At 36.9% G+C, this 72,089-nt stretch overlaps 3 protein-coding genes and 1 long non-coding RNA gene across 4 annotated transcripts; 2 read left to right on the plus strand and 2 right to left on the minus strand.

The window, feature by feature from the left end:
- Positions 1-15,671: 15,671 nt before the first annotated feature.
- LOC130457391 (olfactory receptor 2H2-like) lies at positions 15,672-16,613 on the plus strand. The gene has a single exon (XM_056818378.1). It carries the CDS (start codon positions 15,678-15,680, stop codon positions 16,611-16,613), a length of 936 nt encoding a protein of 311 aa, XP_056674356.1. The 5' UTR covers positions 15,672-15,677.
- Positions 16,614-27,860: 11,247 nt separating this feature from the next.
- LOC103095199 (olfactory receptor 2F1-like) lies at positions 27,861-28,796 on the plus strand. Its single transcript, XM_007477419.3, has one exon. It carries the CDS (start codon positions 27,861-27,863, stop codon positions 28,794-28,796), a length of 936 nt encoding a protein of 311 aa, XP_007477481.3.
- An 8,691-nt stretch (positions 28,797-37,487) lies between these two features.
- Positions 37,488-47,221, minus strand: LOC103095544 (uncharacterized). Its single transcript, XR_008912002.1, has 3 exons — positions 47,123-47,221; positions 46,574-46,684; positions 37,488-38,001 (listed from the first exon to the last, which is right to left on the minus strand). It is a non-coding gene; the product is annotated as an uncharacterized LOC103095544 (long non-coding RNA).
- Positions 47,222-56,076: 8,855 nt separating this feature from the next.
- On the minus strand, positions 56,077-56,889 carry LOC130453577 (olfactory receptor 1N2-like). The gene has a single exon (XM_056818388.1). The coding sequence runs from the start codon at positions 56,887-56,889 to the stop codon at positions 56,077-56,079; it is 813 nt and encodes a 270-aa protein (XP_056674366.1).
- Positions 56,890-72,089: the final 15,200 nt, after the last annotated feature.

The raw sequence follows: 72,089 nt of genomic DNA on the forward strand, positions 1-72,089 counted from the left end.
AGAATGTGGAAAACAATTACATTTAGGAGACAGGATTTGAGGAGAGAGGCAAAAGGTCTGCCACTTGTTTGCTCTGTTGCTATCAGTAAATCACAAACTTTCTGAGCCAGTTTCTTCCTATATAATATTAAGATAATAATATTTTCCTATCTACTTCATATGTGGTTAAATTGAGGATCATATTATATGATGAATGTAAAGTTCTTTGTATTTGCGATGTTCTACACAAAAGTGATCTCATCCTTCCACATTTTCTTTGTAGACCCATATCTAAGATGGAAAGCAGTAACCTCACTTCAGTAACTGAGTTCATCCTCCTTGGCCTTTCCAGCAGGCCTGAGCTCCAGGTGTACCTCTTCTTCTTCTTCCTCATGGTCCACCTGATGATCTTGCTAGCAAACCTGCTCATTGTCTTGTTGATATTAGTGAATTTATGCCTTCACAACCCCATGTATTTCTTCCTCACCAATCTGTCCATTCTAGAAGTCTCTTACACATCCTGTGTGATTCCACAGATGCTGGGAAACTTCTTGGCAGAAAGGTCTATCACTTTTTCCCATTGTTCCATACATTTCTATACATTCCTCTTTTGTGGCATTGCAGAGGGCTGGCCAGTGGCTGCTGGGTGGGTGACTTTATAGCGTCCACAGTAGACACAGCTGCCACATTCCAGCTTTTATTCTGCCAGGAAAATGTTATCAATCATTTCATGTGTGAAATGCCTGCTTTGCTACACCTCTCTTGTACAGATACTTCCCATGTAGAGATGGTTATGAATATCCTCTGTATCTTTACCCGTTTATGTCCTGTTATATTCATCACTTTCTCATATATCCACATTATTCATGTTGTCCTACACATTCGATTTGCCCAGGGACACAGAAAAGCCTTTTCCACTTGTTCTTCCCACTTTCTGGTTGTCATGGTATTTTATGGTACTGTACTATCACTATATTAGACCCTGATCACTCACTTCTCCAAAGTATGGTAAAATAATTGCTATATTTTATGTGGTCTTCACACCTATATTTAATTTTCTCATCTATAACCTGAGGAATAACAAGGCAAATATGGCCCAAAAAATCTTGGGGAAAAGTAGAAATACATAAAAACTGTATGATACTTCTACTATATCCCTACACACAATCAGCTCTTGGTAACCCATGAGCCATTCAGAATGGTCAGGAGCACCTTTATTGCCAGGACCCCATCATATTCTACATTCTCCTTATCTACTTCTGGAACATCAAGAACCCTCTTAAGAAGGATAAGAGGAAAGAAATGGGTCACCAATGGGATGTTCTTCTCTTTTCTTCTCCCTCACTTGTTCCCTCTGTCCATGGCTACTTAGAACTAATCTGGGATGGCTAGATGTGGGAAGACCTGCCATCTCTTGGGGCTTTCTTGCCCTGAAATTTCTCCTAACCCCATTTCCTAAGTTGAGCCACCTAGAATTCATCTAGTCTATGTAACTGTTCAAAAGGTTGGATGGCAGATTGGAATAACCAACACAGGTTGTGTTTTCCTGACATCACATAATCTGTGCATTGCTTGAGGTGCTGGGATAGGTTGGTGTACAGTTTCAACTCTGTGACTTGTCTGTGTGCTATTTGAGAGGACAGGCTAGGCATGGCACTCATTGTAATGGGATTGTCATGGGGAAATTTGGATTGACTGCTGTCTATAAGAACAAACCTGGGCTCCTGCTGATGGGAAAATGAGAGCTGGTAAGGATGATCGAGCTTTGCACACCTCCTGTGTATGGGAATTGTATGCTTTATCTCCACTGCATCTTATTTATGCAAATTTCAAAAGAACTAGGTTCAATGAATGTACAATGGAGGTGAATTAAAGGTAGGAAATGCACTCAGATGCCTTTTTCAGAGCAGGCCAAAAGCTGGTGGTAAGTGGAACATTGCTCCCTTGCCTGGTGGTCAGCAAATTCAAAACGGACCCCAGTTGAGAGTCACTGCCATAGACTATTGGTTCAGGAAATATCAATTTCTTTAGTGTTAGCTACTTTTGGTATAGGGGTAGATTTGTTTTGGGTACTTCATTTTTTTTTAATTTTGTGTTTTTATAGACTCCAATTCTTGAACAACCAAAAATGAGTGCAGCAAAAACAGTTAGTGCAAGATCATACCTAGAGTTTGGGGCAGAGTCATTTGGAATGACTGAACATGATGGGAAAGTGTTATTCATTCTGTGTAATGAAAGGGTTGTGTGATGCACATCAAATGTCAGATGGAACTTTGACACCAACCACAAAAGTATTGCCAAACTAGGTAAACCTGAAAAAAATGATTTCTTAAATGGAAATTGAGGAAATATCATTCCTAGAATCTAGTTTTTGTAACTATTTTTCTAGAACAAATCATCTGACATCTGCCATTTTTCAAATTTCACTGTGCATATAAAAACATGGTAAGCCCCTCTCTGCTGGGGATATTATCAAAACAGTCATGCAGTCTAGAAGTAATTCCCTGTCTCATGATTTCCATATCAAGAGTTGCAATATTCCAGATGTGCTTATTCTGGTCAGGACACATTGGAAGTATTGTGTTTAGTTCAAAGTACCATATCTTAGGAAGCATATTTGCAAACCACAGTCTATCCAGAATTTGGTAATGACAATGTCAAGGAGAACAGAAACCATGCTATATTGGTATCATTTTCAAGAACTGAGAATTTTTAACTACGAGGATAGAAGACTTAGTTCAGTATGAACAAGTCTTCATGAATCTGAATAGTTATGTAAGGTGTTAGAATTGCTATGTGATGTTCAGAAGACCACATCTAAGAGCAAGACTTAGATGTTACTGAGAGAATGATGGCAGTGTGCTGTGATGTGAAGCTTTCTAGAAAATGGAGATTTTCTTAAGTAGAATGAGCTGTCTCAAGAGAATTGAGTCACTGATTCCAAGGAGCCTTCAAGAAGAGGCCATTTGAATCAAACTATCAGCATTTATTGAGCACTACTAAGAAACCAGACACTTTGTCAAATAATAGTGCTACAAAGATGCAAATCAAAGTCTCTTCCCTGAAAGAGCTTACTTATATCAGGGAGACAATATATGCAACATATACATATTGAAGTAGATAAAAAATATGCATAATAAAAAATGTAATTTTTAGGAGAGGGCACTAGAAGCTAGATGGGTTAGAAAACATCTTCAAGGAAATTAGGGATTCTAATAAATAGAAGTGAGACTGGACCATATTCCAGACTTGAAGAAGAGTCTATACAAAGAGATGGAGATGGGAGATGGAGTATCTTTCACAAAGTGAGCAGATCTAGATTGAGGTAAGGTATAATGAAGCTGGAAAGGATAGGGTGGAGCTGAATTGTGAAGATCTTTAAATGATAGTATACCTATTCTAAAGGTAATAGGAAGTGATAACAGTTTATAAGTTAGGGACCTGACATGGTCAGAACTGTGTTTCAAGAATAGTATTTTGGCAACTGTGTATATAGGATAGGAGAGTCTTGAGGCAGGAAAACTATTCAGAAGTTCATTGAAACAGTCCAAGCAAGAGGTAATGAGGTCCTGAAATTGGGTAGTTGTTATGATAGTTGAGATAAGGGGTTGTCAGAGAAATTGTATAGGAGATTGAACTTCAGACACAAATCAGATTCAGGACTTGGATTCTCTGACCTTTAAAAAAAAGTTAATAACAGTATTTCAACATAGTTGGTTTTAATCTTATGTATTTTATATTGTACATTTAAAGACATTGTCCAGAGATTGGGTCCATAAGCTTCAGTAGAACCATGACATAAGGAGGTTAAGATTCCCTATCTAGGTGATCTGTGAGGTTCGTTCAAATTCTGAGATTCTAAGTATCTTCTGGAACTATTGTGGAAGTGAGAAATTGTGAATGATTTTGTAGCAGGAGTTTGGAGCAGTTCAGTGATGACCTGTCAGTCAAATAAGAGTGTTCTATTTGGAATGTGACTGAGTGAGGCAGTTGGAGGGGACCAATGGTTGTCTGGGACCCTTTTGGCTTGAAAGAGGGAAGAAAACTGTTTTCTCTCTTGGTTTTGGAGACTGAAGAAAGGAAGTTGGTCTTTGACTTTGAAGACAGAAGAAAGAAGGACAAAAGTCCAGATCTATAAGGGGAGGGAATAAGGGGGAAGGAGGAAGAGGGACGAGAGAAAGAAGAAGAAAGAAGATAACAGTCTGATCTTTAGTTATCAATTACCATTCAAATAGTCCCTTATTACACAATGTAAGTATTTTTTGTGACTATATTAATTAGAAAAAAAAAAAATATATATATATATATATATAAATTCTTAGGTGAATAGACAAACTGGAAATAAAAATAAGTTGTTTTATATGTATATATTCATTTCATATAGTTTATTTTAACGTATCAGTAGTTATAACAGATCATGTTGTACAACATTTGCTTTTATTCCTTAGAAGTACATTAGTGTAGAAGCACTGCTAAGCTAAGTTCCTAGGTACAATCACTTAGAAAAACCAGGCATTCTTCCTTTGAGTTCATTTAATTGGATTATATAAAGGTGCCCTGGGTGATTATTTTCTGCTTAAACAGAGGAACCTTTAGTAGAGGGAGTAGAACTTCCACGGGGCCTCATTAATGCTATAGTGGAAGAAATTATACTGTGCTCCCTCTCTCATGATGGCATAGCAGTTACTAAGGCCCATCTTGAGTCTCATAAATCTGCCCATTTCAATTCAGTAATCTTTTTAATTTCCTACTCTGGGAAAGCACTTACTCAAAGCAGGGCACTGTAAAAATGGAGATTTTGAACCCTAGACTTCAATCCCCAAAGGTCCTTGGTATTTCCCAGAATTCCCTATAGAAGATACGAATATAAAGCTATATTATAAATTAGGTCCCCTTAGGTTTCCAAATGTTTCTTGTAACAATATTGTATTTTTCTGATCTTTATTCCATTAGCTATTTTTCAGTATAGAATCTCATGCCATGCCAAATAGACTCTTGCAACAGTTTCTCTGTTGGTTTCTATAACATTTGTCTCTTCTCCCTCTGACCTATCCCTCTGTACCTACATTAGCTTTCCAATGTCCAGATTGAATCCAATTGCACCAATTGGGCTTTAAAAACTCAGATAATCTAGCCCCATCATACTTTTCCAAGTTCTTATTGTTACTAATAGTCTATTTATACTTTTATATGTGGAAGGAAAAACAAAAGAATGGTGGGTGAGTTGGACTTTAATTTTCTCTCTTATCTTGCCCCAAACCAGGCCTCTATGGAGCATTTTCTGGCCATCTCCTCACCAACTTGCTTCCACTCTAGTCATCATACTCATTCCTCAGGCTCAGCTCCCCTTTATCTGTTGTCTTCCCATATTTGATTACAACTCCATGTCAGAGGCTTGCTTATGTTTGCAATATTAGGACTTAGCATGGTGCCTGACACAAAGTAATTCATAAACTTTCTGAGTCTCTATTTTGTATAATTTAATGTGTCTTTTTTCCCCACAGAGATCCTTTTGGTTCCTGATTCTCTCATTCAATATATTAGCTATGTGTCTTCAGTCCTTGCCAAGTGAAAATTTTATAACGATTTTTTCATCCAAATCATTGAAAATTATGTTGAACAAGATTGGACAAGAGTGTGCTTAAATGTTTTCCTCTGGGTTGAAATTGATTCTTTAAAAATAAAATTAAATTGAAGTCTGACGCACCTTTTTGTAAAAATGTGATAGTGATACAGAAATCTACATGGCTTGAGGTCCTTGAGGTCCATTACTTCTTGATTCTGATTGAATGATAATTACATAGGCTTTTCTGAGGACACTAAGATTCATCAAACAAACTATCTTGAAAGTACAGAGTGACTGTGTTCAGTGTCCAAGGCTTCAATCTATAGAATATATAAGGGATCCTTGGATTCCTTATTTTTCTTCAGTGACTGAGGTGCTACTCTCAGAGATGACAAAATCATAAAATCTCAGTGTTGAAAGGCACCTCAGAGGCCAGACTGTATTTGAGCAAGGATCTCCTCTACAGATAATTGAAGCTGCCCTACTGACAACTTCATATTTTGTGTCCTGAAGTAAGAATTCAGAATTCCTTTGATTTCTATAGCCTGAGGATAGACTTCATCCTCTCCTTATCACCTTTTTATTATTGTTGTTGTTGTTGTTGTTATATCTCCAGCTTCTTCTTTTTCTATTTTCTTGGTTCCTGTTTTTACAATCCCTAGCCATATGACCTTCCTTCTGACAAAAAAAGCAAGTCATTGGTTTCCTCATATATTCTTTTAAAAGATAATGACCTTTGTCTTTGTTACAGCTCTTTCTTTTACTTGTTCCTTTAATTCAGATATTTCTTTCCTTAATTTCTCATCTAATTTAGCTTTTTCATTCTTTAATTCCTTCATTAATTCAGCTTCCTCTTTGTCTTCCTTTTCATGACCCTCAAAGGCATATACTGCTATCCTCTAATTTATTGATGTCTGTAGTGGATCAGTCAGGGCAATTTTTCTCAAAGTATTTTTTAATCTCTTGGAAGCAATTATTTACCAAATGCTTCCTTATATGTCTCTCATTTTCACCTTGTCTTGTCTTCAAATTTAGTCCAATTACTTGGCCTGTCAGAGTAAGTTCTCATTTGCTTCAATAACATATTCCTAGCTATATGTATATGTATGTAATCTTCAACTGAATTCAAGTCCCAATTAGAATTTTAAGGGGTCAATTTATTGTACCCTCATTGTAGGTCCCACTAACTATAGAAAGAAATTTATTTCTTTCACCTTCCATAATGGCTGTAACAATTCAGTGATAACAATGCAATCTGGATTATAAATTAGGTAAATGCTTTCAAACTTTTAAATTACCACTATAGGTTCCTCACTAAAGGAAGGAGTCTTTTCCTTGAATGGTTTAATGTCTTGTGGGGGAAAAGGTGTATGAAGTCTAATATTTACTAAGTTCCCTCTTTTATGATAAGTGGGAATGTCCCTTAGAGGTAACAGGCATGTATTTGAGTTGTCTTTGATTACTGGAGTCTGGTTTAATGCTCCTGTTGGGACTGAGTGGATAGGGGAAGGGGGAGGAGATGTAGAGAGAGAGTGGGCAGGGGAGAAATGGGTTGGGCAGGGGAGGGAGGGGCTGGGTCAGGGGAGGAAGAGAGAGATTGAGAGGAAGGGGGAGGAGGGGGGAGGGAAGGCTGGATAGAAGGAGGGAGGTAAAGGTTGGCCATTGGGGAGGGAGAAGTTGGGCAATATAAGAGAGAAGGTGGGCAGTGCAAGGCAGAGACTGGGTGTGGCAAAAACAAGGGTAAGTAGGGCAAGGGTCAGATGGTAAGTTGGGGTAGAGAGGTGTTCTTGGAGGAAAGGAGGCAGGCAGGGTGGGAGTGAGGGGGGTTAGGGTATAGGGAGGGGAGGAAGGAGTCAAATCCTGGCCTGGATCAAGAGAGGGAGGAATCTTCTCACAGGCAGGCTGAGAAGATGACAGGGCATCTTTTTTTTTGTCAGATTTAACTAAGAGTTTAGGAAGAGGAACTGAAGGAGTCAAAGAAGAATGGCCTGGATCTAGAGAATGAGTAGCCTCTTTGTTGGGGGACAGTGAGTCAGCCAAGCTATTTTGGGGGGTAGTGTATTTGGTTGAATTGTCAAGGAGATGTACCCAAAGAAAGCAATAGCAATATTCTTTAGAATTTTTGTCAATGGCCTGTTTTAGTGTCTGGTCTTTTGTCCCCGAATTTAGAAAAATTACTAGCCTTTCTTTTCTAATTCATTTGGGAAAATTCCTGGGAGTTTTACTCTATTTGCATGGGTCCTTCTGCTCTAGCTGCTATTCTTTTTTTTTTAAAACTCTTACCTTCCGTCTTGGAGTCAATACTGTGTATTGGCTCCATGGCAGAAGAGTGGTAAGGGCTAGGCAATGGGGGTCAAGTGACTTGCCCAGGGTCACACAACTGGGAAGTGTCTGAGGTCAGATTTGAACCTAGGACCTCCCGTCTCTAGGCCTAGCTCTCAACACACTGAGCTACCCAGCTGCCCCCTCTAGCTGCTATTCTTGAGTAGGAGCTCAGTAACAGTATTAGCACTAGTACTATAGTCAGTACCCAATAGGGAGGTGTTCTGATTATTTCTGCTGAGTAATTAATATAATTAAAGGATCCCAAAACAGTTCCAATACTATAGTGAAAGAAAAAAAAATTAAGACACAATGTCCTTTAATTTTTTGGTAGAAAGCAACCAAACTATATTAGGGTTAAATAAGAAATCAATGCAAGACAATAGTGCTACTAATATATATATATTTATAATGATAGTGATTATTATTTTAAATTATCATTATTATTGAAATAATGAATCACTGAAGTGATATATCCAATGAATTAATAACTCCTTTCCTCTATATGTTTTGTTTTTAAATTCTCAATGTCTGTCCTAGTAACAACTCTAAGATAGAAGGATAATGTCTAGGCAAACTGGGTTCAATGACTTGCCCAGGGTGACACAGCTAGGAAATGTCTGAGACCAGTTTTGAATCCAGGTCCTCCTAATTCCAGACCTGGCTCTCTATCCATTGAGTCACATACCTGCCCTACATCTTTGAGACTAGTCAGGACAGACTCAGGTTAAAAAACCCTATATCCTCCACTTCAAAAAGACTGAGGAAGCCTTACAGCCTAAGCTTGGAACACTGCAATAAAGGGGAAGGATCCAGAAAGTGAATGGTGGGGCAATGCCAAAAGATGGCTAAAAGATTTAAGATTTATAAAAACCTAGATTATAAGAAGATAAAACAATATAGATTCAACCCCAGAAGGAACGATGACTAAATTCTCTAATAGACTGTAAAATTCTCTTCATAAATATGATTTAAGGAAAAGGAGGCAATGGCTGGTAAAATATATAATTCTTTCATCCCACTTTGAACAATTCCAAATGGTATGAAAGAGTAATGAGTTTAAAAAGATGGAGAAGATTTGGAAGTTCTCTCAAGATAGGAGGAAAAGACCTCTAAGACAATATTTAAAGGTGGGAATGAGTTTGGCATACATGAGGGAGACAATGAGATCAACCTTTCTGGAGCAAAGTTCAGAGTAGTCATGAAATCACAAATCCTGAGATTCCAATGACACAAAATGAAAAGAGAGAAAACAGGCAGGTAAATAATATTTTATTATATTTATATAATTTTGGAGGTTAACCCGAATATATGTTCAAAATTCTTTTGAGCAGAGAAATAGTACTGGGAATATATGAAGGCAATTAGCAATTAGCCTGACTTGATACCTGGAGATAAAGATTCAGGTTAGTCCAAGATTAAAAGGCATTTACATGAGTTGGGTAAGTTTGAATGACCCTAAGGACTGTCTGAAGCAAATGTCAGTGAAAAGATCCCCATACGAAATCCAATGACACCAGGCATGAAATGCCCAGAAGACAGATTCCCTTAGACACTTCTCTTTTCTTAGTTGGGGTATAGGACTCTGGAGGATAAGGGTCAGAGAGAGAGAGAGAGAGAGATGTTCTAGAAAATTACTCCTTTATTGCTAATGAGGAGTTACAGAGATCAAATCCCATAGGCTCCCAAACTGTTGCTCTCTCTCTTGCAATCTCTGGACTCAGTATGTGCACAGTGCCTGGCTAACTATCACAAACTAGGGGGATTTCTACAAAGTCAATTGTATTCTGAATGGTATGGCGGATAAAATACTGGACTTGGAGTCAAAAAGACCTGGGTTAAAATTCCATCTAAAATACTTACTAGCTGTGGTGCCCTGGACAAATCACATAGCTTCTCTGGGACTCAGATTATCATTTGTAAAATGAGGAGTTTGGACTTACTGACATCTAACTTATTATCATATGGTCCCTTATTTGTTCTACAAACTTCTCCCAGGCCAGGTGACAATAGGGTTAATGCTACTGATACTTTGGTACCCAATTCTGTTGTCAGATATTCTATTCTGCATGACCAAAGGCCTATCCTGATTTGTTTCCTATCCCTAGAATCTTAATTTTTACATGGTAAAAGCCCACATGCTAGGAGCCTGGTGATGGAATCAACACAAAGGTATAAGAGTGAACCCCATTCTCCACTTTGCTTCCTCAGCCTTCCAATGAATTAAGTCATTGCTGTCCAAACAAGACCAGAAGGACTAGCAATATTGATGTTACTACTGTTTCAGATCCAGAAATAAGAGGTAAGAATGGGTTACTGTTCTTTAACAATGGAATTGAGGATTTAATGAGGCAGCACATACCCATATGTCTCTTTCACCATTTTTCCTCAGCATGGAGCCTCACACTTCTAAGGTTCAGATCATTGTTGTTGCATGTGTACAAACAAGACTAGCACAATCAGACCTGTTTTGAAATTGTAAATGGCACTTTTCTTTTGAAGGAGAATCATTTTTAAATGCCTGGGGAGTTGATTTGGTTTTGGAAGGAACTCTGTGATAAATCAGTGTATAAAACAAAGAATTCAAATAAACAGGATATAACTTGCATTTTTTTCATTTATTCATTAGATTTAGACAATCTCAGAACTGGAAGAGACAATCTATTCTAGCCACTCATCCCACTCAGAATTCCCTCCACTGTATGTTTTAGAGGTGGTAATAATAACTTTTATTACTACAATTATTTAAAGTTTATGAAGTGATATAGATTCAGTGTTTTATTTAGATTTTATGGCAACCAAGTGAAATAGGAAATAAAATTATTTCTGTTACAGATAGAGAAAATGAAGTTTATAGTTCAAATGACTAGCCCATGGTCATATAGCTAGTAATATTAGGGATGGGTGGATTCAACCCATGTTTCTCTAACTCTAAATCCAGCACCCTCTTTTCTTACTCTTGGTTAGGTGATATAGAACATTGGGCATGTAGTTAAGAAAATTCCTGTATCAATCTAGTCTCAGGCAATAAATAATTAGATTACCCTTGGCCAAATATTTAATACTCCTCAGCTTACTTGGCTCATGGGGTTGGTGTGAGGATCCAATGAAATAATGTAAGAAAAAACCTTGAAGAATTATAAAAATGATATTATTTATTGTGAGTATTATTGTCACACTACCTCTCATCTAGTCATTGTATCTTTCCAGATCTTGGGAACACAGAGTGAGAGAAGAATGATGGGAATTTAGTCTGAAAAGAGGCTGGAACCCGGTTGCAGAGGAATTTAAATGCAAAGTGTTTGTATTTTATCTTGGAGGCAATAGGGAGTTACTGAAGTTTTGTGAGCAGAGTCTAGATGTAGTCAGCCAGCATGCTTTAAGAATATGTATTTGGAGCTATGGATTGGAGCTAGGTAGAGTATGGATTAGACAGGAAAGATACTAGAGGCAGGTAAATTAATTAATTCTGTGCTAAAGTCCATGAAAGATTTGAGAAGGACTTGAGTTAGAGTGGTGGCCAGGTAACTGGAAAGCTACAGAGAAACCACAATGGGGGGGGGGCGGTAATAGTTCTGTTGTATTCTGCTCAGGTCAGATTATGATTAATGTATTGTGTACAAAACAAAATGAAGTATAGTCATGTTATAGAACCTTCAACATGGTAAAGAGGCAGAAAACCAAGCCTTTAAGTGATTGAAGTAATTGAGGAAGAAAAAGTGAAGGAGTCATAATAATTGTTTTCAAGTATTTGTAGAATTTCAATGTAGAGGAAGAATTAGCATTTTTCTGCTTGGACCTAGAAGGTTGAACTGGGAGCAGTGAACAGAGTGTAAGAGAAATGATTTTTGTTTGATATAAGAGAATTTTTTCTTAAAACGTAGAGGTTTCCATGAGTAAAATGAACCGCTACAATAAATTATGGACTCTCTTTGATTGAAAGTCTTTAAATGCAGCCTGAATCTTTTTTTAATTAAAAATTTAAAAAATCTTTACTTCCTATCTTAGAAATGATATTAAGTATTGACTTCAAAGAAGAAGAGCAGTAAAGGTTAAGCAATTGGGGTTAAGTGACTTGTCCAGGGTCACAGAGCTAGTTAGTATCTGAGGCTGGATTTTAACTTGTGTCTTCCTGACTCTAGGCTGAACACTATATACTGTTCCACTTAACTAACAGATGGGACATTGAGAAAACATAAAATTACTAATGTTTTCCTCTCTATAGAAAAAGTAGTTTGAGACCAATGTGTGTTTTACACATTTACACATAATCTAGAAAGATTATTTCTTAAATTTTATTGAGTCACTTCTTTTTATTAACCCTTACTTTTCATCTTAGAATCAATACTGATATTAGTTCCAAGGAAGAAGAGCAATAAGGGCTAGGCAATGGGAATTAAGTGACTTGCCCAGGGTCACACAGCTGGGAAGTGGCTGAAGCCAGATTTGAATCCAGGACCTTCTGTCCCTAGGTCAGGCTGTCGATCAACAGTCACCTAGCTGGCTCCAAGTCTCTTTTCTATGTTATCTTCTTCTTTCTCTTTCAATAATTCTATCTGCCAGAATATCTGCTACTTGTCTATCATGAGCTACCAAGTTCTATTTCATGCTGACATTCCAGAGGACCTCATGTTGTCTTAGAAAATCCAAACCATGCTTTTGGCTTCAAATAAGCAGACTACGAAGATAATCCTTATGTCTTCCGAGTGAATAATAGAAAAAAAAAATATCCCAATGTTCTGTTTCATATACCATTATTGACATGTCTTTACTCTTCATTCCAAAGTCCTCATAACCATCAGTCCATTAAATACATATGGTTTCATTATATATACTCAAATAAGGCCTGTTCTAGTCAAATGCATTGTTATTCCTTTTCTCCCCCATGGCATAATCCATTTAAGCAATGTTGTCTTTCATATCCATAAATAACTTTAGATTTGGGGGAGAGGAGAGTCTATGAACAGTCACTGAGGAAGAAAGGATCAAGTTTAAGTAGAAACTGAACCGATAAGCAACATTTTCCCTTCTCCGTTGATGACTATGGGAAGACAGTCATATAGAGATGCTTCCACTTATTTGCTGTTATATCAGACATTCAGGGATAACATGTCAGACTTATTTGGTGTAAAATATGATGATTCTGTTTCCCAGAGATCCCATTGTATTTCTATCTTGGGGATCCAAAAGGACAGATATCAATTCTGTGCAAAGAGATTTTAACTTTATTCCATAGGTAGTAGGAAGCTTTTTTGGGTTTTGAAAATGTATTTGTATCTTTATATAGGAAAGATAACTTGGGAAGCAGTATGAAAGGTAGATTTATAGAAGAATGACATTATAAGAGGCAGAATGATTAATTGAAACTACTTGAGTTTTTAATATAATTTATAATGTATTGGAATGGTGGCTTTTGGAATTGGGAAGAGGCAAGGAAGTGAGAAAAATTGTGGTGGGAGACCTGATAGTACATGACAGTTGATTTATTATTTGGCAGTTTAAGGTTGACAGAAAATTTTAAGATAAGAAATTTTAAATATAGGATATTAAATTTTGTTATAATTGACAGATATAGTAAAATCAGAAAGGGGAGCAGGTTTTGAGGAAAAGATTTCAAGGTTGGTTTTGGACATATCAAGTATGAGACACTAGTGTAGATACATTAAGAAACTGATGGACTACTGGTAGTATAAGGTTTATAACTGAAGCTCAGGAGGAAGGTCAGGAATAGAATTAGTGAGCAGAGAATCACTTTTGTAGGGATTATACTTGAAGGTTGGCAGACAGACACACAGAGAGACAGGGAGAGACACATGGACACGAGGGAAAGATATAGAGACACAAAGGGACAAAAAGACAAAAAGATAAACAGAGACACAAAGACAGACACAGAGAGAGGCACATAGGTTCAAACTATGATGAATGTAGACATATCATCATTAAGTGTTTTGGATGAGTATGAAGAAACAAAAAAGAGGTAATGAAGAAAGACAGGAGGTAAACAAGGAAGTCAGTGTCTCATAAATCAAGAGAAGAATGTATCTACAGAAACATAAGGGTGTGGTAAAAGGTATCAAAAACTACAAAAAAGTAAAGGCCTTTAGATTGGGTGATAAAGTCATAATTGGTGAATTTTTAGAGAGCAATTTCAGTAGAATGAGTGGAAATTATGTAGCGATAGGTGGAGTAGTGAACATAGAAGCAGAGACATTAACTGTAGACTGCTTTTTCAGGAAATTTGATTGTTAAAAGGAAGAGAAGGGTTTGTAGCATTTGAATAAGCTGGAAAGGTTTGGGGCATTTCATTTTAATTTTTTTATATTTAGTGAAATCTGTGCATGTATAGGCTTGAAATAATATAGAGGGAAATACTGAAGATACATGATGGTTGAGGGGATAGGACAGAGTAACATAGGAGGAGATAATAATTCACATTTATAACTTTAAAGATTATAAAATGCTATCTTCATAATATCCCTCTGAGCTTTATAAGGGAAATTGTCCTTGAAAACCAAGTACCTAATCACTAAAAGGTCAATAATTTTGCTTTAAACTAACCTTACAAATGGGACCATGATAGGTGATTCATTTATAATTTCAAATTAGTTGCTTAGCACACAGTAAGGGCTTAATAAATGTTTATTTATTGACTGAACTAGAAAGAGAGCAATTATAGGACAATCATTCTAGTCAGAAATAGGAGATGGCACCATTTCGTGAAGAAGATGCACATAGCTAGAGAAGGGGAGGTTGGGAGAAGACACACAGCACCAGGAGAATAAAAGCACAGGTAGAAGGAGATTCCACAAGCATAGGGTAAAAACTTTTTTAACGAGGCTATTTAGTGAGGAGTATTAGGTAAAAGCTAATTTTTTTTACTATTTTTTTTTACTATTAAGTAAAAGTTACTGAACCTTCTTCCCTTTCTCCAGCCTCACTATGAACCCAACTCGCAACCATAGATCCTGATTTCATTGAAGTAAGAGTCTAGTCCATCTACTATCAATACTGGGAAAGGTAATATTAGGATTACAGATGATATTTAATGTCATAATGATGAATTAATATACTGAGAATGAAGAAAAGAGAACATAAGAAAAACTCTTAATTGGTAAGCTTTAAGATAGCAATTTGATAGAGCAAACAGAATCCACGTAGCAAAAAGGTTCAGAAGATATGGATCATGAGAAAGTGGAGGCATTAGGAATAGACAATTTTTTCCCCCAGAAATATAGTTGAGAATTGGAGGAGAGAAATGATATGGTAGATAGGTTAAGAAGGCAAAAGAACCATTTTAGAAAGGAATTATGGCTATCTGAGGATGTTTTTAAACATTTGGAAACAGAAGGATTGAAGACTGAAGAAATAAGGCCAAGAAGTTTGCAAAAAGAATTAACAATAATTTACTTTTGGAAAATGGCAGAGATATGGATACTGGAGATAAGACACATGGTGGTTAGAATCAATATCACCCATCAATTCAAGCCTCATAGACGACAGGGTGTAAACTATGTTTAATAAGCTAGACATCTCCATCCTAAGGTATTGAATTTGGGGAGTAGTTAAAGAAACATGAGAAAGAAAGTGAAAAAGTGAGATAATAATATCTCTAAATTCTTCCTGCTTCACATGGTTACAATGAGAAGAATATGAGATAATGGATATAAAGTTATTTGTAACATAAAAAGAATCAAATATCCACTAATACTCTCTGTAGGCTCTTCCAATTCTCATAGCAATGGGAAAATAGGAATATAAAAAGCTTTTTAACCATAATTCTTCATGTCCTTTTAGTAGATCCATAAACAAGATGGAAAGTCTCAACCTCACCTCAGTGACTGAGTTCATCCTCCTTGGCCTCTCCAGCCGGCCTGAGCTCCAGGTGCATCTCTTCCTCCTCTTCTTCATGATCTACCTGATGATCTTGCTGGGGAACCTGCTCATTGTGTTGCTGACATTGAGGGATTCACGCCTCCATACACCTATGTACTTCTTCCTCACTAATTTATCCATTATAGAGGTCTGTTTCACATCTTGTGCATTTCCACAGATGCTGGTACACTTCTTGGCAAAGAAAAAGTCCATCTCTTTCTCCTGCTGTGTCATACAATTCTACACATTCTTATCCTTTGGCATTGCAGAGTGTTATATCCTATCAGTGATGGCCTATGACCGCTATGTTGCCATTCGAGACCCTTTAAGGTACTCAGTCATAATGAACTGGGGGGTATGTGGGAGGCTGGCTGCTGCATCATGGTTGGGTGGCTTTGTGTTTTCTGCAGTGGACACAGTAACCACATTTCAGCTCTCATTCTGTCGGGATAATATTATCAATCATTTTGTGTGTGAAATGCCTGCCCTACTGCACCTCTCATGTAGTGACACAACCCAAGCAGAGCTGGTCATGCATGTCCTCTGTATCTTCACTCTTTTTTGCCCTATCACACTTGTTATCATTTCCTATGCACAGATCATCATTGCTGTTCTGCGTGTTAGCTCTGCTCAGGGACGCAGAAAAGCCTTCTCTACTTGCTCTTCCCATCTTCTGGTTGTCACCCTATTTTATGGCACTATAATTTCTCTTTATACGAAGCCTCGATCTCTATCTTCTCCAGAATACAATAAAATTGTTTCTGTGTTTTATGCGGCTTTTACACCTACCCTCAACCCACTCATTTACAGCCTGAGGAATAAGGAGGTGAAAATGGCCTTCAGAAGGCTTTTGGGGAAACCTGAAAGTGCTTAAATCCATATATCCCATCCACAAGCATAACTAAGGAAAATCTAAGCCTAAATAGTCTCTTTGCTGTTCCACAAGTTTTTTATTTAGTTTCTTTTTCCAATTGCATGTAAAACAGTTTTTAGCATTCATTAAAAATGAGTTTCTAATTTCCTCTGTCTCTTCTTCCCTTCTCCCTCTTTGAAATGGCAAAAAATTTGGCATGGATTATAAATATATGGCCATGCAAAACATATTTTCCTATTAGCAATCTTGTGAAAAGAGAATACAATCCAAAAACCCCCAAGAAAACAAAGTTGAAATGAGTATACTTCAATTGGCATTCAGACTTGGCATATAGATAGCATGTTTTTTCTTAACTGCTTACGAATTGTCTTCCATTATGGTATTTCTGAGAACAGCTAAGTCATTCATAATTGATCATCATACAATATTGATGTTACTGTGTACAATGTTCTCCTGCTTCTGCTCACTTCATTTTACATTAGTTTAGATAAATTTTCAGGTTTTTTCTGAAATCATCCTGTTCATTATTTCTAGTAGTATAACAGTATTACATCACATTTTTGTCCAGTCATTCTCTAATTGAAGGATATCGCCTCAATTTGCTATTCCTTGACTCCACAAAAAAAGAGTTGCCATAAACATTTTTAACATATCCATCTGTTTCCTTTTTTTCTCTTTGAGATACAGAGGATTATTTGGAAAGAGATTATGTTGTTGAACCTCCTTTCTTTTCTCTTTCCTCCCTGCCAAACCCCAACTACACACTGATTTCAGTGAAGTAAGAATATAGGTCATCTACTATGAATGGGGAGAGCAGATATAATTTTACCAGCTAGAACCTAAGAGTGAAGGCAAAGGGTCAAATCTGCATACTAGATCTGTTGCTGTCAGTAAATCACTTAAACTTTCTAAGGCAGTTTCCTCATGTATAAAATTAGAATAATAATATTTTACAATCCAGAGTCATCTGTCCAGCAAAATTGAGTGTATTCTTTCAGGGAGAAAAATGGACATTCAATAATATTTCCAAGCATTCCTTAGGAATAAGCCAGATCTAAAAAAAATTTGAAGTCCAAACACGAGACTCAAGAGAAGCCTAAAAAGTTAAATAAGAAAGAAAAAATTTAAGGGACTCATTGAGGTCAAAATGTTTGTAATTCTATGTGAAAAGAGGCTATCTATAATTTTTAAGCATTATTCTTATCAGTAGAGCAGATAGAAAGAAAATACTTAGAAAGAGGGTGGAAAATTAAGCTTATTATAATAATATGATGTATATGATGATGTAAATTGAAATGATATTTATGTAAATGTGATACTTATGATATGTGTATATATGATAAGTAAAACAAAATCAAAGGGTGAAAAAGAGGATTGCAATAAAAGAAAAGGGAAAGGAGAGAAACAATGGAATAAATTACATAACATAAAGAGGTATGAAAAATCATTATGGGGAGAGAAGATAAGAGTGGTGATGGGCAGTGCATAAATTTAGCTTTCATTGTAACTGGCTCAGAGAGGGAAAAACAAATATGGTCATTGGGGTAGATATTTCTATCTTACCCTGAAGAGAAGTAGAAAGGGAATAAGACAAGGGAATGGGGGACATAATTGGAGGAAGGGAGAAGTGGGGAGGGGTGATAAAAAGCAAAACACTGGTGAGGAGGAATGTAGTGGAAGGAAATAGAGAAGGATTAAAAGAGGAAAATAACATGTAGGGCAATACACAATTTGTAATCATAACTCTGAATGTGAATGGGATAAACTCACCCATAAAAAGGAAACAGATAGCAGAGTGGAATAAAAACCTGAATCCTATTATATGTTGTTTACAAGAAATATATTTGAGGCAGGGTGACCCACAGATTTAAGGTGAAAGGCTGGAGCAGAATTTATTATGCATCATCTAACGTAAAAAAGGCAGGAATAGCAATCATGATATCAGAAAAAGCTAAAGTAAAAATTGATCTGATTAAAAGAGATAAGGAAGGAAATTATATCTTGTTAAAAGGTACTATAAACAAGTAATATCAATACTAAACATTTATGCACCAAATGGTATATAGCATTTATATTTTTAAAGGAGCTTAAGGGGGAAATATAGTAAAACCATACTAGTGGGGGACCTCAACCTTCCCCTATCAGAACTAGATAAATTGAACCAAAAAATAAATAAGAAAGAAGTAAGGGGAGTGAATAAAATGTTAGTAAATTTATAGGTAATAGATATCCAGAGAAAACTGAACATGGATAAAAAGGAATATGCTTTCTTTTCAACAACCAATCATACATATTCAAAGACTGACCATGTACTAAGGCAGAGAAACATCAAAATCTATATGATATAGCCAAAGCAGTAATCAGGAGAATTTATATCTCTGGGTGCCTATTTCAACAAAATAGAGAGAGAAGATCAATGAATGGGGCTTGCTATTTAAAAAATTAGAAGAAATTGAATAAGCCATCAAGGAGCTCCCTAAGAAAAAAATCCCCAAGGCCAGATGGATTCACAAGTGAATTCTATCAAACATTTAATGAACAATTAATCCCAATATTACACAAACTATTTGACAAAACAAGCAAAGAAAGAGTCTTACCAAATTCTTTTTATGACACAAATATGGTACTTATTCTTAAGCCAGGAAAACAAAAAACCAGAGAAAGAAAAGCAAAGAACAATCTCCTTAATGAACATGGATGCAAAAATCTTAAATAAGATACTAGCAAAGAGACTACAGCAAGTCAGCACAAGGATTATTCATTATGACCAGCTGGGATTTATATCAGGAAATTAAGGCTGGTTTAACATTAGGAAAACAATCTACATAATTGATTTTATTAATAGTCAAACCAACAGAAATCGCATGATTATCTCAATAGATGCAGAAAAAGCCTTTGACAAAATACAATACCCATTCCTATTGAAGACACCAGAAAGTATAGAAATAAAAGGACTTTTGTTCAAAGTAATAAAAATTATTCTTAAATGGTTTTAAATAACCATCAGCAAGAATCATCTGCAATGCAGATAGACTAGAAGCCTTCCCCAAAAGATCAAGTGTGAAGTAAGGATGCCCATTATCACCACTAGTTTTTTTTTTAATATTGTATTATAGATACTAGTGGTAGCAATTAGAGAAGAAATGGAAATTGAAGGGATTGAAGTAGGTGATGAGGAAATGAAACTGTCACTCTTTGACTTAGAGAATACTTGAAAATCAACTAAAAAGCTAGTAGAAATAATAATTTTAGCAAAGTTGCAGGATACAAAATGAACCCACACAAATCATTGGCATTTTTACATATTTCCAACACAACTGAATAGCAAGAGTTAAAAAGAGAAACTACATTTAAAATCACTCTGGACAATATAAAATATTTGGGAATTTACCAGCCAAGACAAATTCAAGAATTATGTGAACACAACTACAAAACTCTTTTCACCCAAATAAAAATAGATCTGAACAATTGGAAAAACATTAATTGTTCATGGGTAGGATAAACTAATATAATAAAAATGACAATTCTACCTAAACTTATTTAATTATTCAATGCCAATTTACTTATTCAAACTATGAAAAAAATTTTATAGAATTTTAAAAAATTATTACAAAGTCCATCTAGAAGAAAAAAAATATGAAGAATATCAAGTAATTGAATGAAAAAAAATGTGAAAGATATTAAGAGATAGAAGGGTGGATCAATGGAATAGACCAGGAGTAAATGACCTCAGCAAGATAATGTTTGATAAACCCAAAGATCCCAGCTTTTGGAACAAGAATTTACTATTTGACAAAAACTTCTGGGAAAATTGGAAAACAGTATGAGAAAAATTATATTTAGATCATCATCTCACACCCTATACCAAGATAAATTCAAAATGAGTAAATGACTTAAATAGAAAGAGAGAAATTGTAAATAAGTTAGGTGAACATAGAATAATATTATACCTGTCAGTATGTCAGATGTATGGGAAAGGAAGGAATCTAAGACCAAGCAAGAGCTAGAGAACATTACAAAATGTAAAAAAAAATTGATTATATTAAATTAAAAATCATTGTACAAACAAAACCAATGAAACCAAAATTAGAAGGGAAGGAAGAAACCAGGGGAAATTTTTTATAACAAAATTCTCTGACAAAGGTCTAATTTCCCAAATATGTAAGTAACTAAAAATGTACAAGAAATCAAGTTGTTCCCCAATTTACAAATGGTCAAAGTATACGAATAGGCAGTTTTCAGATGAAGAAATCAAAATTATTAATAATCACATGAAAAAGTGTTCTAAATCACTCCTGATTAGAGAAATGCAAATCAAAACAACTCTGAAGTACCACCTTACACCTAGCAGACTGTCCAATATGACAGTAAAGGAAAATAATAAATGTTGGAGGGGATGTGGCAAAATTGGGACACTAATACACTGCTGGTGGAGTTGTAAATTGATAAAACAATTCTGGAGTGCAATATGGAACAAGGTCCAAAGGACCACAAAACAATGCATACACTTTGACCCAGTAATACCACTACATATCCCAAAAAAGTCAGAACGAGGGGGAAAGGACCTACTTATTCAAAAATATTTTAGTAGCTCTTTTTGGAGTGGCAAAGAATTGGAAACACAGGGGCTATCCATCAATTGGATAATGGCTACGTAAGTTGTGGTATATAGTTGTATGAAATGCTATTTTTCCATTATAAATGATGAACAAGGTGCAGGAAAATCTGAAAAGACATATGAACTTATGTAAAGTAAAGTGAACAAAACCAGGACAACATTTGCCAGTAACAGATATATTGAATGATGATCATCTCTGAAGGGTAAAACGGTATCCAAGAAATTCCAAGAAAAACCCAAGGATCTCATGATGAAAAACGCTTACCCTTAGCCAAAGAAGGAACTATTGGAGTCTGATTGCTAAGCAAAACATGACATTTTACTCTTTATTTCCTTCATTAGTCTTTTATTGAATGTGTGATATGTGCCCTCTTTCATGAAATGAGGAATATGGAAATATGTGTTGAAAGACAGCACTGGTATAACACTTATCAGACAACTGCTGCAAGGAGGGATGAGGAGGAGAAGATGGAGAGAATCTGAATCTCAGAATGTCAGGCAACATTTATCAAGAATTGTTTCTACATTTAATTGAAAAAAAGTTACATGTTGAATTTATTATATATTGAAAAGGAAAGCAAGGTGTATACAATAGACATCTCCAATTTCATATATGATCTTTTTATATGATGTTTTGTATATTGAGATGCCTAATTTATTTGGTGGTTTTTAAATTCAGAGTTTCAAAAAATAATCTTTTTTAAAGGAAATGGAGTTCATTGTTACTCTTTTGAAATTTTAATATTCTTTCATGTTGTGATTTGACAAGCATTGACAAACTTAAAAATTTTGATATACAAAGAACAGAAAAAGAAAATTTTAAATAAAACAGTTCTAGTATGTACCATTTGTTTAAATATGTCTATATTAATTTCAACACTTTAGAAACCAGCAGGGCTGGTTTAAATACTTTAAATACTGATAGAATTCTTTTAAAATGAAGATTTGAAAGGACTCTCCAGAGAGGAAGAACAGAAGTCTAAGAAAAGATAAAAGATGGGAATGAGATTGGTAATGTATGAGAAAGACAATGAGATCAACTTTTAGAATTCAGACTGGGCATGAGAGACAACAAACCCTAGAGGTCCAATAACAGAAAGGGGAAAAAGAAGCAACATACAAGGGAATAATCTGTATGTACACATTCAAATTCCCTGTGGGGAAATAATTAGTAATGGGAAGACTTGAAGGCAGTTAGCCAGGTTTGATATCTGGAGATAAAGATTCAGGTTAGTCCAAAAGGAATAGGTATTACATGACCCTAGTCTGGGAGGGGGAATTGAATGACCCCAAGGATTGTAGGAAGCAGAGGTTTCTGAATACATCCCTAAACCTAGGAAATCCAATGATGTGTTATGAAGTTCCCAGAAGACAGAAGCCCTTACACAGTACTCTTTCTTTACTTGGGACATAGGGCTCGGGAGGATAAGAACAATAGAGAGAGCTGGGAAAATTACTCCCTTCTTGCTCATGAGGAGTTACAGGGTTCAGATCCCATAAGCTCCCAAACTGAGTAAATGTTGTTGCTCTCCCTTCTGTCTCTGTACTCAATATGTGCATAATGCCTGGCTAGCTATCACAAGCTGTGGAGATTCCTACAAACAGTTCATATGAGTTAGAATGGTACAGAGGATAAGATGCTGGACTTGGAGCCAGAAAGAACTGAGTTCAAACCCTACCTCAAATACTTAGTTTTGGTACCCCAGACAAATCATGTTGCCTTGCTGGGATTCAGCTTTTCATCTGTAAGATGAGGAAACTGAATTTATTGACATCTAATGTCCTTTCTATATCTAAACTCATGATCTTATGACCTACTATTTTTTCTACAAACTATTCCCAGGACAGGTGAGGAGAGAGTTAATGTTGCTGATGCTTAAATTGTGTTGTCCAACATTCCACTCTGCTGGATCTGCTTCCTTTCCCTGAAGCCTCAGCTTTTTATATGGAATAAGAGCACATGCTCTGTCTGGTGAAAGAAACAATGTACAGCTAGGCAAAGGAATGAATCCCCTTCCCCTCTTTGATTTCAAAATCTTCTGATTCAGTCATTGCTGTCCAAACAAGGCGAGGACCATCATGTTGACATTACTTCTGTGTCAGATCCAGGAATAAGAGGTATGAAGGAACTATTTTCAGAAATGGAAATAAAGATTTACAGTGGCAGCAGATGGCAATTTCACTCATTCACCATTCTTCCTCAGTGTGTGTCCTCTGATCTGCAAGGTACAGATCATTATTATTATTGTTTTGTGGATACAAGCACAACTAGCACAATTAGAAATGTTCTGAAAGTATAAATTGCAATTTTTAAGAGGAAAATCCTTTTAAAATGCCTGGGGAGAGGATTTGGTTTTGGAAGGAACCCTATGAAGTATCTGTATAAAAAAGTATAATGTAATAAGTGAATATACAAAATTGAGTATGTACATAAAGTAAATGTACGAAGTATATATATAAATGTATAAAGGATCCAAATAATCTAATTTATTCTAATTTGCATGTATTTACTAGATGTGGTAATGTTAAATTTTAATTTAGTAAGTTAAAATATTAGCAAAATAATTTCATGTAATTACTAGATTTAGACAATCTCAGAAGCAGAAATGACTTAATCTATCCTGGTAACTCATCCCACTTAGAATTCCTCCAACTGTATCACTTTCAGGTGGTTATAATTATCATAAAAATTACAACTATTATTTATACAATGTTTTAAATTTCATGAAGTGATTTATATTTGGTTTCTTATTTAGGTCCTGCAACAACCCAGGGAAATAGGAACTAAAATTTTATCTCTATTTTATTGGAGGAGAAGGTTTTAAGGTTTAGAGTTCAAATAAATTGCCTATGGTCACAGAGCTAGTAACTGTCAGGACTAAATTCTAATCCCATGTTTTCCTAATTCTAAGGACAGCACTCTCTTTTGTTCTTCTCAGTCAAGATTACTTGGGTTCAGTCATTCCAGTCATATCCAATTCTTTGTGTCCCTCTTTGGCATTTTCTTGGAAAAGATACTGAGGTGGTTTACCATTTCCTTCTACAATTCATTTTATAGCTGAGGAATTGAGGCAAACAGAATTAAGTGATTTACCCAGGGTCACACAGTATCAGAAACCAGATTTGAACTCATGATGGTAAGTCTTCCCGGTTCTAAGCTCAGTGTTCTATCTACTGTGACAACTAGCTGCCTAAATACTTGGATTACCTTGGGTCAAACATGTAACAGTTCTCTACTTTATTAGCTCATGGGGTTGGTGTGAGACTCAAATGGAATAAATTGTAAAAACTGTACATCTTTAAGTACTCTCAAATGGCAGTTTTTACTATTATTTTATCATTTCTGTCATTATTTTCCTATACTACCTCTCATCTAGTCTCTGTACATTTTCAAATCCAGGAAACATAGAAAGGGAAAGGAGGAAGGATGGGAAATTAGCCTGGATAGGTAGGTTGGAGACACATTGTGAAAGGCTTTCAACACTAAAACTTTCAACACTATCTTGGAGGCAATAGGGAGTCACAAAAAATTAATGATGTAGTTAGGTTTGTTCTTTAAGAATATACGTTTGATAGCTAGGTGGAGAATTGATTAGAGACAGAAGATCCAGGAGGCAGGAAGACCAATAATCTGCTATAGACTTTGAAAGAGTTAATTATGACTTCAGCTAGAGTAGTAGCCACATGTGTGGAAATTTATAGACAAACTAGAATAAAGGAGGTACTGGTTCCATTGTACTCTGCCCCGGTCACAACATAATTAGGGCACTGTGTCCAATTCTGGGAATCATATGTTAAGAATGACATTTGTAAAATGGAGTATATCTAAGAGATAGGGTCATTAACATATTAAGGGGATAGAAGATCAGGTTGTTTATGAATTAATTGAAGACACTAAGGGGGAAAAAAGATGTGGGAGTAATGATAGTTGTTTTTAAGTATTTGTAGAGCTGCCATGTTGAAGAATTCAAATTTTTCTCCTTGGATCTAGAGGGTCAAACTAGGAGAAATCTACAAAGTTGTATACAGGAACATATTTTTGCTTGATATAAGAAAAAATCTTTTTAAAAAGTAGAGCTGTTCATGAGTGAAATGAGCTGCTCCAGCAAATTATGGATTACTCTTAATTGCAGATCTTTAAATGCAGCCTAGATCTCAGACAGGGGATTTCTCTAAAGTTATTTCTGACTGGGATTCTACGGAACTCTCTGAAGCTGTTTGTGGTGCCTAAGACAATCCTAGCACTCCCCACCCCACTCTGAATTTTATACAGTGAATAATACAATAAATGAAGTACTTCATGAAGGACCTTCAGAATCTGAGTTTTATCATCTGTATATAAAAAAGAGGTTGGATTTAAGTGTCTCTAATGTTCTTTCCAATTGTAAATTTTTATGAGTCTCCATCTGAATGAACATGAAAGCACATGAAAATTCATCACTTTTGCCCCTTAGAGGCTCACAGTTCTTAACAGAAAAGCGTTCACAGTAACATAAACTGTGTATGTGAGTGTTAGAACTGACACTTGTGTGTGCTAATGATGTAGGACTCATTTGAGGTATTCAAAGTCTATTGCCATGAAAACCTGATTTTTACTCATAAGAAAAATTCAATTAGTCCTATGGGAGATAGAATTCTCATATTTGATCTATCTATTCCAAGTCCCTGACCTCCATGTTGTTGAAATGCTCTTTCTGCTTTAGTATGTAGGATTGATTCAATCTCCCATTTATATGCCAGCTATTGACCAAGACTCAAACAGCCAAATGTGATCCTGTCTCTTCCATTGTAGAGATAAACAAATGGAATCTTCTGATTAGAAACACTCCGGGTGGGGCTGGGAGTACATCAGAAAGGATATGAAAGATTTCAGAAACAAGACTAGTAACTAGGAGGTGAATTTTCTTGTGATGGGAAAGAGTATGGCAGAGAATAAGTATTTCTTTGGTGCCTACTATATGCCAGGCACTGTGCTAAGTACTTTACAAATCCTCTTATTTCATCTTCACAACAGTCATGGAAACTAAGTGCTATTGTTATCTCCATTTTACAGATGAGGAAACTGGGACAAATAGAGGTTAAGTGGCTTGCCTAGTGCCACTCAGCTAGTTGGCGTCAGAGGCTGGATTTTAATTCGGGTCTTCTTGGCTTTAAGCTAAACACTTTTTACACTGCTCTCACTGGCTCCTTGGAGGGATAATGAGGACATGTAACATAAATAACATTTTCATCTCCATAGAAAATATAGTTTGACACCGATGTATATTTTATATATTATTTTTTTACAATCTGAATAGCTTATTACTAGAATATTATAGTTTTCCTTTTATCCTTTTTCCTTGCTCTGCAATAATTCTATTTGCCAACTTATAGATACCTTTAAACATTGACCTTTGCACATTAAACATTGATTAATGATTAAACATTGTTTCATGCTGATATCCCCAAAGTACCCCATATGCTCTCAGCATGTACTAATCCATCCTTTTGGCTTCAAATCAATAGGCTACAAGGGCAATCCTTATATTTTTCTAGAGAGTAATGGGGAAAAAAATATGGCAGTGTTTGCTCTTAACAGCACTACTGACATGTCTTCACTCCTAACCACAAATCACTTGAAACTACCCATCCATTCAATGCATTTGATTTTAAATAAGTCTTGTCCAGGTCAGTGCAATTCTATTCCCATTTTTCCGTGGCATAATTCATTTAAGCATGGTTGTCTTTTGTAGCCATGAATAGTCTTGGGGAACTGGAAAGTCTATTCACAGAAGGGTTTTCCACAAGCATAGGGTAAAGACTTTTGTATCAAGGCTATTTGGATGTAGAAAGGAGTATTAGGAAAAAGACTAGGTTGTTGAGACTCCTTTCCTTTCTCTTTTTTCCCAATACCCCAACCTTCAACTATTGATCCTGTATTCAGTAAAGTAAGGGTCTAATTCATCTCCTAAGCATGTGGAGAAGAAATACATTTAGGAGACAGGACTTGAGGAGAGAGGCAAAAAGTCTGCCACAAACTTTCTGAGCCAGTTTCTTCCTATATGACGTTAAGATAATAATATTTTCCTATCTACTTCATATGTGGTTAAATTGAGGATTATATTATATGCAATGACTTCGACAGGCCGGCTAAACCTTGTGAGAGTAGCCATCGGGTCGTCAACCTCTGGTGAACCAAGGCTTTGCTCACCCAGCATGTGAAGACTGCTTTGGCTGAACAGATGGAAGAAACCAACAAGAAGGTTCAACGGCTGAGATGGCAACGCAGAAAAGCACTGTGGAGTGCTTAGGGCGTGTTGGAGCACAAAGGACAACACGGCCATCCAATGCAACTGAGGAGTTCTCCAGGTGTAACGATTTTTCGTGACAATGGACCCAGGCTTCCAACACCGAGAGAGTGGGACTGTCTCTGTGCATCGACTTGTCCACTTAAATCTCCTTCACCCATAAGTGTCTTTGTGCACACTCATCTATACACCATAGATGAAAACACACAAAGACAATCGTCATCCTCGGTTACCGAGAGACTACTACTATTATACGATGAATGTAAAGTTATTTATAAGTGTGATGTCCTACACAAAAGTGATCTAACCCTTCCACATTTTCTTTGTAGACCCATATCTAAGATGGAAAGCAGCAACCTCACTTCAGTAACTGAGTTCATCCTCCTTGGTCTTTCTAGCAGACCTGAGCTCCAGGTGTACCTCTTCTTCCTCTTCCTCATGGTCTACCTGATGATCTTGCTAGCAAACCTGCTCATTGTCTTGTTGATATTAGTGGATTCATGCCTTCACACCCCCATGTATTTCTTCCTCATCAATCTGTCCATTCTAGAAGTCTCTTACACATCCTGTGTGATTCCACAGATGCTGGGACACTTCTTGGCAGAAAGAAGGTCTCTCTCTTTCTCCCGTTGTGCCATACAGTTCTATATGTTCCTCTTTTTTGGCATTGCAGAGTGCTATATCCTCTCAGTGATGGCCTATGATCGTTATGTAGCCATCCGGGATCCCTTAAGGTACACAGTCATAATGAGTTGGAAAGTCTGTGGAGGGCTGGCTGCTGGCTGCTGGGTGGGTGGCTTTATAGCATCTACAGTGGACACAGCTGCCACATTCCAGCTTTTGTTCTGCAGGGAAAATGTTATCAATCATTTCATGTGTGAAATGCCTGCTCTGCTACACCTCTCCTGTACAGATACTTCCCATGTAGAGATGGTTATGAATATCCTCTGTATCTTTACCCTTTTATGTCCTGTTACATTCATCACCTTCTCATATATCCACATAATTCATGTTGTCCTACACATTCGATCTGCCCAGGGACGCAGAAAAGCCTTTTCCACTTGTTCTTCCCACCTTCTGGTTGTCATGGTATTATATGGTACTGTACTATCACTCTATATTAGACCCCGATCACTCTCTTCCCCAAAGTATGATAAAATCATTGCTATATTTTATGTGGCCTTCACACCTATATTTAACCCTCTCATCTACAGTCTGAGGAATAACGAGGTAAAAATGGCCCTAAGAAAGCTCTTGGGGAAAATCAGAAATACATAAAAGCATATTATACCTCTACTGTCTCCTTTCTCCCCCTCTCTCTTTCCTGGGCTACCTCTGTGCCATGCAGATGGCCAGGAGCACCTCCATTGCCAGAACTGCATCATATTCTACTTTCTCCTTATCTACTTCTGGTATATCAAGAACCATCTTAGGAAGGATGGGAGGCATGAAATGGCTCACCCATGGGGTGCTCTTCCCTTTCCTTCTCCTTCACCCATTCCCTTAGCCCATGGCTACTTAGAACTAATCTGGGATGGCTAGAGATGGGAAGACTTGCCATCTCTGGGGGCTTTCTTGCCCTGAACTTTTTCCTAACCCCATTTCCTAACTGGGGCTATCTAGAATTCATCTGGTCTACATGACTGTTCAAAAGGTTGGATGAGAGATGGGAGTATATTTCCTAGCTATGTGAACCTAGGCAAGTCACTTAATTCTAATTGCCTAGCCCTCACTACTCTTCTGCCTTGGAATTGATAGTTGTATCAATTCTAAGACAGAAGGTAAGGATTAAAAAAATATAATTCAAGAATATTGATCAGAACTTCTCAACAGTGTAAATGAAATCAAATGTCAATTATAAAAATCCACAGATGTCCTCCAGAATAAAAATGGTAAACTTCAAGACATATATAGTGGTTAAATTTAACAGATTCAATGACCAACAGCAAGTTCTTCAAATGATGAGAAGAAAGGTAATAAGTAGGGAAAAAAAGAAATTCAAACAACCCAAGACTAGTCTATACCCATGAGAAACTTCAAGAGGAATGGGATTGTGAAGATAAAAGAGTTTAAGATACAACCCAAAATGACATACTCTGCAAATCCTGAATCTAACCATGAATGAAAATTACAGATATTAATAAAAATGTAGTTATTAATTTAAAAAAAATCATCCAATGCATTCCTAAAAGGAAATCCAGACATGAACAAATTATTTGATTTTCAAATGTCTCAGACCATAGATTTAAAGAAAAGGAAAAAATACAACAGTCAAGGACATGAACACCCAAATAACAATAGAGACCATTAAGAGATTTCTTTCTAAGAACATTTAGAATCTGAAAGCAGATCAAAAAATCCAATTTTTCACTTGTTTATTTGGGTTTTTGTTCTGAGGCTTTGGTTTTATATGATTATTATCTTACAAAAATGAACAATATGGAAATATATTTCCCTCAATACATGTGTAACCAAAAAATTAATAAAGTTTCTAATGACAAATCTAAAAAAAAAGAGAGAGGGAGATTTCTTTCTAAAAGTATATAAGAAGACCAGGGAGTATACAGAGATCAAATAGAAGTGATGGTAAAGAAATAGCCTTGAAACATGAAATATTACTCATCTCTCCTTGCCTATATCTGAATAAATTGGGCGGGGGAACAAAATTTAAAAATGGGAGTGTACATAAAAGAGAAGAAAAGGTGATGGGGGAAATATGTGGTATGTCCTAATTATGTCAAAGACTCATAATGGAAAGAAAATTGCTCCTGTAATATCTCAGAAAGAAGAGAACCCACAGAAGAATGGGAAAAGAGGCCAAAAAGGGTACTGAAATAAAGCAGGAAAATCTTGTTTCAATGGTGAGAGGGAAGCACCATCAATGAAAGCTCCCATGGGAGTAGAAATGCAAAAGAAGAGCATGTGATATCACTTACCACATGTATATATGGGTATGTGATTTGGTGTTTAGGTTTTAAAAGATTTTTCTATAGCAAAAATAAATAATATGCCTGAATTTACAAGGTAATAACATAGAAACTGTTTAGAATGGGGTACTCTAAAATAACTAAAAAGTTTTAATTCCATGAAGAATACAGAAGCTGAAGAAAAAATAACTATAAGGGCCATAATTCAAAGAATAACCATCTATAATACATGGAAGAGAAGATGATGTAATAAATAAAATTAGAGGGGGAAATCCTTCTTAGATAAAGACACAAGAATGAAATTTTTAAAACTAACAAATTAAGTCAAAGTGGAAGAAAGAGATTTAACTTGATAACTAAGCTGATGAAAAATTAGAGCTAAAAGACATGTGGCATCTTCTAAATAGAAATGCTAAAAATAGATAGATAGATACATACATACATACATGCATACATACATAAATACATACATACATACATACATAGTTAGATAGATAAATAGACAGATCTCAGCACTTCATGGAACTTTTACAAAAATTGATCATACATTGCTTCTGAAGAAAGACCAAATGAGTTGATCCAACTCTAAGTGCCAGAGATTAGTAGAGAGTACACTGTGGACTCTATTCATCAGGCCAATATTTTTTGACCTGGATCTCGAATGATGGCTACTGTTGAATAAACAGACAGAATTGAGAAAGATCCCTACCCCAAACAGGAAGAAGAAGAATAAAGATGACAGTAGGCTTAGTATATTTTCAAAACAATGAGATTAACTTGTCTGGAGCAAAAATAAGTTAGAATAGGTATGGGTGAACAGGTATGGAGATCTCAAGACACAGAGAAGTAAAAGAAGTAATATAACAACTGAATAATTAAGGAGTAAACTAAATACATGTTCAAATTCCTTAGAGGGTTTTGGTTTTTGACCCATTCTGCTATCTGTTTCTATTCAATGGGAGAATTCATTCCATTTACATTAAACATAATTATAGTTGTTTTTTTCCTTCCTTTTTGTTTTATTCTTCCACATGTTTAATTTTCTTCTGACCACTAACTCCCTATTCCCCAACCCTTCTAATTGTCCCTTCCTTATTCCCCACACTACTTAGTTGTAAGTCATCCTATTCTTCTAAGATTCTTTCCCTTTTCTCATTCTCTGCCTTCCTGATGTTCTTAATATATTCAGCCTTCTAAAAGTCCCTCCCTTATTTCTCATTTTACCCTGCTATTTATCAATATAGATGATGTCTATTATACCCTCCCTTATCTTATTCTCTTCCCCTCTTTTTTCTTAATTTATATGCTCTTCAAAAAGTCCCTTTCCTAATGTTTATCCCTCACTCTCCTATCTCCTCAAAAGTTTTAAAAACCCTTCTATGTGTATTATTCCCTCCCAGAATTTGAATCTTAATGTTCTTCATTTGCAAAGTAGCTATCTATGATTGGGTTCTTTCTCTTTTGCTTACTCATTTTTAATTTTTTTTATTTTAGTAGATAGTTTATTAATTAATTTTATGTTAATGTCAGGCTTTTCTCCCTCTGTGCATGGGATAATGTTTCAGGGTTCAGTTTTGTTGTTGTTGCTGCAGTTATTTCTTGGATTGTCTAAAGGTCTTTGACTTCTCTTTCCCTCTAATTTCTATATTACAGGTTCCCTGGTAATGGTATAATTTTCAATGATCTTATTTCCTGTGGTCTCTCAAGAAGGATATTACCCCTCTGTTCTGGAGCTGTAATAAGGAACTCTGTCCTCCCAGAGTCCCTTCAAATGTACTCACTATTATGTACTTGCTCCTCCTTTTCTCCAGCCACAGCTTGATATCTAGTCAGCACATGTAGGTCCTACAATCTTTTCTCAGTCAGCCACCCAATCCCCACATAGTTAGTTGAAGGTTCTGAAGCTGAGGCAGTAGCCCACACAACTGCAAGTGTCTCCAGGCCCTGTAGTTTGCTTAGTCAGTTGCCTTACTACCATCTAGAGTCCTCTAGCTTCTTCCCAAGTTGTCCTACATTGGGCAATTGTTTCTCCCCAACTATTAACTATTTTGTCTCTAAAAGTATGATTGTTGAACATCAGATGATGAAATGGAGGAACAACTGGGTAAGGAGATGAATCCCCTTTTTTTAATGTTTGCACAGCTTCCCCATTGTTTAAGTTATTACTGTTCAAGTAAGACTAGGGAGACTAGCAATGTAAGAGTTACTACTCTATCAAATCCAGAAATTAGAGATCAGGGCTTATCACCCCTTAAGAGTGTTATTGGGGAGTGTAGGGTCAGCAAATTACAAAAGAACTCATTCACTACTTTTCCTCACTACCAGACTCTATCCCTGTAATCAATCAATGAATCAATGAATATTTATAAAGCACTTACTATGTATCTATCACTGAGCTAATTATTGGGGATATAAAAGGCACAAAAGACAATTCCTGCCCTCAAGGAGCTTACAATCTAATAGAGAAAACAACATACAAACAAATATATACAAAGCAAGCTATGCACTGGATTAATAGGGAATAGTGGGATGAAGGCATTAGAATTAAGAAGGGCTAGAGAAGGCTTCCTATAGAAGGAAGAAGTTTAGTAAAATATACATTATTCTTTTATTGTGGATATAAGCAGGTCTTATACAACTTGAGTTATTTCTCAATTTCAAATGGTACTTTTTTTCTTTTCAAATTGTTTGCTATTTTAAGTTTCTGGGGGCAATCATTTCGTGAAGGAACCTTGTGATGAATCTTTGTATAATGTAAAAAGAAATTCAGGTGATTATGCCTAATTCATAGTTTTCATAGTTTCTGGATTATAAGAGACTTGAATGATCCATCCCATTCATGAACTCCCTCTACAATATGCCTTATGGGTAATTATAATAACAATTTCAACTCTTTAGTCATTTTCAGGTGTATCTGACTCTCTGAGTTATGATAATAATTGCTGACATCTGAAAAGCAGTTTATATATTTTTATATACATTTATAGAATTTCATTTAATAACACTGTAAGTTAGGCATTGCAAATATTATTAGCACAATTTTACAGTTAAGGAAATTAAGGCTTAAGGAAGTGAGTGGGCAACTACTTGGCACAGTGCATAGAACATTGGGTCTGGCATCAGGAAGATCTGAATTCAAATCTGGCTTCTGACACTCACAGCTTTGTGACCATAAACAAATCATGTAACCTCTGTTTGCTGAAATTTCCTCTTCTCTAAAATGTTAATAATAGCATCTACCTCCCAGGATTATTATAAGGATAAAAAGCTATTTGAAAAGCACATTGTGAGTCTTAAGACACTACATAAATGTTAGTTAATATTATTATCCAGGTTCCTCATATCTTCATTAGCTGTGAAGCCATGAATCAAATAGTCAATCAACCAACCTTTATTAAGCACCTACTATATGTTAAGCTCTAGGGAATACAAGAAAGGTAAAACATATCATCTGTCTTTAAGGAGCTTACAATTTAATGGGAGAGACAATATGCAAATAACTATGTAAATGATAAATAGGAAATGATAATAGTAGAATGGATAAAATCAAAAGGGATTGGGAGAAACTTCCTGTAAAGGGTAGGATTTTAGTTAGGACTTGAAAGAAGTTAGGTAAGCCAAGAGGCACAAATGAGGAGAAAGTATTTCATGCATGAGGAACAGATAGTGAAAATGCCTGGAGTTGGGAAATGGAATGTCTTGTTTGAGAAACAAGTCAAACTGGATTTCAGAGTATACATATGTGAGGTGTTATAAGGTGTGAGACTGGAAAGGTTGTTGGGAGGAGGAGACATTATTCAGGCTTTGATTTTCAAAAAGGATTTTTTATTTTATCCTGAAAGTGATAGGATTTTTATTTGGAGATGATTGTTAAATTCATGATAAAAAAAGAAAAAAAGGAAACCAACATACCCTCACTGCTTTACATGGAGAATCAAATGAGACTGTAATGTAAAGCACTTTGTAACCACAAAGCTCCATGATCCCCCAGTAGTTTTATAAACAAAATAGAGATGAGCAACCATACCTCAGTGATTGAGTTCATCCTCATTGGCTTCTCCAGACATTTCTTCCTCTCTTTTCCCGTGATCTTGCTGGGGATCCTGCTCATTGTATTGCTAATATTGAGAGACCCATTCCTCCACATGCCCTGTACACTTCTTTCTTACTAATTTATCCATTCTAGAAGTCTATTATACATCCTATATGTTTTCACAGATCCTGGTACACTTCTTGGCAGAGAAAAAGTCTATCTTCTATTCCTGCTATATCTACACATTCCTGACCTTTGGCATTGCAGAGTGCTATATCCTCTCAGTGATGGCCTCTGACCACTATGTTGCCATTCAAGACCCCTTAAGGTACTCAGTCAGGATGAACTGGGGGTGTTCATGAGGCTGGTGACTGGGTCCTGGATAAGTGGCTTTGGGGAATCTATATGGCATCCATGGTGGCAACAGTAGCTACATTCCATCATCAGTCATTTTTTGTGTGAAATATCTGTCCTGGTCCACTTCTCCTGTGCAAACACATCCAAGGTAGAGATTATCTCACAGATTTTTTGTGTTTTAATGCTTTTGTTCCTTGTCATGTTTATCACTTTCTCCAATGTCCATGTCATCAACATTGTCCTTTGGATTCACTCTGTCCAGGGACACAGAAAAACCTTCTCCACTTGGTCTAAGATCTTATGTCTTAGATGTCACCATGTTCTTTACGACTGTAATGTCTCTACATGAGGCCCAAGTCCCTATACTCCCCAGAAAAGCACAAGATTGTCATTATGTTTTATGTTGCCTTCCCACCTAACTTGAATCTTCTCATCTCTAGCCTGAGGAATAAGGTGAAAATGGCATTGAGGAAACTCCTAGGGAAAACTGGAGACACATAAAACCACATTCCCCTTCCTAGACCATGTGTCGGAAACAAGAGCTGCCACCCCAAGCCTTCCATCTCCATTTTCTCTCTCAAGAATTTATGGGCCATTCAACATTATACATTATATATAATATATAGTTATATATATGTATATATATAGTAATATATAATTACTTGTGCCTGCTGCCCTGTGACTTCATTCAGAACCTTTGATTTCAACTTGTAACGGGTGTAGACTGAAATGCCCTTCCTTGATCACCATTCCCAACCACCTCACATTTTTCTATATCAGTCTTGTGCTTTTAGTTTCCCCATCCCATTCTCCAATGGCCTTCCACTGTGTACCCTGAAATCCTGTGCTATCTTTAATGAATTGTTCTTTATATTATGACTTATGTCTTCCCTCCAGAAATTAGTTTCCTGTATTTGGTGACTATTGATGTGTCCATATATTTTTCTTCAGTTGAATGTAAGCTCCTTGAGAGAAAGAATTCCATTTTCACCTTTCTATCCTGAGACCTGGATCATAGTAGAAATTTAATAAATACAATATTTGGTGAATTGAATTGAGTGCCTCAGATATCTTACTCATTAGGGACACCTCTAACTGCCTCATATAATTGAACTTTGCAAAAGTGATGACTTAAAGTGATATAAGTAGTGTATGTAGATTTCAAGCAAAAGTCATCTGATCCCAAATCCAATATTCCTCTCCCTAAAATGTCCTACTGTTTCAAAGAAAAAATATTATTATTCCCATAGATTGTTAGATTAAAAAGAGTCTCATTGTAAGGGTTTTCCTCAGAGTTTGATCCTGAATCCTCTTCATTTCTTTCTGTATACTCAGCTCTCTCATAGCATGCCAGAATATTCTATCCTCTACTTTCTTAAAGTCTGTCCAAGCTCCTGTTTGTTGTATAATATTTATTGGGAAAGGAAATGGGATTGGAAAAATGGAGATATTGGGAGGTTTGTATGGGGTATGGAGGAGTTAAGGGGAGAGAGGGTATATTGCTTGGTGAGGCAAAGGAGGGAGATGACCCCTACTGAGAGGAAACAGCAGGGGTCCGATAAGGACTCTTTGTCCTGGAATGACTGAACTGAAGTTCAGCTCCCTCTATGACCAGAAAAGATAGTCCACTTATCTGACTGCGAATTCAAATAATATAAAGTTTAATAACCAATTGGGATTGGAGTTTTTTCTCAGCTTCAGACCTGAGGCCAGGCCCCAGAGGCTGGCGGAGGGTTCTCTCACTCCTGTCTACTCTATATCAGTCTAGTTTTGTCTTTTTTAAATCTTAGCAGTAGACAGAAAGCAAACAAGCACAATTCTAACCTTCAGAAGAGATTGGGCTTGAATCTTCAGGCTGAACCAAGAAAGAGGCGGCACACCACACCAGACTGGGCTGAACAAGCTCCTCCCTCCTCCAACACCAGGCAGCAAGTCCCACACTGCAGGAAGGAAGTGCTAGTCCCAAGACCCAACTGCCACTCCCAGTTGGCCCCTTCCCCCACAAAGTGTCAGTCTAATTTCCTTTCCACAGTTGCTTTCATGACACTGTGTATTATCCATTTCTTCCTCTGCTGTCTCGTTTTCTTTCGGCCTTCAATCTTTCCCAACAACAGGGTCTTTTCAAATGAGTTCTGTCTTCTTATTATATGATCAAAATATTTAAAGTTCTGCTTCAGCATTTGATATTTTGGTTGAATTAATTTCTTTAAGTATTGACTGATTATCTCCTTGATTTCTAAGGGACTCTCAAAAATATTCTCTAGCACTACAATTCAAAAGTGTTTATTCTTTGGTGTTCAGCGTTCCTTAAAATCTAACTCTCATAGCTAGACATGGCTCCTGGAAAAACCATTCCTTTGACTATGCATATCATTGTTGAATAGGTTGTATCTCTGCTTTTTGATATACTGATCTGATATTAGTTCAATTTCTCTATTTGCCAAGAATTTAAGACTGTTGTCAAGATCTTAGTTTTTTTTTTTTAATCTTGAGCTTCAAGCAAGTTTTTATACTCTCTTCTATTACTCTCATCAAGAGGCTTCTTAATTAATCTGGTTATTTTTAGCAATATAGTGATTCAAGACAATCCCAGAGAGTCATGATGAAAAATACTATGTACTCTCAAAAAAAGAACTAATGTATTATGAATGAAGAACAAAAATACTATATTTCAATTTTTCTTCTTTTTTATTTGATATTTCTTCCACAAAGTGATTGAAATGGAGAAATGTTTTACATTATTGTACATGTAAAATCTATATCTACTATTATCAATATCCATCTGAGTACTTAATGCTACCATTTTCTCTGGCATCATTGGTAACCATTGTTCATGGTTGTTCATTCCCAAGAGGACCAATAACATCATGGGTGACAAAAATTAAGATGATTGGCAATGGCCTAGGTTGTAGTTGATAATAACCTTAGAGTCTTTGATAGCTGAAGATCTAAAGACTCCACAGCCCTTCCTTCAGCTGCCTTCATAGCCAATGGAACAAATTGTTCTCATCTGTTCACTCCACCAAGGAAAATTGTTACATGGTTGTGGTAGACATCTCTCTCACACAGTGATGGGTTTGACAGCTGTCAGTTATCTTCAACCTCATTTAGTCAGCCTGCCAATATGATTTAATTGGGGTGTGGCTACCGCACATGATACAGATTCCTGGAGCCACAAGTGAGAAATAGAGACAAAAGGTGGATGAGCATCCCTGAAAAGGTTCAGCAAGCCCTCACAGCAGAATTGCTAGTCCCCATACTAGTATGTTGCCAATGAATCCCAGCTTTGGCTAAGTATTCTGAATCTATTGTATAAATTACATGAGAGTTTCTCTGACCATATGGGTAAGTCCTTCACCAGACACTAAGTTTAATGTGATTACTTTCCCTTGGTATGTCCCTAAAGGGACTCACTTTTATGAAAATACTACATTCCTAAAATTGAACTCTAAAAAACAGTGTACTAAAGAGGAGGTAGGGAGAACTTTCATCCTACACAGGAGACACCAAACCATAGACTGTATTAACTTTAGAAAGCTCCATAGGAGCAAAATGAACACTCTCCATTGTGGGGTGAGGGACACAGGTTCCACTGTTTGGTCAGCTACATGGCTATTCAAAATCAACCTAACTGGAGGATGGCTGATCTCTTTATCTAGTTAGTGCTAGAGTTCTAGGGGACATTGTTTGAATCTTCTAATCAGCTGCCATTCTAAATATAGAGTTTTATGGTTTGTATTGTGGTGCAAATAATCTGAGGCTTCATTGGTCAAACTCCATGTCAGTCACTCCAGACCACCTTACTAGAGGCTAAAGCTCCTGAAGGAAAGGCTAATGTGACAAAAGATTCCAGGGTTGTAGGGTAGACGGAGTAGCCATGGATCAGGATTGCCTCTGGCATATTCCTTCTTTACCTCCAATGTATATTTGCAGAGGGCAGAACCATATTCAGTGTACCATAATTTGTCTTTCTCTCACATAGTTAAAAAATTCTTCTATATGGTCTTTGCCAATTAGTCCATGTTGGTATGGGCTGATTCCTCCTCCAATATTAATTCATAGAGGCTAGCTAGAAGAGTTCAAGGACTTTAAGAGGAGTATATTCATCCCCTTGTGTGTCTGGGTCATTTTGCCCAGTGGAACTGAGTTGAACGCGGTGGACCACATGTTTTCACTTCCTTTCCTCTTACTTTTTTTTTTTAAATTTTCTACCATCTGGCTTTCAACTTCATCATTGAATTGCAATTGTCCTCTATAAATTTACCAATGATTTCTTAATTGCCAGTTCTAATGGCTTTTTTTTGTTTGTTTCATTATTCTTAAACTCTTAGAAGACTTTGGTAATTTTCTCCCTAATACTACTTTAAAAAAAATAAAAGTCTTACTTTCCATATTAGAATGAATATTGTTCCTTGGTTCCAGAAGAACAGTAAAGGATAGGCAATTGGGGTTTTAGTTAAGCCCAGGATCACACAACTGAGAAATGTCTGAGGCCAGATTTGAACCCAGGATTTCCCACCACTGGGCCTTCTCCATGCACTGAGTCAGTCACCTAGCTGCCCCCGATACTCCTTTTTCTCTGTTTCTATGATACTGCTTTCTCCTGCTTCTCCTCCTACCTCTTTGACTGCTCCTTTTCAATTTTCCTTGCTGTTTCTTTACCCAAATTAAGCTGATTAACATCCAATGTCTCCTAAGGCTTTGTCCTGGATCTTCTTTCTCTATATTATTTCACTTGGTGATCTCATTTGCCCATATTGAGTTAATTGTCATCTCTATACAGATGTTTCTGAGTTATAGTTATTCCTCTTGACTTCTCCTAACACATAACCAACTGCTTTGGGGACATATCAAACTGGATGTTGTAAAAGAGAAGAAGAGGGGAAGACTCTTCTCTCTTAAAAATGGAGAGGGGTGAATAGGTTTTTAACCCACTGGATGAATGTGAATCCCAGTGAGAGGCTGAAGGGAAATGTGGAGAAGGGGATATGGATGAAGCTGAAAGATTGAGGAAAGATGACAGTATCTCTACTTCCTCAAGGTTGGCTGACCTCAGAGCCTGAGACGACCTTAGAGAGACAGAAGGAATCTTTTTCTACCTCTCTTCCCAAGGGATATTTTACAAACTAGATCCTTGAGTCTTGAATATGAGCTCAACTGCTGGGAAAGATGTTTGTATCCCAGTCAGTTTTTCAGGAGAAAGGGTTTTGTTGTTAAAACCCTTCTGTGACAAATGAGATCTTTTCTTATCACAGGTGAAACAGGATTCGCCCTTGATCCTGTTCACAATTTGCCCAACTTCTGTCTTGTTATGAAAACCCCAACCAATCCCAAATCTGACATAAACTGAACATTTATTGAAGGGATAGAGTATGGAAGGGTTGGAGGGATAAGGTAGAAGGATGGTGGTAGAGGATTGCCTTGTAAAACTACTTCTACAGCAGTTAGACAAGGACCCAGGTGTAGTAAAGGATTTTAAAAGGGTAAGCTGACAGTAAAAGATCCTGAAAATCAACATTCCACACAGAACAGAGGCAGTTTCTGAGAGGATTTGGTGGACTTCTCTGGAATAGAGAGAGGTTGTTGTTTTTTTCTCTAGCAGTCAGGAGAGCCAAGAGAGTTTCTGTCTGGTATTTCTGGGGTAGACCCACAGAGCCAGTGATTCCCTCTTCTTTGGCTTTCTTGATATTCTGCCTGTCCTTGCTGCTGTTGGTGCTGGTGCTGCTGTCAAGTGGATTTCAACAGAGCTGTTACTGGAACTACTGCATTACTCAAAGAGGGCTATATATATTTGTGTGTGTGTATATATATATATATATATATATATATATATATATATATATATAGTTGGTTTTGAACCCTTCTAACCAAATCCCTTCTAAGAGTGCGTAGTTGTTATCAAGTAAAGGGGGGGGGGGTTGTGGAAGGATTTCCAGAAAGAAGCAAGCACACAAACAAGTAAGAAAAACAGGCTCTTCTCCCACTTGTGGCTTCATATTTCCTTCTGTCCCCTGGGGAAAAGCTCCACTCCATTTTTCTTCCAATGCTGGAGGTGTTGAGCTGGTCAGAATCCTCCTTCAGCTCCCAGTTCTCTCCCCAGAATCCTTTGCTGACTTTCAACTGTCACCAAGCTCCCTGTCCATCCAACAGGGTTCTATTCAGGGTCTCTTTTTCCATACTTTCCAATGCCCTATAAACATTTCAGACTCAGCATCTCTCAAACAGAAATCATTAGATAACCTCTAAAGCACTTTTCATCATTCAATTTTGTGACACTCATATTTTGATGTAAAAATTACTTATCTTTGTTCTTTCTTTAATTGTATCATCAAATGCTATAGAAATCTACCTATCTGTAAACATATATATAATATATATATATATATATATACATATCACACACAAAAAAAATACAGTCACTGCCTAGCTATAATATTGACTTGACTTGTGAGTGGCATACATAAATATCTAATCTGGGATCTAGCCTATCCTTCTCCAATGAGACTACAGTTTTCACATTTTGGAGTAACAGGATGAAAGTTGTGGCTGGCTACTTATTGGACTAAAATTATATCTAGTCACCACAATTCGAGTATTGGTAGTCTACAGTTACAATACTTTAAGGCCAAGGACTAACGCCACATTGCTTTCAATTGAAGGGTGATATTTAGTTTAATTATCTCCACTTTATCTCCTTTCTACCACATGCTGGTCACACAAAAATGTATCCAAACAATTGGTAAATCTATTTAACAAAGTCAGCACAAAGTAGAAATCAGTGATTTTATGCAGACTAGAAAAGAACTGAAGTAAACAGGATAAATGAGCTCTTCATCTAAGTGTGAGGAGAGAGAGAAGGATTTCACTAAGGAGGCAGTCTCTGCTTTTAGCATGGTCTAGGTTTGCAAGTGCTGGAAGTCATGGGATGTTTTGGATGGCCGACTTCCATTGACTTCCTCTATTTGTTAGTGGATCTGAAATTTGTAAGTAGACTTTCAAAAATTCTGTAATTATCTCCCATGAATTCATATGCTTACCTCTTTAGAATTCCTCTAAACATCTAAAAACCTCCCTTCTCCACTCACAAAGCTCTGTAGCATAGCACAAAGACTTAATGTCCTTTCAACCAATAATGAATCAAATATTCTTGTCCATACACAGGACAGCATGGGCTGTCCTTCAGGTCACTGCCCAACTGAGTGGGCAGATGTATAAGATTTATTTTAATTGTCTCTATTGGATTTTATTTTGATGGACTTTGGCTATCTTTTTCTTTTCCTGGTATTGATTCTTTGGGATTCCTGTCAACACAATGCATGATAACATCTCTTTTCTTTCAGCACAGGAAGACATAAGTCATCACTCCTGAAATAAAATAGAAAACTTAAGGGAGAAACAGATGAGAGACATAAGATCAAGATTATATGTCCCTAAGAAGGATTCCTAAATGCTCAACAGAAATTAAGGTGTAATAAAAAAAGATACTAAATTTGAGGTCAGAAGATCTATATTTAATTCCTACCTTTGATATATATGTGCTACACGACCTTGGACAAACCCCTTAACTTCTGAATCTCAGTTTTTAAAATATAAATTTATACTATATTTTTCTAATCCTCCTTCTAGCTCTAAATCTATGATGCTATGATATTAATCCTCACAAACAATTCTCCATTTCCTGAGCCTAATTTATCATGGACCTTTTCAGTACTACCAATGTAATTACGAAGTATAAATACTTGAAAAAATGTAATATTAATGACAAAATGTATGGGCATTTTGTACAGAGTGGAAAACTAGACATAGTTCTTACTGGTCACAGAAAAGATAACAAGGCTTGTACTCATGCAACATTATTTCAAACCAAGAAAGATATAGTAGGGAATAGTTTGGGGGAAGCCAGAGAGACTAGAGCCAGCAGAGAAGGTGAATATAAATAGTGGTGTATAGGATGAAAATATCATTGAGTTAGATAACATGGAGTTAATGTGTTACCATGCTGGGTACTTGAAATTACAGATCTGAGTTACCCCTCATGCCCTCAAATATCAAATAAAATGGTTTTTGTCCCACAAAAATTTTCAACCATAGTACATGCCTATGTCTTTTATTGTTTGACTTCTAGGAAGGGGAAAAAAGTATGAGATAAGAATTGAGATGAATCAATGGTATAATGTGACAGAGCAACAAATCAATGCAATCTTTGCCTTCATTAATAGGGGCATAGATTCCAAGAACAATGGAATGATGATCCTGTGTGGTAGTCCGACCTACATGGGCTGCATGCAGAATATTGTTTTCAGTTTTGGTCATTACATTTTAGAAAAGACATTGATAAGTTAGAGGATGTCTACAAAAGGACAACCAGAATGATAAGAGATCTTAGACTGAAGATAGGCTGAAAGAGCTGGGAATGATTTTCTTGAAGGAAAAAAAGACTCAAGAGTAATATGTTATTTGTCTTTGAATTCTTGAAAAATTGTCACATGGAAGAGAGAATAGGCTTGCCCTTTTTTAGCTTCAGAGTCTGAAACTAGGGGCAATAGATGGAATCTGCAAAGAATCAATTATAAGCTTCCTGTAAAGGAAAACATCCTAACAATTGATGGTATTCAAATGAGGAATAGGGTGCCTTCAGGGGCATTGGGTTCCCCATCATTAGAAGTTCTCTAGCAAAAGCTGGGGGGCTCTTTGTTAGACTTTGGGTAGATGGGGCTTTTCTGGTATGGGTTGTACTAGATAGGGACTAAGATCACTTCCAACTCTGAAAATTTTGTGATTCTATTAGTTTGAAATTCTGTGTGTGGGGCTACGATTCTAAGGAGTCCTAAGCCTTTCAACAGGAATTATGGACTGATTGTTTCTTCAGTGTGACATCATATCCACTTTGAATATTCTTGCCAAAGATACTTTGATTTCTCGATTCTGCAGGCTATAAATGTAAGGGTTTAGTGTTGGAGCCACCACAGAGAACATGACTGTGGCCACCAAATCTCGATCTCTCCCCTCGGTATCATGCTGGCCCGGGGGCTGCAAATAAACCCCCACTAGCGTCCCGTAGAAAAGTCCAACCACAGTCAAATGGGACCCGCATGTGGCAAGGGCTTTGCGCACACCCCCAGTTGCCCGGACCCTATACACAGCAGCACCAATGTAGGCATAGGAAGTGACGATGCAGGCAGCAGGTAATAGGATGGTGGATCCTCCTTCAATAAGGGCAACTAAGAAGTTGAGGGAGGTGTCGGAGCAGGCAAGCCTCAGCAAAGGATAAACATCACAGTAGAAGTGTGGAAGAGCATGGTTGCTACAGAAAGATAGGCGAGCGGTGAGCAATGTGTGCAGCAGAGAGTGCAAAGCTGCGCCCAACCACACTGTCCCCAGGAGCACCACGCAACGTGGAAGGGTTACCACAGTAGCATAGTGAAGTGGTCGGCATATAGCCACATAGCGATCCCATGCCATGGCAGCCAACACGTAGCTATCCACGTTTCCTGCCAACAGGAAGAAGAAGACTTGGGCCAGACAGGTAGAATGGGTAATAGCCCTGTCCCCTGTCAGCAGGGCATGGAGAAGTCGGGGCATTGTGGTGGAGGTGAAAAACAGGTCCGCCAGGGACAGGTTAACGAGAAGCGTGTACATAGGTGTGTGGAGGTGTGGGTCTGATCCGATGGCAACGAGAATCAACAGGTTTCCCAGAAGGGCTGCCAGGTACAGGGTCAGGAATAGTGGTAACAGGACCTCTTGGTGACTGGAGAAGGCCAGCAGGAGGAAATCAGAGGTGCTAGTCTGATTTCCCATGGTTATGTTGTTGCTGGCTCTGAGCCTGGGTTGAGGAGAGGAAGAAATAAGATGAGAGACTTCTACAGCTATTTCCACAAAAGTCGATCTATCCAGAAAGGCTAGGTGGTATGGTAGACAGTGCTGGACCTGAAATCAGGAAGACCTGAATTCAAACTCAACCCCAAATGCTTATTATCCTTGTGGTTTGGGGCAAGCCACTTAACTTCAATCTGATTCAATAGTAACTTGCATATAGTAGGCACTTAATAAAATTTTATTTAATTAATGTATATTATAAATTGATTGAGGTGAGGTCAGTGAGAGAAACACTATAGAAGCATAAAGTATAATACTTTATTTTTCTTTTTTTTTCTCCTGCCTGCTTTGATACTCAACTACACCACTGGGTCCCCCCTGACACCCAGGGGAAATCTATATAATCATTGACTTTTAGAACCTGAACCTAAACCCTTTCTTGCTTCCCTAAGGATCTTAATTACTTTGAGCATCATTTTTATCATCTCTAGAATAGTCAAGCTATAAAGACACTGCCCCAATAGAAAGATTAAAAACACTCTCAACAGGGCCCCAGAGTATTTTTTGAAGACTTATTATCCTCTGAAAGTGCTGAATCCCAGAAATTTTGGGGTACTAATATTTTCATCTGAGTTCCTACTGTAGTTTTCTGGTTTCTGGGCTTCTAAGAATCCCTAGCCTTCCTTGTCGCAGGAAAGAAGAAAAACCCTTCTAGTAGGATGTATGTTAATTGGATAGCTAGAGGATAGATGATAGCTATATATATAGACAGATGACAGATATATAGAGAGAGATAGATAAGTAGATGATATATAGACAGAATATTTATGAGTGCTTAGTATTCGCCAGAGACTGCACAAAGAGCTGGAAAAACAACTATGAAAAGAAGCAAGCAAGAAAATTAGATCTAAAGCAGCTTACCTCTAAAGTGCGTAGAAGAAACAAGATAAAAAAGACCTGGGAAAGGATAAGGTTAACCCAAAGCTTTGTTTTTGAAGTTTGAAGTTTGTGACCACAGTGACAGGAAGTCTTGTTCCCGGTGAGATAAGGTAAACATAAGCTTACAATAGTCCAAGGATCAGAATACAAGGCTCTTATGGAAAGGAGGTGGGGAGAATGGCCAGAGTACATGCAAAATGTTATGGAGGTGGTTTCTTGAAAATAAATTCTCAGGGTAATTGTGGCATCTGTACCGTAAGCTAAGATCACTGGGTTTGTACTCTGAAGACCTGGATTTATTTTCCCTTTCAACTACTTACCACCTGGGTATGTCAGTCTTATGTTGTCCTATGTGGGCAGTAACAGTATGTCATTACAAAGTCAGAATGGTGGAAAATAAGGTAAAGGATATTAAGAACCACACAGTTTTTAGGCAGATTGTAAACATTAAACCTCCGGTATAGGAATTGATTTATCAATTTATTTATGAGTGGTATAAATGGTATAAATGTTAGTTTCATGTCATGTTCCAGTAAGTTCATATAATACTAAAAATACAAAAATACACCAATGAACCAGAAGATATAAGAAAATAATAGATAAATTAGAGAACAGCTCACAGTTCCTTCATTGGGACAAAAAAATTGGGGTGAGGACTGCTTTCTTCATACTCCCAAATGTAACAAGAATTATCTTTTTATGGGTATCTAATGATTCCAATCTAAGAAGTTAATGATTATGAGTTAAAAACTACAGTGAAGATAACAAGAGTATATATGACAGGATCTCCAAATCACGTCAACATATGCATTCATGTATATATATGACCGCCTTCATATATTTAGAGACAATGATCATATACACTTTATTTTTTCTTTCCCTTAAACTAGGTTTGGGATGAGGAAAGAGAAGACAGAAGTCCAAATCAGCCTCATGTTCAAGAAGAGAATCCCTTTAGTGTAAGATATATAAAACCTTCTCACCTTTGTAAGAAACTCCTTGACCTCCTGTCCACCTCCAGAGGGACACTCCAACCCCAGTTCTGATTCATCTTAGGAAAGCTTCCACTAGCCAAAGCCCTGGCAGGTGCAACTCTTGAAAGTTAAGAGGTTTGAGGTCAAGCAGGGGGGCATGAGGAAGGAGATAAAGGAAGCACAACATACATTCCCCACTTTATGTCACAGTCCACCCTCTTAGGACAGAGTGGAAATATTTAAAGGGTTGGGACCATGAAATTGTTGGTTGGGCAGTCACCAAAGACAAAGGAGCTCATTTGCTCCTTTATCTCCAGGGGCTTTCTGTTACTGTTTTCCCTTTTCTTTCTCCAGAGTTACCCCATTAACATATCTTTATCTCCCCTGAGTCCTCATTATAAGAACATAAGAACCCCAACTGCATCCTAGACAATCAGTGTTGGTGTCCAGGGCTTTATGTCAATATATTCACACATCCTCTCCCAAGTCATTTCTCAGTCTGGCCTGGCTCTCATTACTCCATTTTCCCCCATTCCAGGATTCAAGAGATTGACTCACCTTGCTCTCTCCAGATTGTCATCACCTTTCCTTCCACTAGGATTAGAGTCTATGGAAAACAGAGTACGGTTTCATATCTTGTCCCTTCCTTTCCCCTTTAGTTCACAAATGAAAGTAAATAGACAATAAGAAAATTAAAAGGTATCAAAAAGTCTTGTCACAAATTAATCTTAATTTCTGGTCACCCATTCATTCATTCATTCATTCAATATCCACTTATTTAAAAACTTACTGTGTGAAGTACTATTCTAGATACTGAGGGGAATGTACATGAATGAATTCATTTTCTCATCAATATATCACTATTAACATATCCCACAGTATATATCAAATCCCATCCAAGCCTTCTAATATCACCGTGTATTTTTCTTGCCCAAGTGCTCCTATAAAGTGAAATAGTTAAATTGTCCCTCTGTGATCCCTTAATTTGTTTTATGACTGACCTTTCTTTTCCAAACACATATTTCTTGGATCATATTTTTAAAGGAATTTATTCTTAATTTCTAAGAAACAAAAATGACTTTTGATATGATTCCTGCAAAAAATGGAGTAACAAATGAGCAAGGCAGAAATTATATTTATAAGCTTACAATACCTAGAATGAAGAAAAGAGTATGCTAATAGCTTAAGATTGTTTCAAGGTATGTTATCCAGAATGCAGCAGAGAGAACAAAAATGAGGGAAAAACAGAGAGAGCAAAACTAACAAAGATATATAAGGAAGACAAAATATGTTGCAAACGTGAAGGGAAATATGAGGGAAAGGTACAGTGGGAAGATCACTTTATTTGTAGTAAAAAAAAACCCTGAGTATAGATCCTAATTCTGCCACTTCCTACTTTTGTAACATAGGAAGAGTCACCTAACTCCTTTGATCTTTAATTTTATCACCTTTAAAATTAGACAGTTGAGATAGATTAACTCTAGCCTAATTATTTTTCTCCCTCTTTTTTCACTTACTTTTTTCCCTAACCTAATTCTAAATGCTTTCTGTTTAAGTATAGTGGCCCTAAATTGAATCAGATATTAAATTATAGACAACAGAGTTTTAATTTCACTCAATAAATAATAGAAAATTAATGGAAGCTTTTGAGGAAAGATAGGACTGAATCAAAACACAAACATTAAGGTGTTAACATGTGACATATAGGATGAAAAAGAGAGGGACTGAGGAATATGTGCCCTGTTAGGCTATTTCAACCATCTACCTAGATGCCAATGAGAATTTTCACTCTAATGACAATGGGAAGAGAGGTAATCAAGGTTGCTGATTATTGGAATGAAAATGGAGTTAGAACTAGTATTTTTCCTTTTTTCCTCACTAACTCATGTCTTCATGCTGGTTTCTTAAGCCAATTCTGTCCAATTATTTTCTTCTTTTTTTTTTTAAACCCTTACCTTCCATCTTGGAATCAATACTGTGTATTGGCTCCAAGGCAGTAGAGAGGTAAGGGCTAGGCAATGGGGGTAAAGTGACTTTGCCCAAAGTCACATAGCTGAGAAGTGTCTGAGGACAGATTTGAACCTAGGACCTCCTGTCTCTAGACCTGACTCTCAATCCACTGTGCTACCCAGCTTCCCCGCCATTGTCTTCTTGAGGTTTGTGCTTCTATTCCTTCAATGCCTCCTTTTCATCAGGAAGTTTATCTTCTAGACTTCACTTCACAACCTCTTTTCTCTTGCCCATGGACTTTCTATGGAGCTACAAGACTTACACAGAGGCCAGTGATTGCTATTTACTTATTCAAAGGTCTCAAGGGATATTTTTGAGGAAACTCAACCTTTTCCCCTTACTTCCTTCTTCACCAAGAAAAGTTATATTTTGTCATACATTGAAACTAATCCCCACTTTCTATGACTGGTCTGTTGTCCCTTAGTATGTATCCTCTGTCTTAGAAATTGTAATGTGTTAGATTTCAGAAAAAAAAACATTTAAAAGATCATTAAGTTAAAGGTCTTCATTTTAAGGATAAGAATAATGAGGCTATGGTGACCTTTCTGACATATTCCTCACTCAGTAAATATAGCCAAATAATATGAACTTCCTTTAACATTTATTTAGGAAGTATATACCCTCTAATTGTATTTAATAATTTTGTATTGTATCAAATGTTTTAAAGATTCATAATGGAAAAGGACATGTATCCTTTTTAGGAAAATAAAAATCTGTTCATCAGAAGGTTCAGTGGTTTTTTAATTCATAGAACTGTTTCTATCAACCTTTAAGTCAATACATCTATTAAGTACATGAAATATGCAGATCACAGCATAAAATATTGTAGAATATAGAGTTTACAACATAATCCTCAGAATTTCCATTCTTTCCAGAATATATGAAATATATGGATCTTCATCAGATAGTAGTAAATGCCTGGAACATAATGGGCACTTAATAAATGCTTATCAGTTGTTTGCCTCAATAGTCTATGCCTAGTTTTAGTATTTCTTTAAATCATGTATCAATTGTCATATTCTCCTAGTGATAATATAAAAATTCATATTGATTTAATTCACATGTATATCAGGGGAAGATATCAAAATGTGGAAAAAGTCCTGAAACATTAATAAAAAAGTGACAGAAAATGCCAATAATTACCTGTCTCTATGCCTATTTTCCAACTCAAAAAATAAAACCTTCATGAGAGTAATTTATAAGTGAATCTAAGATATCCCTTATTATGTATTAGTTGGGAACAAGCAGGCTTTGCAAGTAACATTTAATAATAGACCTTATCTTTGCCATTTCAAAATTAACTGATAGAAGTAGAAAATATAAAATAACTGTATACTCATCTTGAAAATCATTTCATTAGATAAAGCAAAATTTCATAATATGCTTTTTACAACATATCTACCACCTATCAAAACTATTCAGTTCTTTAAAAGATATAACAATGGAAAGAACCGTGTTCAATAATCCTCTAATCATATTATAAAACACAAAGATGTATACTCCCGCAAGGTGCTTGCCATTGTGATGGAGAGATTCGGCACAGAGTTGAAGTTGAGAAGAGGTTCTCTATTGATAGCCTGGTATTATAGATGTTCCTCTTTGTAAACAATGTTGTGCTGATGTCATCAAGCTCTGGAACATTGCAAAGGCTCTTGAAAAACATCTGTATTCATTCATAGGAATATGGACAGCCAGATTGTCCATGCAATAAAGACCAAATGGATGAAGAATGTCTTTTGCTAAAATTACAACACTTATTTAAATGAACAACCTACAGAAACTAACAGTATCTACATCTAAGATAATCAGTAGAGATGAAGAATGATGAAAAGGAAGAGGAGAGTGGGCCAAAATGATTTGGGGGAAGTTTCAAACTTTCTTTACAACTTTGATGGGAACAAAGTTCCTAACCTCAAGCTTTCCAATAATGAAAAAATCTATAAACATTGACTAGGCACTTGGGCATAAAAGCAAAATTTTAACACTGGTTGATCAAGAACTGGGGATATTTATGTTGGTAAGAAAAGAATTAGAGATGGGGAACATGATGGATGCCTTCTATTATCTGTGTTACTATCATATTGAAGGGGGCTATACTCTTTTTTGCTTGATCTCAGAGGATAGAACTACCAACAATAGACACAACATAAATTTCAAAGAGGATTCAGGTGGGGAGGCTACAAGGAGCTCAAAGAATCAAGAAATACTTCTGGAGAAGATAGCAATTGAGCAAAGCCTTCAAGAAAACTAAGAATTTTAAGAGGTGAAAGTGAGTTTTAGAAATAAGAGAAAGTCAATGCAAAGATGTAGAAAAAGAAAATGGAGAAGAAACTGTGAAAAGGCTAGAACGATAAAACTTTAGAGTCCATGAGTGGGGATGGTGTGTAATAAAACTGGAAAACAGTTTGAGGATCTGAGTGGGGAGGGACCAAAGTGTCAAAGAGAGGAGTTTATATTTGATCCTAGAAGTAATAGATTGATACTGGATTTATTATGTAGGGAAGTTACCTGGCCACCTCTATGGTTTAGAAATATCATTTTGACATCTGTGGGAAGGGGTAGAATGGGGTGGAGAGAGACTTGAGAAAGGAAAATAAATTATTACATTGGACCAGATTCAAGGTAATTATGTTCTAAATTCTGGGAGTGGCTATGTGAATGGAAAGAATGGAACTAAGTGATGTGGAAGAGATAACAAGATTTGGCTGGAAATGTGGGATGAGGAATCAAAGATAACACTGATGCTTTGAACTTAGGTGACTAGAAGGGAGATGTTGCTCCTGACAATTACAGGAAATTTGAGGGGAGTCATTTGCAGGGGGAAAATAATATATTCTATTTTGGATGTTTTGAGTTTGCGAAGCCCAAGAAATGTTAGTTACTGCATGTTAGTGTGGCCATGAGTCTTTATTGGTATATATGTAAAAGGAAGAATGAATTCCTTCTCTAATCTTTGTCTTGCACAGACAGTCGCCCAATGCCTAGAATCCCATTTCTTTCTCATGTGTACCTTGTAGAATTCCTAGTTTCCTTCAAGGCTCAGCTAAAGTATTGACACCTATAATATATAATATATAATATATATGTATAATAATATATAATATATAATATAATAGGTACAGAGACCTATTCTGATTCCTCCCATTCACTAGCACTTAAGCTTAAAGAAATTAGTTTGTATTTACTTTGTAAAACGAATCTACCTATCTATGTTGTTCATTTTGTTCCCCTCTCATGACAGAATGCAAGCTTCATGAGGGCAAGGACTGTTTCTCTTATGTATTGTACTTAGTAAATTGCAGATATTTAATATATGTTTGTTGGATGAGTGAATAAATAGTGATAATTGAGTGTGACTCAATTGTTCATTCAAATGAGAAAATGCAATTACACATTTCTCTTCCTTTCTTAGAATATGAGCTCAAGAAGGTCTCCAAGTGAAGAGTTTTAGATTCGATTTTTTGTGTTGGGTACAAAGAGAGTGTCTTCTAGATATGTGGGCTGAATTGGAATGAGGAATCAAAGGTGACATTGATGCTTTGAATTTAAGTGACCAGAAGGATGATGTTGCTTTTGACAGAGTGAATTCCCTCTCAATTCCAGCCTAAGATAGCAACTCTTATATGGATTACTAGTTAGTGAGTGGACAGAGATCTGGGCTTTAGGCCTTCTTATGTGGTTATATATGTAGGTAGATAATATGTCTAGGTTTGAGAAATATTGTAACAAATGGGTACACTTCAAAGCCTTCCAAAAATGCTACAAGATCCAGATTTGAAGTATGCAAGATATAACTGTAAGAGTATTTTAAACCTTGATAACTTGCAGTATTGAATATGCATGATCAAATTGTAATGTTTAATAAAATAAGTATTATATTATTTTTAAGTATTTTAAGTATTATTAATTAATTAATAAAATAAGTATTATATTATTTTTAAATATTTTTAGTATTATTAATAAGTATTTATATTATTTTTAAGACCCTTACCTTCTTAGAATCAATACTAAGTATTGGTGCCAAGACAGAAGAGCAGTAAGGATTAGGCAATTGGGGTTAGGTGACTTGCCCAGGGTCACACAACTAAGAAGTATCTGTGGCCAGTTTTGAATCAGGACCACTTGTCTCCAGGCCTGGCTCTCAATATACTGAGCTACCTAGTTGACCCCAGTTTTATTATACTTAATAATAAAACAATGGGAAACAGAAAGACCTGGGTTCCATTACTGCCTCTGATATATACATTCTAGTTGTGTGGTCTTGAGTTGGGCAAGTCACTTAACCTCTTCTGCTTGGCAATTAACTGAGACTCTAAGTGGCAGAGAAGGTGCCAGCCTACTTTGGTAGAGGAAATTTCCTCATTCCTGATACTAATTAAATCACAGGTACAATCCATGTTTCATTTATTATTTAAAATAGAGGGAGGCACAATAGACATAAATTGGTGACTCTATTGCTCTCTTTCTAAAGAATTCCTTTGGGGGAGGCAGGGTTAAGATTATTTGTCAGTCCCAAACACTTCCTTTTTGATGTTGTTATTTTATTTTTTTAATATATATGAATATCTTTACCAACTACCTGTAATAAATTTCTACACATTTTTCTAAATTATACGATGGAACTTATCTCCCTCCCTCCCTTACCTTCCCTTTCCTGGTACTGGCTGGCAATGTGATCTGGGTTATAAGTGTATTATCATGCAAAACATTTCCATATTGTTCATTTTTTGTGAGTAATCTTATAACACCAAAACCCCCAAATATAAATCCAAATAAACAACTGTAAATCATATGCTTTCCTCTGCATTCTGACTCTCACAGTTCTTTCTATTATATTTGAAAATTCCACAATATTACTGTTACTGTGTACAGTGTTTTCCTGGTTCTGCTTATTTCACTCTGCATAAGTCCATGAAGGTATTTCCAGCTCTTTCTGAAATCCACAGCTCATTATATGCCATAATTTGTTCTACCATTCCCCAGTTCATGGATATCTCTTTAATTTCCAATTCTTTGCCACCACATAAAGAGTAGTTATACATATTTTTATACAAGTAGGTCCTTTCCCTTCTTTTCTTTTTCACTACAGGATACAAACCTAGTGGTGGTATTACTGGATTAAAGCATATGCACTGTTTTATAGACCTTTGGGCAAAATTCCAAATTTGCCTTCCAGAATGGCTCAAACCTACCTTTGGAGAAAAAGTTTTAGTCCTCCATTGAAACCATTTTCATGTCCTTGACCACTTGAGAAGGGAAAGTGAGTCATTCAGTCTAGGTTGTCTACACCATTCAAGAATCACTATTTTTGAACTCACCCTTATTAAGAAAGAGGAAAGGAAGATCCTCTTTTCCTCACAAAGAGGAGACAGAAAAAGACCTCTCTGTAAATCTGGTCCATTGGCTTATGAGAATTTAAGAATTGCTTGGTTCTTTTCATCCAATCATTCCCCAGTTCCTAAATTTCCCCCCAATTTCCTGTTTATATACCATTTCCTTTCTTAAGGAAGAAAAATTGACTGATTTCATGTTTTTTTCTCTTTCTTCTAGAAAGATATGGATATTTATTGCTATTTAACAATTCTACAGTTTACTGAGCAGAGACTTAGACTAGGAACTAGTAAATCTGCTTTTAATCCCCAGGTTTGATATTAACTAGCTGTGTGATCTTAGACCAATCTCATAGCCAACTTGAACCTAAGTACCCTCATAAGTAAAATGAAAGGGTCTTAACTCTTCCAACTCTGAAGTTTTTTGACTTTCACCTTGGGTGAGACTTCCAGTCTCTGTTTAGTTTTGTGCAAATCTTTCATTGCCTAGTCCCATAGAATCCAAGATTGTCTTATTCTTCCTTTCCTGAAGGATTGTGGTTATCTCAATTCTGAAATACCAATATTAATTTGGAGTGGTTTAGGATTAAAAACACATAGGGATTAACATATAAGTATTTTTCTTTTATTCCACAGGGATTAGAGTTTTGGGAAAGGAGGGAGGGGGAGAAGGAGGTCTTACAACTTAACCCTTTAGTTTAATGCCCCTTACTAATAATCCTATCTTATTTTATCCTAAACTCCTAAGGACAAGTCCAACAGAAAATACAGAGATCTTACATATAGAGTCTTTGGCAAGGAGAGGCTGGAGTCCAGGTGAGGAGTCCTAGGTGGTCTAGAGAATGGCTGGAGCTCCCAATATTGTCCCTTAGTCCAACTAAGGGTATTGAAAAACTCGTATCCACTCCTGCTTCAGAGGGCTACTTGTAAGATGATCCAAAGATGTCCACAGGAGCACAGATCAGCACCCTCCAGCTTCTTTGGTAGCTGCCAACCCCCAAAAGAGCCCAGCAAACTGTCTCTCCAACTGTTTGGAATCTTTCCCCTGTGAGCTCTGAAGATTATCTGCCTATCTGTCATACTTCTGCACTAAGCATTACATTGCAACAGTACTAATGCTGTGGAGTTTCTGTTAGTCCTAGACATGAAATTACATGTTCATTCATTCACTGATCTCTCAAAACTCACTAAATATTTTTAGAATTATCTAAAAGATAAAAGCATTTTCAGTAATGAGTCCCCCTTTTCTGGGGGTCTTCAAGTGTGGGTTATGTATGTTTTGGAGGCAATGATTGGTGTCATCAACGGTCAAAATTGGACAATTTAACACCTGGTATCTTTTCAACCTCTTTTGGTCCAGAATTCTAAACACTCAATGAAACATTTTAGATTACATATTGGTTTAGCCATTTAATCCCTGTGAAATTATTCTATATAGGTAGTAGAAATAGGAAGAGAGAACATGGGGTTAGTGAAAGAGATCATGTGTTCCATTTTTCTCTTTTTGAGAACCTTTAGGAATTCTTTAGTTCTTTGAAGCTATCATAAAGTAGCTTATGTTGCATGAAGATCCCCAATCTGAATCTGTATCTAGGCACACTATTGGCTTGTTATTGAAAAATGAAGTAGGATAGATAATTGTGAAGGGACCAAGTCTTAGGAAGGATCATCAAAATCTAAACATCAAACCTTAATCAAGTTGCAATGCTGGATGAAAATGTTTACTGGGTCACAGGGAACTGTTTCAATGATGAAAAAGATTTGTATCAGGTAGAAATCTGCCATGGTCCTTCCTGCTTCAAGAAAGCACATGTAGTTTATTCCTCTGCAACGTCACTTCAGTCTTAGGTCAAAACAAATATGAAGATGAGAAAACCTTCTTAGAGAGAACTGAAGCCAAGATGGGGATAAAATTCAAGGATAAACATAAACTGACAGATCTTTTAGTGGTGCCAGAAGCTGCAATTTTATTCCTAGAAACTGATTCTCCCTTACTGTCCCTGAGCCGACATAAAATTGCTTTCATTGCATAAAAATGCCTCACCTGAGTATGTGTAAATGTGTGTGTAAGTATATTGTCATCTGATCCCTGAGGAAAGGAATAGATAAGAAGAAAGAAAGGGAAGGCTTGCCCCAGTGGGATCCTGCCCTGTCCACTTGCTCACTAAGACCCTAACCCCAATTCCCCATAAATGCTTTTACCAGGGCTGCTTTGATTTCTCTGTTCTGCAGACTATAGATGTAGGGGTTTAGGGTTGGAGCCACCACGGAGAACATAATTGTCGTTGCAAGATTTCGGCCTTCCTTTTGGCCCTTGGCTTGGCTTGGGGGCTGCAGGTAGACACCCAGTACAGTTCCATAGAAAAGCAAAACTACAGTTAGATGGGATCCACAAGTGGAAAATGCCTTCTGGAAACCCCCAGGGGCTCGAATCTTACACACAGCAGCTACAATGAAGACGTAAGAGACCACAATGCAAACAGCTGGCATGATGATGACAAGGCCACCCTCAAATACAGCTACCAGGTAGTTGAGAGAGGTGTCAGAGCAGGCAAGATGTAGCAAAGGATGCACATCACAGTAGAAGTATGGGAGAGCACGATTGCTACAGAAGGTGAGGCGAGCAATGAGGGCTGTGTGTAGCAGAGAATGCAGGGCTGTGCCCACCCACACAGCCCCCAGGAGCACCAGACATCGAGGCAGGGTCACCACAGTAGCATAGTGCAATGGTCTGCATATGGCTACATAGCGGTCCCATGCCATGGCAGCTAATATGTAACTGTCCACATTGCCTGCCATCAGGAAAAAGAAGACTTGGGACAGGCAGGCTGAATGGGTAATGGTCTGGTCCCCTGTGAGCAAGGCATGGAGGAGCCTGGGCACTGTAGTGGAGGTGAAGCACAGATCTGCCAGGGACAGGTTGACCAGGAGTACAAACATGGGTGTGTGCAGGTGTGGGTCTGAGCCAACAGCAACGAGGATCATCAGGTTCCCCAGCAGGGCTGCCAGGTAGAGGGCCAGGAACAGTGGGAACCAAAGTTCTTGGTGAGTGGAGAAAGCCAGGAGGAGGAACTCAGAGGAGCTGGTCTGATTTCTTGCTGTTACATTGCCTCTGAATCTGTACCTAGATTGGGGAGATGCAGAGATGCACTGAGAGAAAGTTCTGCATATTTAACTTCTTTAAGACTTTTCAGAAAGATGCTCCACAGCTTCCATTTATTCTATTTGAAGAAGTGATTTGAAAGACTTCATAGCTATCTATCATTAGAATAAATATGCAACCCCCACAAGGTGCTGATATGTAATCAAGTCATATATGAAATATTTTTTTCTTAAATTATTGTAGGGGGAAAAGGTTCTATTTATTTATTTCTCCTTGACAGCCTAACAAATGCCTTTATCCCTACTTCTCCCAGGAATGGATACCCATTCACCAATGACTGCCTCACTTCTCTCTCCATTCTAATCCACCCCTTATTCAGGCATTAAAATGATTTTCCTAAAGTGCAGGTCCAAGAACATTACCACCACTCCCATTCAATAAACGCCAATGGTTTCATATTGCCTCCAGGATTAAATAGAAAATCCAATATTTGGCATTTAAAGTTCTTTATAACCTAGCCCCCTCTTGACTTTCCTGTTTTCTTATACCTCACTTACCAACATGTACTCCTTGATCCAGTAACAATGGCCTCCTAGATATTACACACACACACTCACACACACACACACACACACACACACACACACACACACACACTACATCTCATGCCCAGGTATTTTCTCTGGCTATCCCATATGCCTGGGATTCTCTCCATCCTCTGCTTTTTTGTGTGACCTCCCTGACTTCTTTTAAATCTCAACTAAAATTCTGTCTTTTACTGGAAGCCTTTACAAACCCTTCTTAATTTTAGTGCTTTCCCTCAGTTATTTCCTACTTGTCCTCCAAATAACTTGATTTGAGTATATTTGTTTGCATGTTGTCTCCTCCATTAGAATATAAGCACCTTTCAGGCAAGGATTTTTTTTTTACTCTTCTCATATTATCAGCACATAGTACAGTGCCTAAGACATAGAAGATACTGAATAAATATTTATTCTTTATTGACTGGTCAATAAGTTCATTGTGGTTCATACTGTTAATATTTCTACTTATTAACAGAATTAATAAAAACCCTTTATATTTCCTACATGAGTAAGAAGATCGATAACACTTTCCTTCATAATCTGAGTTGTGTAAGACATGAATTTAATCTATATTTTATGTTGCCTTTTAATGAATGCCTAACTATGAATTGTTTTCCTTTTTAAATACATTTTATTTAAGGAATATATCTTTAAAAAATTACCTAAAGACTTTTTTCTTTCTTTCCCCACTGCCTTAGGTGGCTTCTTCCAAAGGAGAATCAATCCTCCTGTCAACATAGTTCCTCAAGAGCTCCAATTCATCATTCATGTTGTCCAAAAAATTCTATCTGTATTGGGATTGTCATGTTTTTCCCATGCTCTAAATCCTTTCATGGTTCCAGACTACAGATTTAAGGTTCCTTTGTCTCTCTGATTCCATCTTACCTTTCCACACTTAAATAATTTTCTTTCCAAATTAGAGGATTCACAGAAGCATACATATACCCTGAACTTTTCTACCCCTCTGCCTCTGCTCACACAATTTCTTATCCATAAAATATTCTTCTATTGCTTTTAAATTCCTGCTCATCATTTAAATTCCCAATCAAAATCCATTTGCAGACAGAAATCTTCCTTCATCCCTTGACCTATAATGAATTCGTCTAATTTGGCCCTCTTAATATTCACAGATTACAGCTTTTTATGCATATGAGACTTGATTTAAAAACTTACTGATATGCCTCATTGTTGGGCAATGGCTATGCTAGCAGAAATGAAATGCTGACAGGCTGTCAAGATATAAGGGCTTCAAGTATGGGTTCTAGGTTTTTGGAGTGTAAGACCTGTTCTGGTGAAGACTGGCCCCAGAAGGGGGGTACTAAGTCTCTAAAGACTTTAGGACTCGCATCTCTTCTCAGTGAGAAAAGAGAGGAAACTCAACCCAAGACCATGACTGGATCGGTGGATGGGTGAGGCTTCCAGGAATTCTGTACAGGGAGTGAAGGGAGCCAATGATGCTTTTCCTTAATACATCATCAGAAAGGTAGCATTTTGGCAACTCCCTTTCTCAGACTTAATAGGAGATCAGGAAAGATGACACTAAACAGTACAAGTAGCAAATAGAAAACAAGGGGGTTGTTGTTGTTGTTGTTGTTAGTTGTTTGTTTTTAAATAAAGGTGCTCCCTGTAGCAGCAAGAAAGCTAAGGGAGGAAAAAGACACTGAGGAAACTGAAGAACTGAAGTATTTCTCACTCTTCTCCCCTGTCTTATTATGGAGGGATTCCATTAGCATCCATTCCTAATTACATTTTTCTTTTGTGAAAAGCTGTCTCTTACTGACCTAATATTATCTCTCATAAATACCTGTGGCTGAACCTGTCCTTCTATGTTCTTTCATTAGGGTTATGAGAGTAAGGGGCAGTACTGGGAGTACAAAGGAGAAAGTTGCCCTTTCCTAGTGCAGGCCTGGGATACTGACCTCACTGTTAAAGAAATACTTCTTTTTGATTTGGTGTATTATGACTAGGAGAATGTGTTTCATAATGATAATTCTAAGGCCAGAATTACTCTGAACCGGAGCCTTGGACCTTACCTAGTAATCTTTAGAATTATATGAGGTCCAGCCTAGCTAAATTGCAAGAGACTCAGAACAAGGACAGTCAGGTGGTGAATTTTTCTACTCTTGGACCATCTACTAAATGGTAGAGTTACAACAGCTTTTGGTATCCCCAATGATAAAATCATTGATAAATGATTTTAATATAAATGCTAAAGTGATAATAATAAATGATAAAATCAAAGACAACTGATTTATTTTAGTTTCCAAATATGTGTGTGCCTCTACAAGAATGTTGCTTCCATAAAGGCAATCATGTGATTTCTCTATCCCTGTGTATCTTTTCTAGCATTTATAAAGAGCAGAGGCTTAATAAATGTTTTTGAATTTAATTGAATTGATGGGAGAGAGAAGACGAAGTCATTAAGTCTATGTGCTATTTGGATGTAAGAAGAATGAGAAATCAAGATGTGGATTGAACAGAGAAGTCTTTTCTCACTCCTACCTAAAGACATATCTTGAATAACTCAGCAGAGTTTAGTGTATATCTGCTTCTTAAATGGGGGGGGGGGCAGGAAAGTTAAAGCCTTAGCAGGAAAAATGTCATTTATTGAAACCAAGGAGTCTTTTGTTCCTCCTATAGGATGTTCCTGGTCCTAATATGCTACTTCAGCCCTACAGTTATGCCTCCCAGATCCTCTCCTCACACCCCTCCACACTTATATCAAGCAAAATAGGCATAATACACCAAATCAAATAGAAGTATTTATTTAACAGTGAGGCCAGTATCCCAGTCCTGCACTAGGAAAGGGCAACTTTCTCCTTTGTTGCAACCAGTACTGCCCCTTACTCTCATAACCCTAATGAAAGAACATAGAAGGACAGGTTCGGCCACAGGTATTTATGAGAGATAATATTAGATCAGTAAGAGACAGCTTTTCCCAAAATAAGCAAAAAAAAAAAGCAAAAAAAAAATTCCAACCTCACTCCTCTAAATAAGGCTTGCCATTCTCACCCTATCCCCCACATTGCCCTCTTTGTAAGAAATACCCCAACCTAAGTCAGCTTTGAAAAGAATTTCCAGACACTGGGATTCCTCCACTTACCCTTCCAGTCTCAGCCACCTAAACTTCACTCACCTTAGCAAAGAACTTGCTGGCATTCCATAAGCATTCAGAGGGAGACCCCTACCTTGACTCAAATCCATAGAGGGAGGTCTGTTTCAAAAGATTGTCCCCAAATCTAAAGCTGTAAAATTAAAGTGGAAATAGAGGGGATGAGAGAAAGCAGAGGACACCTTCCCTACCTACATGCCAGAGTGCCCTGCCAAAAGGCAGGGTGGGAATATTTAAGGACCCAGAAGAGCATCAGGAATTAGCTTTGGAAGCAGATAGAGATTGAGGAGCTCTGTAGTTCCTTCTCTTATTCTCAAGGGCCTCTCTGGTAATGTTTTCTCCCTTCACTCTCCAGAGTTCCAGATTGTCATGCTCTCATCTCCACAGAGGGCTCATTATAGAAAACATGAAAACACCAGACACTCCCTGACATTCTCTGTTGGGGCCCAAGATTTCAGAGCAGCATATTATACTGGCCCTCCACCCTAAAATAGTTCTCACCCTGTGGTTTGCTTCCTTATTGCTACTTTTCCTCTCTTTCTAAGGTCCAGTACTTGGTTCACCCAATTCTTGTTGCCAATACCTTTCCTTCCATCAGGCATCCATCCTCTTGTGGAAAAAGAAAATGTTGTTTTACAATTACTTTCCCTCCTATCTCACACATAACTGCAGTGAAATATATATATGTGTGTATATATATATATATATATATATATATATTGAAAAATGATTTTAAGGAATCAAAACTGTGAAGATGGGATTAACTCTCCATTTTTCTACCCAGGTTTGGATCATTCATTAATTTATTCAACTGGAGTTTCTTGTAAATTTATTTCATAATTCATCAAACGTTTATTACGTAATTACTATGTGCCAGATGCTGTGTTTGGATCCAAGGATACAAGAAAAGACATGAAAAAATCTTGCCCTCAAGGGAGTGTCCATCTTGAAAAACACAGAACCACCAAAGTAGTTAGAAAGAACAAGTCTTTAATCAAGGACAAGAGAGAGTCTATCAGCTACCACACAGTCATGAGCAAGATACCACACAAAGACCATCTCTGGGACTCTGGGAACCCTGTCTCCAGGAAAATGCACCTTGAAGGAGGATTTTCCAAAGAGCTTAAGAACTTGGGGTCTTATATTCACTCCGGGGAATGAAGGAAAGGAAGAGGTTGGAGGCTGAGGCTAGGTACCAGGGAGTAGCCCAAGAGAGGCTAAGAAGACAAAAAGAGTACTTGAGGTTTGAGTATCTCTATTACTCCTATTCAGGGTGCTTAATGGATGCTTAATGGTCCACTGTTCAGTCTAAGACAAGGGTCAATCTGGAACTTCTCTAAAGGCAAGTTCCCTAGGAACAAAGTTAAATTTGGGGATTTCATAAAACAAGGTCATGAGAAGTTACATTCTATTGGGAGTGAGAAAATGTATGTTTATAGGTATACCCAAAATAGAAACAAGGTGAATGGGTGCAATGAGGGTGGGAGTGTCAGTTGTAGGTGGGGGAATCAGGAAAGGATTTTGCCAGTTCTAAATTCTATGATCTTACAAGTCTTTCTTTAGAGGCACAGGAGCACCAGACTGTGGAAGTTTTAAAGAGAAAGCTTAAAAAGTGTGAACTTTACTAATGGAAAAGTAGAATCCTATGTTTTTTGAGCATAGAAAAGATAGGGCGAGAAACACTAGCAGATGTATGAACTATAGATCAAAAGTAGGAGAGAATGAAGAGAAAACTACTTTAAGGATACATACTATATTTTGCCACCACAAAAGAAATATATAAAAATATATTTCTTTTTGTTATATATATATATATTTGCCATGTGTTATATTTTATATAATTTTATAAATATGTGCTATAAATATTTTTATACATAAAAGACCTCTTTTTCTTTTATCTCTTATGAATATAGGCCCATCAGGGGTATGATTATGTCAAAGAATCCATATTGTTTAATAACTTTTTGTATACAATATCAAATTACTTTCCATGATAGTTGTAGCTATTCACAGGCCCACCAATAGTGCATTAATATGCATATTTCCACACAACTCCAACAAAATGCATTTCTGCGTGTGTTGTGTAGAGTAGAATTTCAGAATTGCTTTATATATATTTCTCTAATTAGTAATGTTTGGGAGTATTTGGGTTTCTTCACTGGAGATTTGTCTATATCCTTAGATCATCTGTCAGTTAGGGAATGGCTCATAAAATTTGAATCAGTTCCTTAAATATCTTGGAAATGAAACCTTTATCAGAAAAACTACCCACAAAGATTTTTCCTAGTTAATTGTTTCCCTTTTAATTGTAGCTTTACTACATTTTTGTACAAAACTCTTTTAATTTTATCTCCTCTGATCCTCTATATTCTTTTCTCCTATACATAGATCTATCAGGTGAGGAATGGGAGAAAAAGAAGATAGATTTCTTTTAATAAAAAAATAGTTAATTTGATGTGTTCAATAGATAACAAAAGTTGTATGCACTTTCTTATGAATTTGATGTATTATTCCTCCTATTTAAATATTTTAATTTTAAATAATTATATTTAATTTTTTAATCTTCAAAAATGTGCCTTTCCCCCATCATTTTACCCCACTCCTGATTAAGAATAAAAGAAAACAAAACCACTATTACAAACATGTATAGTCAAGCAAAACCTATTTTCACATTGATCATATCCAAAAAATGTATATATCTCACTCTGTACTCTAAGTCCATTACCGCTCTGTGATTAGGTGGGTATGATGTTTCATTATTAGTCTTCTGAAGTTGTGGTTGGTCATTATGATGATCAGAGATCCTAATTCTTTCATAGCTGTTTGTTTTTACCATATGGCTGTCATATGAAATTTTCTCCTGATTCCATTGGCTTCATTTTAATTGTTTTTGTAAATCTCAGATTTCTCCAAAACAATTCCTTTCATCATATCTTATAACAATAATATAATGCCATATTTATGTAGTAGTTTTTAATTTATTTAAAGTTTCTGTACATCTTTGGTCTTTTCCTCAGGAATGTTTGAAAATTCTCTATTTCATTAAAAAACCACATTTCCCCCCTACAGTATTATATTCACTTTTACTGAGAAACTTATTCTTGGCTGTAAGCCTACATCCTTTGTCTTCTGGAATATTGTATTCTAAATTCTCTACTCTTTTGAGGTAGCAGATGTTTAAAAATTTCACAACAATTCTTATTATGGTTCCTCAATCATATTCTTTCTTTCTGGATCCTTAGGGTATTTTTTTTTCTTTAACCAAGATGCTCTGAGTGTGGGCTATAATATTCTTTTTCTTTAGAATATATTCCATGGTTACATGATTCATGATTTTTCCCATCCCTCTTCCCTCCCCCCCGCCTGAATCTGACAAGCAATTCCACTGGGTTATACATGTATTGTTGTTCAAAATCTATTTCCATGTTATTCATATTTGCACTAGAAAGATCTTTTAACATCAAAACTCTAATCATATCCCTATCAAACCATGGGATTGATCATGTTTTTCTTCTGCATTTCTGCTCTCACAGTTCTTTCTCTGAATGGGGATAACATTCTTTCTCATAAATTCCTCTGGATCCTGGGTCATTGCTGCTAGTAGAAAAGTCTATTAAATTGTCTGGACCACTGTGTATCAGTTTCTGTGTACAGTGTTCTCCTGGTTCTGCTCTTTTTGCTCTGTATCAATTCCTGGAGGCCGTTCCAATTCACATGGAATTCCACCAGTTCATTATTCCTTTCAGCACCATAGTATTCCATCACCCACATATACCACAATTTGTTCAACAATTCCCCAATCAAAGGGCATCCCCTCGTTTTCCCAATTTTTGCCATCACAAAGAGCATGAGTATAAATATTTTACACGCATTTTTTCTATTATCTCTTTGGGGTACAAACCCAGCAGTGGTATGGCTATATCAAAGGGTAGGCAATCTTTTAAAGCCCTTTGGGCATAGTTCCAAAGTGCCTTCCAAAATGGTTGGATCAATTCACAACTCCACCAGCAGGGCATTAATGTCCCAATTTTGCCACATCCCGTCCAACATTTATTACTTTCCTTTGCTGTCATGTTAGCCAACCTGCTAGGTGTGAGGTGGTACCTCGGAGGTGTTTCAATTTGAAAAAAAAATGGCTACAATATTCTTAAGAATTTTCATTTGGGTGATTTTTTTCAGGAGGTCGTTGGTGGATTCTTTCTATTCCCATGTTGCTCCTTGGTTCTAAGAAATTTGGACAGTTTTCTTTTTAGATTTCTTAAAATATGATGTCAAGACTCTTTTTGTGGTTATGGTATTCAGATAGTCCAGTGATTAAAAAACTTTTTTTTCTCCTCAATCTTTTCCAGGTCATTTATTTTTTGTTAGAAATACCTCACATTTTGTAGGGTGTTTTTATTCATTTCTTTATCTTTGTTGTAATATTTCTTCTTATTTCATCAAGTCATTAAAGGTATAAATGATATTTTTATTACAGATATTCATAAGGGAAAATTATGATCCATGTACTAAACTATTTGAGGAAGGAAGGAGAGTGACCTTGGGGTCCATAGACAACTACTCCAAGGATCCTAATTGGTTCGTATATATGAACAGCATGAATCTCCAAGTAAATGAGTTTATTAATGGATATAGGTGAAAAATCTGGAAGTAGCAATAAGGAGGAAGAAGTTTCCCAACTCCCCTGTCTCAATCATTGAGCCAAGAGAATGCATGAAGATACAGCCAGTACTAGGAAAGATGGTCAAGTGTGTAGTGCCATCTGGAGGGAGTCAGGTTTTAGTAACAGTTACTAGATGAAAGGCATGGAAAAGATTTAAGATGAAAGAAAGTTTGTTGCCTATGAAACAGAAGTTCCAGAGGGCATAGTGGAAGAGATGGATAGTATTTGGTTCAAATTTTTAAGAAGGAGGTTTAAGTGGTTTGGAAATAGAAAACAGATGGTGGGAGGGTAGGGAATGGAGTTTGGATGATGACCTATAGGGGTTCAGAATAATTGAGATGTGAAGGGTATGATCAAGTGTGAGAATGCTCATTATCAAATAGAAGATGCCATTCTTCTTCCCAAAAGAGGTTGGAGATCAGACTGGAGTATAAGATTGGAGACACTTTCAGATGGTCAAATGAAAGGCCCTGTTTCAATATTCCTCTTCCCTCTGAAGACTGGAGAATAGACAAGAGAAGGGTACCACAGAAGTGGAAGCTCAACCTGCACAGCAGGAAAAAGGAGTTCCATTCTCCACCAAGATTGCACCTCTTTGGACCAAAGGTTCTATACCTCCTCCTTGGGAGACAGGGCTGGAATCAGGAGGTGGAAGTTGCCTTGTGCTGGCACAAATGAAAATCATTGCTTTGAGGCAGATAGAATAGAAGTTCATAGAATCTTTTCACCTAAGAAATGCATAATCTACCATTATTATCTTTCCCTTTCTTATTTTTTTTGTTCTACAGATTAATTTATTTCACACTTCAAGGAGTCATGGTTTCAGCAGTGTGAATACTCCCTTCACCAAGGCAAGAAAATAATCCTACAATCATTTGGTAGATCTTCTTTGAGAGTTAAGATAGCCTCTTTTTGTTAACATATATTTGTAAAGGCTTACATTTCCTTGTGTTGACTTTAGCTACATTCTGAATATTTATATACTCTGATATCATTTGTTTAATATAACTATTCTTTGCATCTATTATTTCTTCTTTGATCTATTTATTATTTTGGATGCTGTTATTTAGTTTGTCTTTACGCATGCATTTTATATATATTTCCTTTGTTATTTACTATTTTTATTATTAATGTCTAAAAGGATATATTCAATATTTTTCCTTTTTAGAATTAGTTGTGATCTCAACAAAATGTAAAATGTGATTATAAAAATAACTACATTCCTTAATATTTCCAGTTGATAATTACTATAGATATATTCATTCTAGCTTTTCCAATATTACATTCAGATCTATAATTTTATCCTTGTTAATCATATTAAATATAACCTAGTTATGAAAGACAAGTGCTAAAGTCATCTACAATTATTTTTATAACCATCAAAGTTTTCTTGTAAAATGTTTTGCTTAAGTACTTATACACCATTTGAAGCATGTATATTTAATATTTGTATTTTTCATTATTCATGTCTTTAAGCTATAATATAGTTTACCTCTTTTGACAGTGCATATTTTTTATTATCACTTTATCTGAAATAATTAGTGCAACTCTTACTTTTTTGGAAGCACTAAAAATATGATACATTTAATTCCAGGTTTCTTTGAACTATATGCCTGTCTTTACATTTTGATTGAGTTCCTTATAGAACAGGAATTGCTGTTTTGTTTTCTAGTTAGTTTAGACATTATCTTCCATTTTATGGATGAGTTTAATTCATAAAAATTTGACATATTTGTTATTTTCATGTTTTCCTTTCTTTCCTTCTGCTATATGAATGTTTTTAAAACCATCACTATGTCTCTGAAGTTTATATTGCTTAAAATAATTTCAGCTCTGGTCTTCTCCAAAGATTTCCTCCCATGTCATACCATTGCTACCCACCACAATTCCAGAGTCTTTAATGCTATTTTTATTCTTTCCCTCCCTCCCTCCTTTCATCTCATTTCCTTCCTTATCTCTTTCTCTCTCTGTTTTTCTCTCCCCACTCCTCTCTTTGATTGAGTCTGTGTGGGATAAAAATGATCACCCACTCAAATTGCAAACCTGAAGTCAGAAAGGAAGAGTAGAAGAAGCAAGTGCCCTTTTGTGGCAAATGCAATGGTCGGGGCCAGATATAAATAGTATTCAGGCTCCTAACTTGAGGACCACCCCTTTATCCAAATCCCTTTGACTAGGGGCCAGGATTTACAAGCTAGGCATGAAACCTACCCCAATCAGAAAAGAGCAAGATACAGAGCATGAGCTCATCAAGAACCCTTACTTGGGAAGAATAAAGTTGAGTGAATTCCTTAACTTTCAAAGGCATGAAGAGATAAGGAGGTAGGACAGCCTGAATTATGAGAAATAAAAGAGAAGTTGTGTGTTCTTCTCAGATTGGATGTCCATCCTGATTCCCCCATCAGGAATGGAATGTGTAAAAACAAAAAAATCTGTTTAGGCTTGCAGCGTAAGACCTCAAGGATGTCTTGTTAGATTTAGGAGACAGGCAGTTTGGAGACTCCTACTCTCACTTCAAGGATGTCCTGTTATACCTGAAGAAATAAGGAAAATAGTCGGGCTGTTCTCTACCTCCTTATCTCTTCCTACCTTTGAAAGTTAAGGGAGTCACTCTTGACCTTACTCCTGTAAAGGAAGGGCTTGTGGTGAGCTCATGCTCTGTATCTTGTTTTCTTATTGGGGTAGACTTCAGGTCTAGATTGTAAATTCTGGCCCCCAGACAAAGGGGGGAGGATTTAATCTCACTTTAGGAATCTATGTAATGTTTGTATCTGCACCCATCCATTGCATTTGCCCCAATAAGGCACTTGCTCTTTCTCATGAGAAAGAATAAAGGCTGCTTCTTCTACTCTTGCTTTCTGATTCCAGGTTTGTAATTTGAGTAGATGGCCTTTTTTATCCCACACAGTTTGGTGCATTGGACGTGAATCCTGGACTGGTAAAGAGGCCTGAGACTCCCTCCCCCAATTGGCAATGATGTCCCACTGGTCATTTCAGTGGCCCCCAGAGGAGGGATCACTGAATGTATCTCTGTTCATCTTCCAACCCAAAAAGACAGGAAAGTGAAAGTAGAAGGCAGAGTTCTACTTTGTTTCAACCTACTCTCACTTTCTGACTCCAGGTTTAGAATTTGAGTGGGTGGTCATTTATCCCACACAAGTCTGTGCTTGTCTCAGCCTGTCCATCTATCTCTTTCTGTCTCTCTATCTCTATCCCTGTCTTTGTCTTATCTGTCTGTCTGTCTGTCTGTCTGTCTCTCTCTCTCTTTCTCTCTCTCACACACACACACACATTTTCTTTTCCTAGATAAGAATGTGATTCAGATCTCCCAACCTCCCCAAACATATTCACTCTATATTTTTGTTTGAAAGACAAACCTAAGGTACCCAACTTCAAGAAATATCGTTTGTTATTCTCCTCTCATCCTTATTCCTTCCTCTAGATCTAGGTTTAGAATTTCATTCATCTTCATTTTGCTCATAAATTTGCTTATTGTTTTCTTTGTTCCCTCAATGCCTTGTATACTAAGTGAGATTACTAAGAAGCAATCAATTCATCTTTTTTGCCTAACCTAGATAACCTTGAAGTTTGGATTTAACTATCTCCTGATTGTAACAATGAAGATGTTTAGCTCTTTCTTTATTGTGAAGATAAAATTGTAATCTCCTGATTATAACAATGAAGGTACTTAGCTTTATAGTGAAGCTAGAATTGTAAACTACAATCTATCCTTAGATTTTAACTAAAAAAGAGATGTTAAGTAACCCAAAAGATAATCTAACCAGAGAAGGAGAGAACTAAAGAATGGGCAGTCCTGGAGAAAAGCGTCTGCTATGATTGGTAGATGTGTAAATTTAGGGGAAGTGACACAAGAGAAAAAGATCTTTAAAAATAGGACCAAAAGGCAGAAGGAGATTAATTCATTCTGACTCAGACATTCCTTCAGAGATTCGGGCACTGACTTGGAGGAGCAACTAGAAGACAGACCCTTAGGGATTAGAAGGCAGATACCCAGATTTCTTTTAGACTCTCACTGTTGGTGAGTGAAAAGCTGACTTAGTGACCCTGCCTTTCTGGAGGTATGAAGCCTCCAGGTAAGGCCCATCTTCTTGAGGCTCTCTTCCCCTGGCTGGGTCTTAGAGATTCTAACTGGTATCAGAAGAAGCCAGAGTTTCTCTCTCTGTCTCTTTCTCCCTCTCCCTCCCTCTCTCTCCCTCTCTCTCCCTCTCTCTCCCTCTCCCCCCCCCCCCCTCTCTCTCTCTCTCTCTCTCTCTCTCTCTCTCTCTCTCTCTCCTTAATATCTTCCTTCTATTGTAAATATTGTAAATAAACTACCATAAATTCCTTTTATTTTAGTAATTCATTTTGGGATTTAGCAATTCAGTCCAACCACAATTAATTCTAACATAACAGTGGGGAGTTTCCCCAACCTGCCTCCTTCATCACTTTGTTTGGAAGACTCTCATCTGTAGAATATATCAACCCTGAAAAACACAGAATCACCAAAGTGGTTAGAAAGAACAAGCCTTTAAATAAGACAAGAGAGAAGATGTTCTAAAGCCCACCATACAAAGTTATGCACAAAATACCACACAGAGACAAACTCTGGGACCTAGAAACACCGTCTGTGGGAAAATGCATCTCAAAGGAGATTTTCCAAGGAACTGAGGAACTTGTACTCTTATATACCTTTTAAAAGAAGGAAGGATAACTGATTGGCTTACACAGAGCCTGAGGATTAAGGGGACCTGGGAGAAGCCTAGATACAATAGATGAAACTTCTGAAACAAAAAGGGTACTTAAGGTTTGTAAGAGAGGAAAATAGATCCAACATGATAAAAAGAGCAACCCAAATCAGGGAAGGGCAAGGAAGACAAAGAATTCCATGAAGGAACACAAAAGAGCTGAGGTGAAAATTGCTAGATCACCTCACTTCTCTTTGGGAACTCCTCAAGAGTGGTTAGTCTAAGAGAAAACTCTGAGACAGAAGACCTTCTGAGCAGTGATCATCTCTCAGTGAACCCAAACCCTTGGATACAGATGAAGATAAAAGGAGTGGATGGGACTTTATTATAAAGCCATCCATCCAAAGAAGACTTCTCTCTCTATCCCCTAAAGTTGTCCTGTGAACCTTATGCTACAACTAGGGTAGCTAGAAGTCAGAACACAGATCACAACTGACCAAGGCGGATCAGGCAGACAGCCTGAACAGTCAGGATTTGGGGTCAGTTGTTAGTTCTTAGGGATCTCCAACTTCCCACTTCCTTTACCCAACAACCCTATTCTCCCTTTTGTGTGTGTTCCTTTAGCATAAAAGAATAATTCCTTTTAGATTAAGTTGCCTGCCTCATAACATCCAGGAAGAGAACTGAAGCTTAGGAAAGAAAGCTATACTTTTCCTTCAAGGAGGGAGAGTCAACTTCAGTCATTGACTTTATATTTAACTCAGTCTCTGAAGGGACATATCTTGTCCCTCTAAAAGACAGTTGATGATATCTTCACTAGGGGAAGAGAGGGGAGGATCAATCTATCCCCCTCTCCATCTTTTGGTTCCATCCCACCTCTCTCTTTCTCTAGTCTCAAAGTAATCATGGTGGGTGACTCCATTCTCCCATCCATTACAGGTTTGAGTATCTCTATCACTCCTATTCAGGGTGTTTAATGGATATTTGATGGTCCATTGTTCACACCCTCAGAAACCCAGTCAGCCAGGATGAGTAGTCACCTCTCCAGAAGGTGAATTTTAGAAAATTCACACTCTTAGATGAGAACTTAACCTTCAGAAGGTGAGAACTTAAGCTTCAAAAGGTGAGAAGTCAATCTCACAGACACTGTCCATTGTTCAGTCTAAGACAAGGGTCAGTTTGTGAGTTCCCTGAAGGCAAATTTCCAGGAGACAAAGGTAAATTTGGGGTTCCATAAAACAAAGTTGTCAGATCCATAGAAATATTAATTCTCAGTAAACAATGTGTTATGGTGAAGTAGTACTGGATCTAAAGTCAAAAGGTCCAGACTGAAGCCTGCTTGCAGCCTGTCAATGTATGTTTGCTGTACCAAGTTCTCCAGAAGTCATAAAAGACCCCCAAATTCTGTCACTCTTTGGAGAATCTTCTACCTTGTAGATCACCACAGAGGTACTGTCCCTAGAGTCCCAGGGTTCCCACTCTGTGTAGTATCTTGGTTCCTGGCTCTGTAATAGTGAATGATTATTGGACCTATCTCTTTCCTGATTAAATACCTGGTTTTTGCTGACTACTTTAGTAGTTCTGTGTTATTTCCAAGTTAATAGTATAAAAATCCCAGAATTGATCCCTTGGAGAAGGCAGTTTTTTTCCATCTCTGCTGTCCTCCCAGTCACTTCAACATGACTTAATAAATTTTTCTTTTTATTTCTAAGCTAAGTTATGGAGTCTTGTATTCTTGCAAAGGGTACCTATCCCAAACCCAAACCCAAGAGGGTTCACCTCAAGCCCCCCACAAAAGGAACCACTGGGATTTATTGAGTAAGAGGGGTGCCATGGTCACAACTGCTCTTTAGGAAAATTACTTAAGCTGCTAAATGAAAGGCTGATTTGAGTAGAGAGAATTTTGAAGCAGGGAAGCCAATTAGAAGTCTATCACAATAATTCAGTTGAGAGAAAATTATGGGATATCATAATGTAATGGCATTTGAATGGAAAGAAAGGGATTTATTAGATATTGTGAACGTGAAAAAAGACAAGATTT

The sequence above is a fragment of the Monodelphis domestica genome, chromosome 1, assembly GCF_027887165.1.
Source record: "Monodelphis domestica isolate mMonDom1 chromosome 1, mMonDom1.pri, whole genome shotgun sequence".
Classification (NCBI taxonomy): domain Eukaryota; kingdom Metazoa; phylum Chordata; class Mammalia; order Didelphimorphia; family Didelphidae; genus Monodelphis; species Monodelphis domestica.

Coding starts and splice junctions, on each gene's coding strand:
- LOC130457391 (XM_056818378.1), top strand. CDS start 15,678: ATGGAAAGTCTCAACCTCACCTCAGTGACTGAGTTCATCCTCCTTGGC.
- LOC103095199 (XM_007477419.3), top strand. CDS start 27,861: ATGGAAAGCAGCAACCTCACTTCAGTAACTGAGTTCATCCTCCTTGGT.
- LOC130453577 (XM_056818388.1), bottom strand. CDS start 56,889: ATGATCCTCGTTGCTGTTGGCTCAGACCCACACCTGCACACACCCATG.